Raw genomic sequence first — 64,520 nt, forward strand, 5'->3', positions numbered from 1 at the left:
GCCATTGTTCTTGAGTATTGAGGTTTGGGGTTTCGACTTCGATATGGCGCGGTGTGGTGGTTTGGGGTTTCCACTTCGATTAGATAATAATTATTAATATAATAATTAATTAAAACGAGGCTAGACTATTTATAAGGACTGAGATCGGGTCAGTTTCACTGCCACCCGTAACCCGACCCGATAATATCGGGTTTGTCAAGGATAACCCGACCCAATCCGAAAAGTACGGGTCTATATCGGGTTGGGTGATCAGTATTGATTTGGGTCGCTTTTTTTTTTTTTTTTTCAAATTGTGTGACCGTGAAAGGCCTAAAGAAAAATTGAAATAGTCGCCACTTTAATAAATACTAATGGGGAAAAAATTACTTATTCGATTTCTTAAACTTGCCATTTAAAAGTTGTCTTGGTTTTATTTTTATTTTTAAACTTCCATATTGGAGGGATCTCCATTTTTTTTATAATAAATATTTTTTTTTTTCTTTATCAAGTTAATGCATGGCTGTCTAGGCAATATATATTTTTTTTTTTTGAAATTATTTTACTAATTTAGTGATTGACATTAATGTGAAAAACTAAATTCAATAATTTATTTATTGTCTTTGTTTCTCAAAAAAAAAAAAAAAAAGGGTAATTATCCCACATTGTTTAATTATCTCACATTGCTTAAGTTACTCCACCCTTCCTTAAAAGTTATCATGGCTTTTGAGTGGAGTTATGATCTGTCTTTGTGTTAGAACATATTTCCCTCTCCTTTGTGTGTGTGTTTGTTTCTCAAAAAAATAAAAAATAATTTATTTATTGTCAAAAAGGTTTAATGGTCGTGATTTCTTGATTAGGCAACAAACTTTTACAACATCTTGACCCGCTCCTCGTCGAATGAGAAAGTAAAATTTACCATTTTTGTTTACATCAGCGCTAGAGCTTAGTTTGGACATATGCTTTCCAATAATATATAAGATCATTGTTATAATTAGGACTGAAATAAATAAAAAAAAAAAATTTAAACAACAATTTGACTTTCACTATAGAAAATATTTATTGTTAGAGTTTTTTTTTTTTTTTTTTTTTTGTGTAAAGTCCAATTATTTGATCGTCATTTTTTATCATTTTTCTTGGATTGACAATGGAGGTTCAACACCAAACCATTTTCCAAATCATTAGAGATTTTCATATGTACCTTAGCTGGCAAAATTCCTCCTTCACACGTAGTTAGCAGCAAGAGAAGTAGCAATGATGCTAATCTAATGAAAGAACTCAAGATGTTTTGCTGATTGAGATTTGTGTTGGCGTAAATGTTTTAGATTGGTCTTTGTCTTTTCGAGGTCTTATTTATAGGGAAATTTCTTCATGGTAGCTAGCTAGTGACATTTCTATGCTATGATTTAGGAAAATATGGGATGCTATTTTGGTTGATTTCCCTATTTTATATATATATATATATATATATATATATATTACTACTAGCCTTCATTTAGTAATAACGTTTCAAATTCATTCAAGCAAATATGGGATGCCACTTTTATTGATTTCCCTATTATGGAGTTTTACCTTACTTTCAACATTTATCAAATTTGGATTGATTAGGGGGAAAAAAATCAGATATGAACAAAAAGGTAAAAAGTGCAGATTTTTTGGGATGTGTTTTGTTTCCTTCCATTGATTTTGTTTGAAACATATTTCGATTATAGAATTTTGGTTTTCAATCAGTAATTATACAATAATTTATGAATAATGCTAGAGATATAAACTATTTTACAAAAAAAAAAAAAAAATTATAAACTACTGATATGGTGAGTAATTATTGATAAATAAAAAAAATGATATTAATCGAGGCTTAGATAAAAATCAATAAAAGGTTAGCCACATCAACATTTTGTAAAAATGTTGTAAAATAGTTTGTGACTGTAGTATTACTCTAAATAATCATGTAGACAACCTCTTATAGGTTTTAATTTAAGTCCACCATTAATATCACATTTTCAATTATCAATAATCACTCACCACATTAGTAGTTTGTAAAATAGTTTGTATCTCTAGCATTATTTATTTATTTATTGTCATATAGGCTTAATGGTCGTGATTTCTTGATTAGGCAACAAACTTTTACAATTTTTTTCCCATGTGTACATCTTGACCTGATTCTCATTGAATGAGAAAATAAATTTTACTATTTTTGTCTACATCAGCACTAGGGCTTAGTTTGGAAATATACTTTCCAATAATAAATAAGATCCTTGGTAAAATTAGGATTGAAATAAAAACTTCTTTAAACAATAATTTGACTTTTACTATGGAAAATTTTATTGTTAGAGTTATTCCTTTTTTGTAAAGTCCAATAATTTTATCATCATTCTAACCTTCATTTGGATGGAAAGTATTTTTACTATTAGTATCATTTAGGAAATTATTCTACAATAAACCAAATTATGCTAAAATATTTGGAAATATTGCAAGAAAAGACCATTACTATTTAAATAAAAGCAATATAAAAAAAATGGCATTAAAAGTTATGGAAAAGTTTTTTATTTTTTAAATTTAAGATTGATCAAGTCAGGTTGTACCCAAGACCGACCTGAACCCGAGGCAAACCCAAATATTGGACTTGAACCCGACCCCAGTATTCATCCAACCCGCCCAAGACCGTTAGGGTAGGGACAGGTCAAGTTGCTAGGTCTATGCTCAACCCTATTTATAAGGCCAGGTCGTGAATTGGGTTTGGCCGGTTTGGTTTGGTCTCTTTTTCTTCAATTTTTTTATTCTTCCTTTCCGGTCTATTTAGAGTGCATTTGGCATGAGCTTATAAGCTTATCTTTTAACTTTTAACTTTTTTTTTTTAGCTTTTATGTACAGTTATTTAAAACCTCACTTTTTCTCTCATTTTCTCATATTTTCAAAAAAAAATTAAGTTACAAGCATACTTTAACACAATTTCAGCTAAATAAGTTGTTCCCAAATGAACCCTTAGATCTACTTCATCAATTTGGTCCAGTTCGATCTATTTCAGTCCACTTTGGTTAATTTTGGTCCAATTTGGTCCACTTCAATTCAATTAGGTCCGTTTGGTCTACTTCAGTAAATTTAGTCCAATTCGGTCAATTTCAGTCCATTTGTTCTAATTCTGTCCAATTTGGCACATTTTGTCAATTCAATCCACTTAGGTCTATTCGGTCCATTCAATCCAGTTTGGTCTATTCTATATATTTGGTCCATTTCAGATCACTTCGGTCCAATTTGGTGTACCTACTTAAGAATTGAAAAATACAAGTTTGGGTTGAGAATAATATTAATTGTAATTATATGATATGTTTTGGTTATCATAATAATCTCCTTAAGAGAATGAGAATTTGAATAATAACTTTGAAACTTAAAAATTTTAATTGTACCAAAAAAAAAATTAGGAAAGTTTAATGCATAATAAAAATAGTTAGAAGAATATAACAATTTCTTAAAAGAATAATATCAATCAAAAACATCAAAAATGTTTAAATTATATATTTGTAAAAGTAGAGTGATGGACATTATTTTTTGAAATTGTTTAATTTTTAGGGAGAATAAATTATACATATTTAGTATAAGCTTATTATGAGTTTTGATTATCATAATAATCTCTTTTAAGAGAATGAAGAATTTGAATAATTTATTTTAAAAAAAATTATACATACACATATATATTATTTATTTTGCTTGAAAATATAATCAACCTCATGCAATTCATTTAAAAGTGCCCAAAAAAATAGAAGAGTCTTTAAGCACATACATGAGCGTGTGCTTAGTGCCTAGTGTGTGTGTCTATATATATATATATATATATATTACTTGAAGGTATAATCAACCTCATGCAATTCATTTTAAAGTAATGACGTTAGAAGAAATAGGTAACTACCCTAAGAATTAGATTTGTATATTCATAGCCTTAAAGTTTAGAAAGACTTTCACTTAAATTTAACCAAACCGAAGGGGACTAGAATGCAACAAAAGTGTGGCAACAATAAATTTTATGTTTAAGATTTTAGATATTACGAGTTTGAGATCTATATATATATATATATATATATATATATATATATAATAAATTGGATTTAGAATAGGTACTCTCAACCCAAACATATCTTTAATTTGACCGAAGTGAATAGAATGGACCAAATATGATCAATTTTGACCGAATAGAATAAAAGTGGACTAAATGGACTGAATATGATCAATATGGACCAAATAGGACTAAAGTGAATAAAATATGAAGGTACCCAATAGGACCAACATAGACCAAATAGAACCAAAGTAGACCGAAGAGGAAAAAATGGATAGAATGGGATCAAATAGGACTTTTGAATATTTATCATTTTTATTGCATTTTTACGGCTCATATTTCTAATTTATAATTTCTATTTTGTTTGTATTTTTCATCTCAAAACTAAAGAGTTTAGCCCAAATACAATAAAATTTCATACTTTTCAACCCAAAAATTAAGAAAAAAAAAATTGTGTGCTAAACTTGAAAAGGCAACTTATAAAAAGAATCAATTTAGAGCTCAATTCCTCCTAATTGGATTAAAGGGGACCAAAATTGACCGAGTAGACCAAATTGGACTGAATGGGACCGAAGTGGACTGAAGCAGACCTAATTGGACTATATAAAACTGAAGTAGACCTAATTTGACCAAATAGCAATTGTTAAATTTTTAGGGAGAACAAATTATGTTCAACAAATTTTTGCATTTTAACCTTTAGTTTATTACATTCTTTTTTCTTATATAATAATGGTAAGATCACTTTTTATATAATAAGTTCATAATAATAAAATTGTGGGTTTGAATTAACTCAACTGCTAAAGTTGTCTCTTGTTTTATTTAAACTCCAAATGACCATAAAATTGTTTTATTATAAATTAAGACCATTAGCTAATAAACAAAAATCTCATGTCCCATATTTAGTATTCCATTTTATACTCTATAATCACAGTTACCTGAGTTTTTTCTATTTTAAACTTTAGTAATTTTATAAATAAATAAATAATAATATGTAGCAAGAAATAATTGGTGGAGCATAATGTAAAATATATATTAAAAAAAGGGGAAAATATTTTTACTTCTTAATTATGGTAATTTTAGAAAAAGCCCGATTTGAAAGGAATATGATTAACCGTGAACAACGTATCTTCATTTGTTGTTATGACCACAAGAGACAGAGACAGCCTTAGTCTTAACAAAAAACCATTTTTCAAACAGTTTTTGACTCCAACGGTATTCAACTGACTATTGGATCAACAATCATCCTCGGCATGAAAACATAAACAACCATTTTTCATTGATGAAAAAGCTAACCCATTCCTTTTTCTACTATTTTGTCAGTTAAGATAGTAAAAGAGAATCACAGAACTTAACAATTATTAGCCCAAAACAATGAACTCTGGTTTTGACATAGTTTTTGCATACGAAAATGTGATATTAGAAGACAGTCAACACATAAAAAATGAAGGCACAAACTGAACTTTTGCTAAATAAAGATATTGTAAATACACTGAGGTGGAAACATTGTCAGAAAAAAAAAAGTTTCCAAGAAAAATTACACATATTTTGTTGAATTCTATACAAGCTTCACAATTGCATCAATGGAGAAATGAAAACTCAGAGAGAGAAAGACAAATGTAAAACTTGTAGAAATGAATTCATTGATAAGTTTACAATGCTCTGTTCTTTATATAGGTAGAATAGAGGCAGGAAAGATGGGAAGAATTGAAACAGAAATAACTAACTTCCTAACTAATCTAAGCCATACACGTGGAATATAAACTAACAACACATTTAGCCTAAATGTACAAACGGCCGTCGTTTTGTATCTGTCTAAATTATTCTGAAACTAAGCTACTCTAAGCTACTTGCAGTTTAGTTCTATATTTACAAATCACAATGCAAACAATTGTAGTTTAGTTCTATAATACAAAACGACTGATATCTTCTTAACAAACTCAATACTCCCCCTCAAGATGAACCATAGATGTTGATCAGGTTCATCTTGGATAGAAGAAAGTAGAATTGCTTATGTCCAAGGGCCTTTGTGAAGGAATCAGCAATCTGGTGTTTGGTAGGCACATGGAAAGTCTTAATCACCCCATTTTGAATTTTACTTCGGATATAGTGACAATCAACCTCTATGTGCTTTGTACGTTCGTGAAATACTGGATTTGCAGCAATATAGAGGGCAGCCTTGCTATCACAGTACAAAGAAGCTGGATAATTGTGATCTAAACCAAAAGTTCCAAGTAATGCCACCAACCAAACAAGTTCACTGGTGACAGTAGCCATTGCACGATATTCAAACTCTGCTGATGATCTAGATATCACTTGTTGCTTCTTACATTTCCAAGATATGAGAGAATTGCCAAGAAAAACACAGAAGCCTGAAACTAATTTTCTAGTGTCTAGACAAGCAGCCCAATCAGCATCACAATAGGCTTTGAGTTTCAAATCAGAACTTGCAGATAGGAATAAATCTTGTCCTAGTGCCTTCTTAAGATACCTAAGTATTTTATAAGCTGCTTGTAAATAAGGAATCTGAGGGGAGCTCATAAACTGACTCAGTTTGTGCACTGAGTAACAAATGTCAGGTCTGGTTAGAGTTAGGTAAAGAAGTTTGCCTATAATTCTTCTATACAAAGATGGATCTGGTGCAGCCTCTCCCATTGAACTCCTAAATTTGGCTGATTGATCCATAGGCACATTGGCAGGCTTGCTTGCTAGCATACCTGTATCAGATAGTAGCTCTAAAACAAACTTCCTTTGACACAAACTAATGCCTTTTTCAGTCCTTGCAACCTCAAGGCCTAAGAAATACTTCAAGGTACCAAGATCCTTGAGTTTGAACTTGGCATCTAGGAAAACCTTGAAAGTATTGACTGCCTCCACATTGTTGCTAGCTATCAAGATGTCATCCACATAGACTAGCAAAATGAGAATTGAACCCTTGCTAATCTTAGTGAAGACAGAGTAGTCTGATTTAGATTGAATGAAACCATGATCAAGGAGGGTGGATGAGAGCTTAGCAAACCACTGTCTACTGGCCTGCTTCAACCCATAAAGAGATTTAGTGAGTTTACACACCTCCCCCTTGCTGCCAAATCCAGGAGGGGGAACCATATACACTTCCTCATTCAATTCATCTTGCAGTAGAAGAGAGAACACTTTGCTCAATGAAGGCACAGGCTCCATAAGCAGAATTTGGCTCCTGACAACTACATACGTCTCACTCAGCCCCATTAGGAAAGACATGGTGCACTCCTCAACTTGGTGACCACATGTACATATTCTGTAATTAGAAAATTCATCCCAAAGACCTTTAAATTTGGCATAGTACGCATTGATAGTTAAGTCCTCTTGAACCAAAGAACTAATCTCCTTTCTCAGATCAAAGATTGTAGGACCATTTCTTTGCCCAAACCTGTTTTGCAGATCAACCCATACATCTCTGGCAGTCTTGAAATAAACTATACTTGACTGCAACTCTTTGGAAACAGAATTAAACAGCCAAGCCAGGACAATGCTATTGCATTTATTCCAAGCTGTGTAGTGTGGATGATCAACAGATTGAGGCTTAGGGATAGAGCCATCAATGAAGCCTAATTTAGTTTTGGCATCCAAAGAAATAAGTATGGCCCTACTCCATGTTTTATAGTTATCTTCAGTAAGATGTTGAACCACCAAAGAAACTCCTGGATTGTCACCACTGGACAGAAAAAAGGGACTAGATGTGTTTTCCCAAGGATGCATAGCAGGAGTAGGGTTAACACTAGAGGTACTCTCAGTCATGTTTATCACAGAAAAGGAATGAAAGAATGAAGATTCAAGGTCTCAAGCAATTAAAACCAAGAATTGAAGATAAGAAAAAACACGAATTGGTTTTCTCAAGAAATCTCTAAGAAACAAGAGTTGGATTCTGTGTGACAATGAAGCTGTAATTCACAATCTTGATGAGATTGTAAATAGAAACAGTAAATTCGAAAAACAGAATATCCCTAGAATTGGGAAAAATGAATTGAAACCCTAAAATTGAAGATTTCAATTCAATTATGAACAGAAGAACAGAAAATCAAGATTTCAACACACTAAGGAAATTAAAACCTCGAAGATGATGAACTTAATGCAAGAATCAACAGAAATGCAACAAGTAAATTTCTAGTTGATCTGAAAGAAGCATTAAGAAGACAAGAAAGAACGTAATTGAACTAGGAAATTTCAGAATACCATACTTGGATGATCTCTGAACTAGTTTGCTCTGATACCATGTTGAATTCTATACAAGCTTCACAATTGCATCAATGGAGAAATGAAAACTCAGAGAGAGAAAGACAAATGTAAAACTTGTAGAAATGAATTCATTGATAAGTTTACAATGCTCTGTTCTTTATATAGGTAGAACAGAGGTGGGAAAGATGGGAAGAATTGAAACAGAAATAACTAACTTCCTAACTAATCTAAGCCATACACGTGGAATAGAAACTAACAACACATTTAGCCTGAATATACAAACGGCAGTCATTTTGTATCTGTCTAAATTATTCTGAAACAAAGCTACTCTAAGCTACTTGCAGTTTAGTTCTATATTTACAAATCACAATGCAAACGATTGTAGTTTAGTTCTATAATACAAAACAACTGATATCTTCCTAACAAACTCAATATATTTATCCCATATTCTTGAGTTATTTGTTCTTCTTTTTATAAGGAGAGCAAAGATTAAAACCCCATCTCCCATTATTTTGACTATAAAAGAAAAATTGATTTGCAATGTTCACACCACCCTCAAAATCAATAATAAGTTCATATTAAAAGGCAACTATCTAGCCAAAACTATTGGAGCTTTTGTAGTGTACACCATAAACTACGAAAATTCTACAATCAACTTCATGATTTGAGTTTAATTATCAATACAACAACAACAACAACAACAACCAAACTTTATCATAAATTTAGTCCTTAATTTTGATAATTTAAGCACTAATTTGGATGGCAAATAAACATTATAAATTAGTCTTGAATTGATTTTTTTTTTTTTTTTTGGCAAAATTTTGTGATTTAGGATGTACATTACAAATTCTCTATAATGTGGGGAGAATAATTGCCTGTAACTCTAAAAAAAAAAAAAAAAAAAAAAAAACTTATATGATCTTTCTTTCCTTCAATGGAAAAAGATCAAGACACCCTCTACATGACTAAACCCTCTCATCATACTTCATCCCAAAAAGAAACCTCTCATTATTTGTACACATCCCTGATTATATGTGCAATAAACTTCCCTCATGTCATAATTTCCATTGGCTTGGAAATCCACCTCCGTCTTCGTCATAAATACAAACTTCAAGGAGAGATTCCCCACACATACAGTTGCATTGGAACCTTTCTTTTGGGCCAAGATAGTCAATCTCTTTTGCCTACATTTCTTGAACTTACATCTGACATTAACCCCTTGAATCTTTAAAGAATTTAAGGTCAATATATTTACCTTATCTCAGATGCTTCACATTTTGATGGACTGGATTCAGCACTGTCCACAGTCGTGGACTCAGCAGCAGTATGAAAAGAAGACACTTCAGTTCTCAGCTGCTCATTAAAGGAATGATCACTGGAATAATAGGACCGCTCAGTTGTTGTTTGAAAGTTTGAGCTTGAAGTACTTGCAGCTGAATATTGGTTAGTTTCATCGGAACTTAGGATACTAGCATTTAAGAATGGAGCTTGTGTTGGTGAGGGAATGATATATTCTCCATCCTTTAACATCCGAACCACTTCAGACATGGATGGTCTTAGTGTAAGAGAAGTTTGCGTGCAAAGAAGCCCGATTTGAAGCACATTCGATGCCTCTCTTACAGAATATCCACCATCAAAGGAAGGATCAACACATTCAAGAATTTTGTTTGCCTTGTAATTTTTCCAAACCTGATGGCAGCACAATGAAAACCATGTCATGTGCTAAGACCTATACATACGGTAAAATAATTCTAAAGAAAATAAAAAGGGTTGCATAGGTAGGTTTTAAGAATTCAAATGAAGTGAATTTTTTCATTCCACAAATATTAGAAAAGAACATATAAATGTGCCCTATTTAGAATGTTGCTATAGAATATAGATTAGCAATGCAAAAGGAATATGAATCTTACAGATCGCAAAACCGAACTTGATCCTTGTGTGAAAATACTGTTCTTCCTACCGCATACAACCTCAAGAACCAGCACTCCAAAAGCATAAACATCTGCCTTCTCGGTTAGCTGTCCTCGAACAAGATATTCAGGAGCCATATATCCCCTACAACAAATGGTCATTGTTAACTGTTTAAAGAAAAGGAAAGAATCATTCACAATTTCAGTGACTTTTGAAAACTATATGGTGGCTAACTATTTGTCAAGTTGGAACAAATTCTATACTCTAACTTGTATGTAAACAATGATGTAGACCAAATATTAGATGAGACTAATGGAGATAGTTTGTGCTTACAGTGTTCCTGCTATTCCTGTACTAATATGAGACTGATCTGGACCAACACATTTAGCAAGTCCAAAATCAGCAATCTTTGGAGTAAGGTTCTCATCAAGGAGAATGTTACTGCTTTTTATGTCTCTGTGGATTATTTTCTCTCCACAACCTCCATGAAGATATGCAAGGCCTTCTGCTGTTCCAATTATGATATCAAACCGCTGCTGCCAATTTAGAATGAGGAAAGTGTCCTTAACTGCATAAATAAGAGTTTGATTAATAATTAGAAAAATAAAATTGGAGTGGATAAACATCCAACACTATTCGACATGCTCTCCAGCTAAATTGTATCTTAAGTTAAATGAAACACAACCAAATTGAGACAGTTTGTTAAGATGCCAAAATCTGAGTCATGGTCATCCACCATTTCAAATTCGAAAGGATGTGTGGCTTTGTTGGCAGGTTGTACATATTGAAGTTTTCAAGATGGTATCATGCTATTGAAGTTATAAGTAAAGTTAATTAAGATGCATTACTCACCGAAAAGGATTTGATCAAGGCTTCTGTTAGGTACATATTCATAAACTAGAAGGCTTTCGGGGCCCTCAATGCTGCAGCCCAAAAGCTTAACAACGTTCTTATGCTGAATACCACTGATCAAGTTCACCTCATTGAAGAACTCATCCACCCATTGCCGCGTATTGAACATCAATCTTTTAACTGCTACAATTCTCCCGTCAGGGAGAGTCCCCTTAAACACAGAACCAGCTCCACCTTGGCCTAATTTTCCTGAGGAGTCAAAACCATTTGTGGCCTTCTCAAGTATTTCATACTTGAAATTCAAACTAGACTCTCTCACAGGAACTGAAACCCCATTGAGATTGTTTTGTGCTGCAGAGAAGCAAAAGAAGGTCAAATTAAAACATGGAAAAAAAATGAACATTGAGAGGCTATTAAAGATTTAAGACATGCCAGTTTGGTACAACTTATTTTCAGCTTTTCAAAAATAGGGTGTTCGAAAAAATTGTACCTAAAAAAAAGTGAAGCTTAAGAAAGTGCGGCTTGATAAATGTATGATCTTTGACAGAAATGTACCTTTTTTCTTCTGCGATATTCTCTTATAGCCTAAAAGAGCGCCAAAAAGAGCAAACATAGATAAGGCAATAGCTGATAAAATGCTTGCTATGATGATCCCGATTTTAGATGACTCTGAAAATACATGAAATGAGGAAAATAAATTAATAAGGTTACTAGCAACCCCAACCCGTAGCAGAGATGAAATGCCATAACATAAATTAAGAAAGGAATGTATTAAACTAAAGACCCATCACATAATTACGTTTGCAGGACCTCGAGCAAACAAAATAGGAAAGAAAGGGCGTAATATAGTTTCATCAGAACTAGAAAATAAAACTCAGAGAGTTCTATTGAGCACATAATGTGAATTTACAGAACAAAGTAAACTCAAAAAGACAAAGAATATAATTCACTACAAGCCATTGATGAGCTCTATTTTCTGAGTGTCCAACATCAAATATATACCATCATACCTAACACTCAAATTCAAAAACTTAAGGAAACAATGCTGAACTAAATAACAAGTACTTAAACTAATACACAACCCCCAGACCACCCCCCCATTTTCTTCTGCGATATTCTCTTATAGCCTAAAAGAGCGCCAAAAAGAGCAAACATAGATAAGGCAATAGCTGATAAAATGCTTGCTATGATGATCCCGATTTTAGATGACTCTGAAAATACATGAAATGAGGAAAATAAATTAATAAGGTTACTAGCAACCCCAACCCGTAGCAGAGATGAAATGCCATAACATAAATTAAGAAAGGAATGTATTAAACTAAAGACCCATCACATAATTACGTTTGCAGGACCTCGAGCAAACAAAATAGGAAAGAAAGGGCGTAATATAGTTTCATCAGAATTAGAAAATAAAACTCAGAGAGTTCTATTGAGCACATAATGTGAATTTACAGAACAAAGTCCCCTCAAAAAGAACAAAGAATATAGTTCACTATAAGCCATTGAAGCAGCTCTATTTTCTCAAAGAACATTCATACAAAATAGTATCCGATTAAAATAAAATTAAAAAACATGTTTGCTTTGTGAGAGTAACTTGTTCTTACCAGCTTCGTCCTCTTCCCCGGATCTATCAGCAAAGAATTTTTCTGTAGAATACCTCAAATAACAACCACTATTCATAACCCTGCCATCTGTGGCCGGAGCACATTTTCTCAATTTATTCCGTGCATCTGACAAGCATTCTTTGCAACTTTTAGTATCCACTGTCATCCAACACTGCGCCATTGCATAAACAGCCTCCAGACCTCCTCTTTCCCCTGACAATGCAAAACCTTTGTTCAACACTGCCAATTCAGTCACATTTTCAATAACTTTAAATACTTCTTCTTGAAACTCCTTTCCAATGTACCCATCTTTGCTAACATTTGTGGGCAGGCTACACTTCACGTAGTCATGCTTTTCATTGAGGGACTCTTTGAAGAAGTTATAGGTATCGTAACGAAAGAAACAACCATCAAGATAAATGCGAGCTGAGTTTGAAGGAAGGCATTTAGGAAGCCTTGTCCTGGTCTGAGAGTAGCAGGATAAGCAATCCTTGTGTGAGAGGAAACCATAGCATTGAGCATATGTGAAGATCTCAGGCTTTGTCGAAAGCACAGCATTGGTTCCCCAGTGCTCATCATTAATTTTTCTAGATACTTCTTCCATTGAAGATATGAAATTAGGAATGAAGTTTGGGCTGGAATCCAGCTTTATGGAACCACAAAATTCGCCGACTAAAGAGGCCTGAGGGTCAGAGAGGGAGACATCGAAGAAGAAGAGGAAGATGAAGAAAATAAGGAACACCATTTGGTGCTCTGTTTGATGCTCTGTTTCCTCTGTTTCATATGTTTTAGAATTGGTAAGAAACAGAGCAAATGGATGTTTATCTCCTTCTTTTTCCCTCTCTCCTTTCATGTGAGAATTGGGAGAGGGAGAGAAGTTGAACCCAACAAGGGAATGGTGTGGTTTTGTGTATATTGCTTTCTGTTTCTACTTCTTACATTTTTAGCAAGCATGATTTTTGTTTCAATGTTTTGGGGTTCCACAAAGAGAGAGAGAGAGAGAGAGAGAGAGAGAGAAGAATGAATGAACTGGATTTTGTTTGTGTTTTTACTTTATTTAGGCTACCGTTACATTTTAAAAAAAATAAATAAATAAATAAATAAAAATGGCTACCGTTATATGAAGGAAGATTACAGGGTTCATGTTGGACACTCATAAAATCTTCAGTGAGATTAGATAAAGGTGCAGAATGTTTGACACCTGACAACCTTGGATTATATATATAAATTAGGGCCACCAAAATGGTTAAGGTTGTAAATAGCCCACCTATTTATGAATAATTTAGTTTCGGTTCAAAATAAGTTTGATTATGTTTAGTAATTTAGTCAAACTTAAGCATAATAATATATTTGTGGACAATTATATTATCGTGATTTTGGAGCTCGATTTATGTGTGCATGTATATATATACACACACATGTGTGCGTGTACATGTGTAAAATACACTTAATAAATTGACTAACTTTGTAAATAAGCTTAAAATATCAAATTATTATTATTTATTGTTGATAATATACATAGTTAATTTCATAGTAAAAATCATTTCTATTCATACAAAATAAGTGAATATAATTTTTATAATTGACTCAAATAATATAATTTCAACTACAATTTTATTATCAATCATTAGCATAGATTTGTGAATGGATAATAAATTACTTGTATTTATTTTGAATAAATAATGAGTTAATCAAGTAACTTGTAAATAAAATCAAGCTTGTTCAAAAAAATAAAAAAAAAAACCCAAACCAAACCAAGGCTGAACATATAATCTTCCTTTGTGATGCGTTCGAGCTTTGCTGCTATTAAAAAATTAGAAGAATCAATCCTTAAAATTTTAATATTAATTTAGTTTGGCTCTAAAAATAAGACTTGTTTAACAAGTTAAAGATCTATAAAACTTTCCATGTAGACATTTTTCTTTCATTTAATTGATTTCTAGTTAGGAGTCTCCTTAAATTCCAAAGTCTTGTATGTGACTGGCACATGAGATACCTTCTCTCCTTAAACACATCAGTACTTGTAGTGGTAACTATGTTGAGAAGGCAAAACCTCCTAATAATTGTAGTAAGCTGGTGGATTAAGAGGATTGTAACTGCAATAAGGAATTTAACTATAACTTAGATTGTGATCTCGATCAAATAAATGTACCAAAATAATGACTTGCCTAAAAATGAATCTATGCGTTCAACCAAGATCAACCAGTGAGACTGGATGAATAGGTCCTAATGACTAAGTAAATAAAACTTTGGAAAGAAAAGAAAAATGCACGGTAATAGCATGTCTCTTATACAAACTTTTGTGTGTGGGGTGATGGGGTATTTATAGGACAAAATAGATGGTAGGCCTATCAGAAAATCATCTTTTTAAGTCGGTTGAGGGATGCAAGGAAGGTGTCCATCTATGGGGCAATCAATCCTAACAAACCTGACACCAACTTTATATATATTACCAGAAAAGAAAGAGTGCTTAGAGCTTGGTCCTAAATAGCAGCTCCCGATGAACTGCCCGGCTAGGCACAATCGCAAACAGACACAAATGGGGCAGGAAGCCGCTTGCCTTAGTGAGCGAGAAAAAGAGGAAGGGGGAGGATGCTTTTGCACAAGAACAAGGGTTGAGTCGTAGGGGATTGCTTGAGGAAGGCCCACATACCATTCCGAAAGAATGGAGTAGAGGCACCCCAACTTAGTGAAACGAGAATTGATAATGCCTTAGGCACCTAGGACAAGGGTGCAGCCCCTAAAATTGCAAATAAATAAAACAAATTCAATTAATCGCATGTCATTTGAATGACAGTTGGTGAGGTACAATAAATGCTGATATGAGCAACAATGTTACGTCTGAGGGCGCTTCTTTCTTAAAGGGTTCACTAAACTTTAGGACTTTCCCATCCATTTGACCAATAAAAATTAGAGATTTAGAGTTTACAAGTTGTTTAGGATGGGTTAAGGAGAATAATCAATAATGTCTTTGAGAAACACCTAGGAGATGGAATGCCTCAAAATAATGTCTTTGAGTAACACCTAGGAGATGGAATGCCTCAAAATTGTTGTTGCATAAGTCATAACAAGGAATGTCCAAACATGTTATTTTGTGTGCAAAATTCTAGCAAAATGAGTTTTTTTTTTTTTTTTTAGAATCCAAAAAATAAGATTTAAGAGAAAAAAAAAAAAAAACACAAAATATAGTCATAAATTCATGTATCTTATCAAGAGACTTATAGTTCAACTAGTATTTAGTGTTTTCAATTGAGAATTAGGGGTGTGCATAGGTTGGGTTGGGTGGGGTTGAGGAGTTTTTTCAATTCAACCCACCATGGTCAAGTTGAAAAAAGCTCAATCCAACCCAACCCATCACAAGGGTTAGAATAACAAACTTATAAGATTACCAACACAGATAACAATAAATTTACTAATTAAACCTGAGCATAGCACCAAACAAACACAAACTATTTGATTTATAAATCTGTTGGTAGTTCATCAAACCAAAAGAGTAAATAATAAAACTATATTAAATATAAGTGAGTCGGGTTGGGGCAGATATGTAAATCTATTAACCCGCACCCAACTCAACCCACTATAAAATAAAAAATAAAAATGGCAACACAACCTAACAACCCTTAAAAACCGACCCAATCTAGCGGGTTCGGTTGGATTTGGTCGGTTTTGACAAAGCGGTGGATTAGTTGCATACCCCAAATTGAGATGTTCAGAATTTTAAATCTTTTATTTCATAATTTCAGGGAATTTTATGAATTGGAATCCATTATGATATTTAGCATGCTACCTACCAATTATATTATAAAAATAGTTTTACATGATGTATCATTAATGTGAATTATCTTTAGCTTGAATACAAGAGTTAGCATGTAACTTAGGTAGATCAATAAATAAATAAAATGCCTTACTATAAATGCGCATGTTTGTATGGAAGCTACCCAAGTCGCCTCATAGTAAGTCATAAAAGGAGTAAAGAGAATGTCGTTCGCTATAAGAAATACCAACTATGATGAGAAACAGCACTGGTGTTACACAACTTAAGCATTATGAGTTAATATGTGGAACTTCAAAACTTTTTTTTCTTTTTTCTTTTCTTTCTTTCTTTCTTTCTTTCTTTTTCTTTTTTAATAATTCAATAATTATAGTGAAAAATAAAGGATTTGAAGCCTAGAAATGAATTTTAAGAAGAGAAAAGTATATAAATCTAAGCAAACAAGCATAAATTCCTAGTCTACTTACTTATTTCTCATGTTCTTTTTTTGTTTCTTTTTTGTTTCGCTTTTTTTTGTGTTGGAGAAAGATTTTCATTTTTAGCACAATGGCCTAATAATCCTATTATATATATTAGAAGTTATAGATGAACTCCACATGAACTTAGCTTTATCAAAATTAAAATTAAAGCTAACTTGGAAGCTTCTTTAGGTGTGTTTTAAAACCAAAATTGGATTCATCTTGTTGTAAGTATTGATAGCTACTTTTGTAAATTTGTTTATATATATGTTTTTTTTTTTTTTTTATAAACTGTGAGTTGATTGAGACATGTTTAGGGGAAAAAAAAAAAGAGGAAAAAGGGGGTGGGTCGACCAAAATTCATCCTCCCAAATGGAGGGCAAAAGGAAGAAAAGGTTTACTATATAAAATTTACTATTTTACCCCTATTATCCACAATATTTTTTATCCTTATTTGATGTGATAAGAGCATGGCAATAAATTCATTCAAATCATTTTTTTTTTTTTCACTTTTCCATCCCCTCTATCACATGCGAGGAAAACTAAAACATTTATTATCATTTCATGAATATTGCCTGCCAAGATTACATTAAGGTGGAGTTTCATCGTTACTAATACACTTGGCTTGAGTCAGATAAACTAGCTTATCCCTATAACCAAAGCCTTAGCCTAATCAACCAAGGCTCCATTTTTATCTCTCTTCTTGTATAATGTTCTCTTTTAAGTGCAATGACCAAGCAGAGTGTTGGTCTATCTCTACTGCATGGTGATTGTTATAGTGGCTAGTGCACACAACCTTACTTGGCAGGGAGAAAAAGGGCCATTAATTTTTGAACCCTTAGCACGATACATTTGGACTGAACTCTCAAGCCGAATACATATAAGAAACCGTTATATCTTCTATTTGAGAAAATCACATGAAAGACACAAACAGCAAAGCCAAAAAATGGAGCTCAGGTCAGGCAGCTCAATGTTACACATTTTCTGGACGAGAGAGAGAGAGAGAGAGAGTAGGCTAGGGTTTTTCCTATGTGGGTGGCTGGCTAGTGGTGCTAGGCCACTCTTTTTCTCAACAACCTTTTCTATCTAGAATGAGATGCTAGCTTCAATAGCCTCTTGCAGTAAGCCTAGTGATAGGTTTTTCTAATGGGCTGCCATCATGGATGTATATTGGGTCCAATGCTAACACCCTAGGCAGGCTATCCAAAGCATATCTTTCATTTGCTTCCACATTCTTGTTCAACACAAAGGGTAAATGCTTTATATGACCAACATGTTTAACTTGCAAGGCGCAGGCACTACAACCAAACTCCAATGAAACCAACATAGTGTAACCCCTAACAAAACAACAAAGACCCATATGATCGCATCATATTTAGTTTTCTTTGATCCCTCATGAGCTTAACCAACTTAGAGCTAAGCTCAATAACCCAACTTCACAGTAATGTCCTCATAGTCATGTCCAAACTCCCTACGTTGACATGAATGCCAAGGAATAATCACAAAACCATGATGTGTTACTAATATCGTCTTCCCTTCACCTTAGTGCCATTCAAATTTGACCCGACAGTTAACCAAACTATGTCCTTTCGGGTCTAATCACTCATGGGCTCATGGCCATAGACAACAAGCTAAATCAATAACCATTGTTCGTCTATCTAGTGTCATGAAAACTACGTGGTATGATCACATGCTATAATGGGCTTTTGAGCAAAAACTCATTCAACCTCGTAAATAATTGTTCAAAACGGTATGGACCATTTACGAGGACTAAAATAAGAAAAGTGGACAAAGATATAGCTCCTACTTTGTAACCCCACCCAAAAAGGACTCAACGGGGTAAAGCAATCTTTTAGTCTGGATGATAATCTTAGGCAACAACAATGAGTTATGAAAAAGTAACCATTATGCCCTACTCTTTTGCGCCACAACAACATTCAATAACATAATTCTCCATAGAATCAACTCCCATTATTTTTTACAATTATTAAAAAAATAGTGCATGAAAAGTAGTTGATTATGATGGGGTTTTTACGTTTGTCAGAAATTATAACTATTTATTACTTATAAATAGCAATATTGAGCAACCAACGTAATTAGCGGAGCTACAGGTAAGCCCCATGCACCATTAGGCAATAGCGGGCTTCATCCATGCATGCACTCTTCATTCTCTTTTTCATTAGCTGGGGTTTCCAATGGAAACCCTAGCCGAGATCTCCTACTTCCAATCTTCATATCTCGCTGCTTCCACTTCCATTTTGCTTGTTTTTTGTGCTAACATACATCATATTAAACATTCTATATATGATGATCTAGAATCACTCAAAACATAATGATTTGAAAGATATATTCAGAGTGCAAAATCGATCTTCAAATATGTAAACCAAGCATAAAAAGTTTGATCTCTTTTTACACTCATCCAAATTAACCACATGTTGATTGCTCCTATGGCACCCTATGGTAGAGGAGAGTCAATTATCAGTTTCACTGAAAACCAATGGAGGAAAAAGATACTTGCATGGCAATTTTTTTTTACTTTTGCTGAGTAGATATTTGCGTAGTATTGCATCAAACTAAATTGGATTTTAAATATTTCCTTGCTATTTATCCAACACGCAATGAGGAACCGTGCACATCCTTTTGCTTACCAATATGAGTGCATACTATATATCATTCGTAGACCAAATGGTTCAAATCCCAAGACTATTGTTTGATGGAACCTTAGAACACGGAGAGCACTTAAACCTGAACTTTAAGGCCCAACACCAACACTGCCCAACGCACAACACTGGCTAAACAACTCAACCACCCAGCCCAATCCATAACCTTTCCTAGCTAAACAAGATCTTATTATTAAGGTGTCTCATCATTTGACCCAAAGTACACAAGATTGTGCTTATCATGGTAATGTAAAGTCAAAATTCAATGTGAGTGGGTAACGGTCACTACGTACGTTGGACATTAGATACAAGCCACTTGGGATGGCGTGAAATGCAAGTCCCATTTGAATAGTAAGAAACAATCAAGATCTCTTTTGTCTGGCTAACTAGTTAGAGTAACACAAGCCTAGCAACCAAAAATAAGATTAGTGACAAAAATATACAAGAGAACTAAGTGGTTAAGCAATTCATTATGCATTAGAAAAGGGTCGTGTCCGAGTTCCTCATACAAAATGATAGGATCCCACCTTAGTCATTCATGAAAATTGGTCCATAGAGACTATCCATAACAGCAAATTGCATGTTCTCTGATGGTTTCCAGTGACGCTTCCTTTGATTTATAAACCAGTTATTTATTTGTTTCTGATCTAGCCCCGTTAAATCAGCAAGGGAAACCTTGTCTGCTTCCTGAATGATGAAAAACAGCGTAGTTAAAGTATTGTCGAGGACATTGGAATCATTGTGCTACTATAACCCCAAGCACCTCCTTTTTTTTTTGGCTCAAACTAACCCTAGCACTTTAAGTCCATTTGAAGTTCGAAGCATAAAACACATGCAACTGTTTCATCAGGATAAAGAAAATATGACTATTGCTTCCAAGAAATGCTTACCGTTGGGTATGGCCATTTGTAATGAACATTCCACCACTCGAGCAGGATCTGCCTTGCTTCTTTGGGTAGCTTGCCCTTCTTCTTCTTTTTCGAAAATTCATGCTTCAGGCTACTGATATAACCGCTATATTTCCGCAAGAGTTTGTCCTTCAGTTCACGATCCTCATTTGAACGCTGGCACTCCAGCGCCTCAATCTCTCCACCACTGACATCTTCATCAGATGATCCATCTACTTCATCTGGTAAGATACAAAAACCCACAAGTGAAATTTTGTTTGCAACTTGTCCATGCTCTACAGAAATGTGTTTAACATAAAAATAAAAAATAAATCATGGAGAAACCATCAAAACCGTGGAAAGAATCTTGAAATAAAAATGCCATGCATATATGTTGCAGATAACTTTATAAAAAAGAATCACACAAGTACAAATCGATAGGCATGTTAAATAAACATATGTCAACATTTAGTGTTACTGCTATTACTCAACACACTCATGACTCACTTTTTCTACAAGTACAGCAATATTAAGAGCTCGTTTGATACATATGTTTAAAAACTGAAAATTATTGTTTAAAAACTTTTGTGAAAATACGTGTGAGTAAAAAAAGTGTGAAAATACGTGTAAGTAAAAAAGTGTGAAAATACATGAAATATTATTTAAAAACTGAAAATTATTGTTTAGAAACACTCACCAAACACCCCCTAACACTCATGAAGACAAAATCACGTTTATCAAATGAAGGAGGAATCCCTTCATCAAAATTCTAAAGAACATAACCATTAAATTTTGAAGTTGAAAGAGGTGAATCTCTAAATCTAAATATACCTTAAAAATTCTCTATTGGACGGTGTATATCTAGATGAATGGATTTTGCCAAAAACTCACAACCATACTTCTACAGGCAAAGGAAATTGAATACAGAAAATGTTACTGTCAAATATAAAGTAACAAACATTATGAATTAAAACTGGTTAATCAAACCAAAGAAAACATTGTTGGATAGATAAGTTATTCATATCATAATGGCTTTTAAGACATTAATCATCATTGAATTTAATAATAGTTTAACAAATAAGAACATAAACAAATTAGAGGATGCCAGTATCTCCTATTTAGGTCATCATGAACTTAGAACTTTGGCATGTGAATAAAAATCAGACTAAGGCAAAGCGTGATTCACGAGTACACGTGTTTATTTCATCTAAAAACAACAAACCATCTAGAAAACAATCTAGACCTAAATATCCAATGGGCATAGCAAAAGATAATACACATGTTAACAAAATCCACATAATAGTGAAAAACATGCACTCATTAGGTTAGATCATCACCATGCATGGGCAAAAGGTGATAGACCCATGTACTTGTAGTGTAAACAAACTCGTCAAGAAAGGAAAAATAATTTGAAACCTAATTATAATCCAAGTACTACAACCCTAGAGTTAGTCTTGGGTTAACTCCTCTATATAACCAACTTAAGATTAATTGTAACATACTGTTCATATAACAAAGATGTAACCACTTAAGGGGTTTTTGTTGTAGACATAAGACTGTCAGGCAAACTATAAAGTATAAACTACATCAAGCCCTACGTTTACATTAATTTTATTTTCCTTCTTTCTTATTTAACATTTAGATGAAATAATATAAAGCAAAGTTTCAACTTTCAACCACAACTTTTTCCCAAAAAGAAAACTTTCAACCACAACAGAAATTAACAAAATAATGTTTCTAGTTCTCAAAAATCAGAAAAGGGTGTGGGGGGGCCTGATGGAGAGAGAAGGGGGTCACTAACAGTCTAACACCACAGCAAAAGGTCACACAAGCTAATAATGGAGTCAACCTTACCACCATTGTAATGGAGCATGACTCCATGTTTTCGCGGATGTGATGGAACACTAGAGCCAATGCTACAAGTAGATGGGACCAGACGGGACCCAATTAGTACTTTTTATTTTTTGGGTACACAGATCATGAGAGAAAAGAAGTGCACAAGAGAGAGAGAGAGAGATGACTGAACAGTGAACAGAGACAATGAAAGATTCGCAGGTTCGTTGTGTCGTATCGCAGTCGGTGTGTGAACTGGGAAGTGGTGCCTTTGCCAAGGTACGGCCGTCATATCCAAAATTATTTAAGAAAAATATATAATATATATATATATATATATAAATTCCCATATTATAAGCTTGCTTAGGGGGGGGGGGGGGGGGGGGGGGGGGGGCCTGATGGAGAGAGAAGGGGGTCACTAACAGTCTAACACCACAGCAAAAGGTCACACAAGCTAATAATGGAGTCAACCTTACCACCATTGTAATGGAGCATGACTCCATATTTTCGCGGATGTGATGTAACACTAGAGCCAATGCTACAAGTAGATGGGACCAGACGGGACCCAATTAGTACTTTTTATTTTTTGGGTACACAGATCATGAGAGAAAAGAAGTGCACAGGAGAGAGAGAGAGATGACTGAACAGTGAACAGAGACAATGAAAGATTCGCAGGTTCGTTGTGTCGTATCGCAGTCGGTGTGTGAACTGGGAAGTGGTGCCTTTGCCAAGGTACGGCCGTCATATCCAAAATTATATAAGAAAAATATAATATATATATATATATATAAATTCCCATATTATAAGCTTGCTTTTCAATTTCTGATGGGACTTTACCCTTCAAAAACAAAAATCTTATGTAGGCTTTTGTTTTCTACTTTTGTCCATTAACATTGGAAAAAGGAAAAGGGTTTTGGCCTATTTTAGTGAATAAATAAATGGGTTTGAACCTTTTTCTTACTAGCTGAAGTTATCCCCAGAAAAAGAAGATTGAAAACCCAGATATCACAAAAATGACACACAAAGACAGACATTTATCAAGGTTTATATATATATGTGTGTGTGTGTGTGTGTGTTTGTGTGAATGGTCAATTTCAGAGTCATAATAAATGTCATAATTATTTTTTTTTATGTTAGCAAACACATCTTTCTCATTTTATCATTAAAAAATTTTAAAATGATTTGATAATGTATGTCTTATGTTAATAAAACCCTAGTCTAATTTCTTTCTAACTAAATCAGAAGCTCAGAAAAATGAAGAAACAGAGATTCATATATAAGTTATAAATAACCGAAACTGCACTATGAAAGAGTGTGACTTTTAAGGCTTATTTACTGATACAGAGTAGGACTAGTCACTGGCCAACAATGTAAAAATTCCTAGGGAACAGTAGTAATACAGCGATGGAGTGAGACTAAGATTTTGAAAGCGCAGGTTGGGGCAGTGTGATTTCATTATATCAAAAGCTGACACCACCGGGAACCACGGGGGAGTCCATGTTTGGTCTTGGACAACTTTTTTGTACAACACATGTTGTCCACTTTACCCTTCCATTATCCACCATATACCCAATAAGTACACACTCAGAAAAATAAAAGAATATAAGCTCAGCCAATTCAATGTGATTTTGGTTCTAAAAGCATCTGAGGGAGTGTTTGGTACAACAATTTTCAGTTTTTAAACAACATTAAACGTATATTTACATATATTTTCAGTATTTCCAAAAAATACAAACAAGTTACTATAACATTACCAAACGGGCCATTTTTTCTATTTTATATTGTACTTTCAATGAATAAACAACTAAACAAAAAAACTAATCCAAGCACACTTGATTAGGACATGATGAGGCAGCAAATGCTTATATTTTTTTTAATTAAGCTTATATATTTTCTTCATTTGTTTATGTACAGTTTTTTAAAGCTTCATTTTCCCCATGAACTACTCAACTTATTACTAAAATAAAACAAGTCAATAAAAATATTAAAGTAAGCAATAGTCTATAGAAGAGGAAAGGGAAATGCAAGGAGAGTAATAATACAAAAATATATAACTTGTTGATAAAAAGAATACTTCTAGCCAGCCAACTGATTTTCAGGTTTTTTTTTTTACTAAATTGCTTTGATTAACAGGGACAAAATCTACAAGTGCAAACAGTACTGTCAAAGAACAATTGCACCTAAACAATTTATCTAGTAATTTAGTTGTGCATGCAGCAGGAGGAATGAATAAGAAAGGAAAACAAAGGCGGCTCATTTCCTTATGTATTTGAAATCATAGTCTAAGATTTCATTCATGTTTCACTGCTTGTTTGAATGTTTGTGTTCTACTTCAATTGAGAACACATCATTTATGTCATCAAACAACAACCCAGTTATTAGTTAGACTTTAAACATATGAAGCCCCTAAGTTCTTCCATTTCTGCACCAAACTAAAATTTTGAGATTCCAAAATTTTATGTTCAGTATATATGTTTGTGTGTGCTTGTATGTTTTCTTAGAATATACATACTTCAGTGTATATATTTCAACGTACAAGCACACTTATTGAAGAAAACATACAATATGCTAGTATGCGTGTGCTTGCGCTTGTATGTTTTCTTTTGGCATTTGATAGACGAGATATACTGAACAGAACACATGAAATTATCAATATCTGGGGTTTCTATAATAAATTGTCCACAATTGTCAAAAAACTTGCAAGTAATTTTATATGCCACAAACTAAAGCAACGATATACCTTCCCAAAAACTAGTCTATAGTAAGATAACACATGAAACTTTCCGATGTACAACCACGTGCGTGCAGTCTACTGCTTTATTCTCAAAGTTAAAATATGAACAAACTACAGATTGTCAAGCTCAAATTTAAATAGTTCAGTAACTTTTAGGACCACAAATATTAAAACACATTCTAAGGCCTGTAAGCTCTTTTAAAAGTTTGAATCTTCTAAAAAAAAAATGAGAGAGAGAGAGAGAGTTTGCAACTTGCTTTGTTTTATAACAAATTCACTTAGTGCAAAGCCAGTAGTCATTAACCTCATAGAAATATGAATAACCCTCATTAGCATCATTATTATTTATTTTCCATAAGAACAAACCAAAATTATTTTGTTAGATGATACACAAGTAACAATAACCCTAATTAGCATAATCTTCTGCATGCAAATCCATATTCATCTATATTCAATTAACAGAACAGTTTTTAGGCGATACATAAGTGGTAAGAAGACTCATTAAATTGCGTTTAGTACCAAGCAAGACAACAGGAGGAACTTAACCTTGATTCTACTTTGGGATTATGACGTATCGAGTGCTAAGCTAAAAATTTCTCTTAGCAAGCCAAATCAAACCATGATTTTGTTCTCACTTTTTGCATACTACTTACTTTGCAATAGATAATAGTACAAAATAACATCCTAAGAATGCAAAATGAAGTATTTTATAACCCAATAGGCATATAACAAAAAATGACCACCAAACTTGACAGATATGTGCCAAACTTGACAAACATTTGGCATCTTTCACATATCTCTAATCAATTTTATATATTTACTACGGTACTAGGTAAGCTATAAAAAAAATAAAAAGTACAAAAACTAATATCCATAATTTAAAAAGTGGCCTCCACTCTCTAGGACTAAGAGCATTACGTCTCAAATTTCAAGTTTTCAACTGAAGTTTTCAACAATCTCCCTTTCAAAATAGAAAATCAAACTATCTGCAAGAAATGCACCCTAATTTTGATGTGAAGTCTTGTTTAAATAATTTTTATAACTATGAGTCCATGATTATATATTGTTGCAACAACAAAAATAGTTTTTTTTCCTCCCCACTACGTAAAGAGCCAAAAGCAATGTGCTTCCAATTATAAGGAGTGGGTGATTATTGCAATTATATGAATAAGGTTTCAATTCAAGTGATTGGTACATACAATTTAATAATCAAAGGTTTATGATTTCATTTAAACAAAACATGAGTAAATTTAGGCCTTTCTCCCACGCATTCATATAACCTAAAGGATCAAAATTTTAGGCTGGCCCTAGGCCCTCCACTGGCCCCTCATTGGCATTGCCATTGAACACTTCAGTTAGTACAAAATCATTTTTTCACAATACAAGAAAATAATTACTAGTTAGTTGCATTTAGTCACATACAAGCGTAAACAAACATGAAGAGAAAAAGAATAAATAAATAAATTAGAGGGGTAACGAGTATAGATAAGTAGCAGAAAAATACAGATTATTAGATAGAAGAACACAATTAACAACTATAGCTAATATAAGTCTAAGAACTTTAAAAATAAAAAAATAAAAAAAATTTCTTGCAAGTTTGGAGAAATCTGACTATGATATCTAACATAAAGGTCTGAAATTATCTATGGCTTAATAACTCAAGAACTAAACAAACTGCCCAAAGGAGATTGCTTTCAGATAAATAAATGACATATTCTGCATGAAATATAGGCGTGGATCTACAAACAAATCATGTAGTATAAAAATCTAGTTATAACCAAACAATCAGAGCATTACAAATCTAATAAGTCAACACCTTCTACCATGTGAAATACTTTTAAATAGTTTAGGAATTGGATGTGCCCTCTGAAATGATGACACATATTGACTAAGATATTATGGTACCTTGCATTAGATAATAATTACTGCAAGCTCAAAATTAGAAGAGTTATAAATAAGCGGATGACAATACTACAAATACAGGAAGCACGGGTCTTTAATCAAATCAGTGTAATACAGCCAATGATTTCTAACCCAAATGTAATTCATTCATGGGAGATTGAATCGTGTGGCATATGTCACAAAGGATTATATATATATATATATATACATGTGGGTAAATTACACCACAATCACTTGAGGTGTATCAAAATGACATTTCCCCCAAACGTTTGTATAAATGACACTCTTTTCCCTAGAGGTTTTTCTAAATGTAACATTAAAGTCCATGCTTGCTCAAATTGTGATTTCCCTAACATAATATTTATTTTTAAATAGATTCTTACCCGAACTATGGACAAAATGACACTCCCTTGAGGGTTGTGGATGAATGACCATTGAATACATACAAACCTCAAGGAAGAGTGACATTTAGTAAAACCTTAAGAGAGGTTGGTATACTTTACCCAAAAATATATTATTTCAAGAGGGGCATTGGCAATCACAAGTCATTCCACTCATAGACACTAGGGGCATGAAATGAAAGAAACCTTATTTATCCTCTAAGAACCGGTATGGTCAACATGACTCAGGTTGGAAACAACAACACCAATGCGGAGATGCAACATCAATATGGCTTCAAGAAAATGTGCACTTCCTAAATAACCAATAGCATGTAATTGATGTGACATGTCAATCCCATCTCTGCGTATAAGTACACATTGGGGTTCTATAACACACAATTACACAAAGCTACTAAAATGCAATCTAAAGCAATCTGCCTAATCCAAAACATCTGCAATTAATTCCTTCAAAATTTAAACTTCATAAATTTTTACGCATGTCTGAACCAGCTTATTAATTAGTAACCGTTCACAAAGATGGCTCTTGCTCCCAAACAAAATCCATAACCTCCATGCCACCCAACTAGTAATAAAATAATGGATGAAAAAGAAGCTTTCCCTCATCTTGATGCTAAAAATAGCATGAGCTGAGTTGGGACCATACTATGCGTGCAATCTCATAGCCTTGACCGCATAAAACAATTACTAAAGTGATCATTTTGGTGACAAAGTCCATCTGTCCCAAGTACAAAAGCCTATGGTTTCAACCATTATACAATTATACACAGCCATAAAAGTAGGATATCAACAGTGATCAAGCAAATTAAAAAATAAACATTATAGGTCTTAAAGGAAGATGATATCAGTACTCCAACACTAGCAAATGTAATATTTTGGAAACCTAACTTGCTGCACTTCCCTCTGCCACAATATCTTGTTCCAAATGCAATATTCTACTAGGAATCTATTTGTGCTAATGATGCACATGATTAAGAAGAAAGGGGTTTCCTTTCAGTTCATGTTTTATTTTATACAATTGGAACTACCTGCAACCATTCAAAAATGAATTCTTTTAGCGGTCATGCAAAACATTTTTCTCTATCTCTACCCTTTTGGATGGCAGAATAGGCACAGTCCTTAGATCTTCGTCAATGTTTAGTTATTTATTCTGATCCATTGTATCCATTCAACTAATGCCTCATTGAAACTTAAACTCTGGTTCCAAAACCAGACATCATTATTATTAAGACCATTGTCTCTGTCTAGCTAGAAACATGAATAATAACAAATCAATTAAAAGAGAAGCAACACATTTGCACCCACCTTCAAAAAGGAGCAGCATCATTGCAATCACCGGAAGCATGTCTCCTAGATTTAGAGTAAGTAAAGCTACAGCTACTTTCTCAACCTTGTCCTAAAACTCTTATAAGAATTGATAGAAATCTTTACAAGAGCCAGTTCAAGAATAAAGCTACAAATTCTAATGTTATTTTGTGAACTAAGAATGTGAAAGGTTAGATGCCACGAGGCCCACGACACATGATGTAACAAGTCTCCAGTATTGTCAATATTCTATTTTCATTAATTAAGATTTAGAAATCTAACACCCACCTAAGCATACTTCATTTCCAGCTTTACTAAAATACAGCTAACCAACCATGCCTAGTATACTGATGAGACATTACAAATATCTATCACAACCAATAGGATGCCCCCAATAAAGTTTAGCAATAATATATATGGCATACTGAGATTTTCAAATGGTTGTATAAATTAATATCTAGTTGCAAATAAGCTTAACATATGTGCAAGATACAAAGATTTATGGTCTCCACAAACTTGTGACACATGAATTGTTATCCCCAATGCAAAAAACTTAAGGCTACATGCTAATTAGGAGGTGGTTGCAGTCTATTGTTACAGTATTAAATAAGTGATCAAATTCACCAATTCCAAACAACATATACTTTTGTTACAATTGGTAATTTATCATGAACTTCGAACCCTATCTATCAACTAATGCCTCATTGAAACTTAAACTCTGGTTCCAAAACCAGACATCATTATTATTAAGACCATTGTCTCTGTCTAGCTAGAAACATGAATAATAACAAATCAATTAAAAGAGAAGCAACACATTTGCACCCACCTTCAAAAAGGAGCAGCATCATTGCAATCACCGGAAGCATGTCTCCTAGATTTAGAGTAAGTAAAGCTACAGCTACTTTCTCAACCTTGTCCTAAAACTCTTATAAGAATTGATAGAAATCTTTACAAGAGCCAGTTCAAGAATAAAGCTACAAATTCTAATGTTATTTTGTGAACTAAGAATGTGAAAGGTTAGATGCCACGAGGCCCACGACACATGATGTAACAAGTCTCCAGTATTGTCAATATTCTATTTTCATTAATTAAGATTTAGAAATCTAACACCCACCTAAGCATACTTCATTTCCAGCTTTACTAAAATACAGCTAACCAACCATGCCTAGTATACTGATGAGACATTACAAATATCTATCACAACCAATAGGATGCCCCCAATAAAGTTTAGCAATAATATATATGGCATACTGAGATTTTCAAATGGTTGTATAAATTAATATCTAGTTGCAAATAAGCTTAACATATGTGCAAGATACAAAGATTTATGGTCTCCACAAACTTGTGACACATGAATTGTTATCCCCAATGCAAAAAACTTAAGGCTACATGCTAATTAGGAGGTGGTTGCAGTCTATTGTTACAGTATTAAATAAGTGATCAAATTCACCAATTCCAAACAACATATACTTTTGTTACAATTGGTAATTTATCATGAACTTCGAACCCTATCTGGACTCCACCTCCCATTTAAAAAGTAAACAATTAAATTCATAATATTTTAACAGCTTAAACCTTTGGGACTATAGTTAATTTATCACCTATGACATAAAAAATTTAACTGAGAATTCAATTTTCAAAACAAAGAAATTAACAACTACAATGTTCCCAAAAGCTCTACTAGTCCTTACTCATTCCAGCCAAGTTACACCTCTCCCCCTTTTAATGTGAAGTAAGGTCTCTAGCCAACTTTCATGGTTCGGATATTTAAAAAACAATCTAAACGTTACTGAACTCAAAAAAAAGTCAAAGTCTAGCTGCGTAGCTAGTCATCCTATGTAGGAGATTTTTGTTGGAGTCATTTACTTAATAAAGAAAAAAAGAATCATAACTTTCATCAGGGGCAATTCTACACCTAAAATTAATGAGAGAGAGAAAGAGATACAACAAAAATCTTTAAAAGAAAAGGTACAAAACTTAATACTGAAAACTATTATTAGCAGCTTTTAGTCCAAAAGAAACAACCAAAATAAGGAAACAAGAAAGAAGCAACAAAGAACTGGAAGAAAAGAGATAAGAAAGAAAAAATAGTGTACAAAAGAAGAAAAGTTTCTATAGTACTATTACAAAGCCCTACACTGCACAAGCTATTTTCAAGATAATTATTGGTTATTAATTAGTAGAAGAAGTGGAAACATCTAAAATGGAGAAAACAAAAGAGAAAAAGTTTTCAATCATCCTAACCCTTAATATATAAAACATTCCTCCATGTTCAATTCTTACATACAGAAGTAAATACAGGTAACTTTATGAGAAAAAGGATCTCAATCTCATCCATTTCTAGGGTTTTGGTTGTTGGTTTGTGCTATAGGTGTGTACCACTGCTATACATACATCTGAAATCTGAAAGCTTTTTTGGATCAGCACCTGCATGTTTAGGACCAATTGGGGAATTTGGCCTATGAAAGCTACCTAACTAGTGTCTGTATTTGTACTGTTCGTCATGTGAGTTTTTCCTATGCTAATGTGCGCTAGGTTTGTGCTAACGTGCGCCTTATCTACCTTCTTTCTTGACCTGCATATCCCTAATGTGTGCATAAAATTTAATAAATCTCTCTGGGTACTTTATAACACAGACAAAGAAAGGTTAAAAATAAAATACCCACATAGCACAAAATTCGACAAAGTAGATAAAATAATATTTTCATATATAAAACAAGCAGAGAGAGAAAGAGAGAGACCAGAAACACAGGTTCTGGAAGCACCATTATTGCAGAGAGTGTTGAGTTGGGTTTCAATGTTGTTCAGGAACGAAGTGGCTTCATCGAAAGGCCTTTTGAGATCCGATTTGTACTTGGACAATATATCACAGTAAGTTTCCTTCAAAAAGAAAAGAGAATAAAATCAAATTTAACCAACAAAAAATAAAAAGAAAACCCATCTCACACACACAGATATCAAGCTAAAATGGGAGAGCTTTATCTAGTTTTCTTTAGGGTTAGGCTCTCTAAATTGCAAAAGAAAACCGTATATGTGAGAGAGAGAAAGAACCATGAATTGATCAAGCTCTGGATCAGAACCAAAGCGAGTAGAAACAGCAACTGTTCTTTTACAAAGGTCACTTTCTCTTTGAATTTCATCCAAAACGTCAGCTATCTCCGGTGGTGCTCCGACCTGTACAAAAAGAAAGCCCCCCAATACAATCAAATTTCAAAGAATATTGCACAGTACTATATCTCTCTCCGTACAGTTTCTTTTTTTACACAGTTCCCATATTTAGACTAAATAAAGATTAGCAAAGCCATTAAAAGCGCTTCTTCTACTTCTCTTTCCTTATTTTTTTTTTCCACATAATACGGCGGGAAATTCCGTAAGAACAAGCACAGAAGTTTCAGCATAAATATGTACACACTGTGCATATACATGTTACTACTTTTTAAGGCTTTTTTCTCAGATCTGAATGACGGGAATCCAAAGAGTCTGAGTTAAACTCTCCGTTTGGTTGATGAGAAAAGCCAAATATCAAGAAAAATCATTGGCCACACACAAAAAGCTTCATTACTACTACTACTACAGACTACAGTAGTACCACTACTAATACTATTATAGTTAAACTCTTTCTCTTCCATCATGGGGTTCTAATCAAAACAACTTTTTCGTACTTTTCTTTTCTTTTTTTCTCAGCAACCAAACGGAGTCTTTCTTTAAAGAAAAGCATTGAATTTTGATGACCTTTTGGCAATCGATGTAAGCTTGGAGGAGTTTAGGGTAGAGAGGATGGGAAGAAATTTTGGCTCTGATTGCACCAGAAGCCTCCTCATCCGAGCTAGTTCTTCCTCCTCCTCCTCCTCCTCCTCTTTGAATCTCAGCCACCATTGAAGCAGCATCAGATACGGCAGAAGATGATGAGCCGGACAACAAACGGTCCGGCCCAAAAACTTGCACCCGGTCAGCTAAACCGACAACCGGAGTCTGAAAGGACTGGTAATTGTTAGCATAATTGTTGTTCACTAAATAATTATCCATTGAACCTTGCACCGTGTAGTCGGTGGTGTTGGAATGGAGGCCGTACAGTTCATCCATAATAGAGAGAGAGTCTGAGAAAGAGAAAGAGAAAGAGAGAGCAAAATATCAGTAAGTAAAAAAGGAGTTGCAGAGAGAAGAGACTGAGAGTGAGTGTGAGTGTGAGAGAGTTGGGGAAGTGCAAAAATTTTAGCGTCCAAACAAGGAGAAGCTGGAGCAGCTAGCCTCAGACCTCAGTTGCTTGCTTCTTTCTTTACAGTTCTCTGTCTATGTGGACCGATTGGGTCCCCCTCCACGCTCTTTTTGGGGGCGTGGTTAGAGTCAAAGTGGGTTCATATAGATTGTCAACAAAAAAAATATTTTTTTAATAAAAAAATTTCTTGATGAGAAAGGAGGTGAGAAGGAAAGTAATACTTCACCAAACACAATGTATATATTATAAGGTGTAATAGTTTAATACAAACAATTGAAAATGCATTTTTATTATATGTTATACCACCCAAAACTATGGCACTGGGCATTGGCTAGGGACATTAGTTTGAAGATCTTATGGTTGATGGGGGACTTTAGAGAGCTCATCAAGAATGTTAATGTTTGTTCCCTTACTTTGTCTACCATTGGTGCATTAGATGCAGTGTTATTAAACCCGACTTGGCCTGGCCAGTTAGACCTATAACCCGATAACCCAGCGCTTAAAACGATCCAAGTCATCAATTAAATTGGATGTGCATAAAACCTGGTCAAAACCAATAAAACCCGATAGTTTCTAAGCAAACCGTATGACCCATCTAGGTTTTATTAACCCAATTGGGTTTGTGAATTATGAAAAATTATATTAATATGTCAATCTTGTTAATTTCTTTATTGTTTAATATGTGATAATATTGTAGTTTAAATAAGAGAAAACCTAAATTAATAAATACACTTTTCAATTTCACAAAGTTAGTTAGCACTTAGGTATGAATATATCAGTATGTGCTATATAACTTATTGCTTAAACCTTTTTTTTCTCTTCTTTTGTTAATATTTTTTGGGCTTTATTTGTTTATTGCTTTAAGTTTGAGTCTTTAAAAAAATTTATCTTCTATTGTTTATATATATATATATATTTGATTCTTAAAATCTTTTTATTTGACCCTGCATTTCGACCTTTGATCCACGGGTTGAACTAGTGACCTAGCTCATAAATCGAGTCAACGTCTGGTCCGGGTTTAATTACTATAATTGGATGTTATCTTTCACAACATAGGTAGTCATTGTAACAAGGCCTCTCACTTGTTGTCAAGCATGTTAGGTAGATTGCCCATAGTGCATAGGTTGGCAAATCATGAACAAACTTGAGCTAACAAGACTATTTCATGTCCAAAACTTATGCCAAGAACAATTCGAAAAGAGTTTCTAACTTCTTGACACTTAGCTTAACACATCAATTGAGCAAGAATTATCGGTTTATAATTCAATCAAAGATTGATTGAAGGTCATTGAGTCATCCAATCTCTAGTATTTTGTGCCCTACTTGCTAGAATATATAAAAACTTGTAAGGGATGACCAAATAGAGTTTTTGGAGAGTTGCTAATTATGCACCTAGGGTTTCTATAGCCGAGTTCTCTCACACTATCAACTCAAAAAAAAAAAAAAAAAAAAAAAAAAAAAAAAAAANTTAGTGGTAAACCCCCCCCCCCCCCCCAACGCCACCCCAAGAGTTTTGCTTGTTTAGAGTTTTTTCTTTGTAACCACATCATTGTGTTCCTTACTTTATGCTATATATTTATATTTGCAATATTGGTCTGTATTGAAATTAACTATAAATTGTTCATGCAAGCATAATTGGTTAAATTAATTAAACTAACTTAAAATAAGTTAATTTGATGCAACAAAGGTCTAATCCTTCAACAAAGGCCTAAACCTTCAACAAAAAACCTTGTAATTTAATAGCATAATCCAATCTCTTTTATTAGGAGAATGTTTTCATATCCCACAATTGTTTTAAGTTTTTAACTATCAAGTCATGAATTTCTTTTTTAAAAAGTTCTCTCACTTGTCTATATCTCGAGAGGCTTTATTTGTGTGATTAGATGAGTGTCCTAATTTCCTCCTAACTATTTTTTTTTCTTTTTTTTTTTTGAAGTGGTTGGAAAGTACTACTATTTACTATGTAGCCCATGCTGGTCGGGAGGTACTACTTGGACTAACTATTAGTCTATTATAAATGGTGAAACATGCTGTTCTTTTCTTTTTGTAGAAAAATATTGTACATAACTTAACAATAATGCTATCCCTCTTTTACTTTTTTTAATAAAAAGTTTATTATGTTGTTTCGTTTTTTTTTTCTTTTTCTTTTTCTAAAAAGAAGAGGGAAAGAAAGATAAGATATTTCTCATGTTCAAGGCCTTGACGTCTGGTACTCAACTTCCTTTTCCTCTTTTCTTATCATTTCGCCGGACACAAGGATGTGGTTGAGATGCTAACCACGTTTTGGTGCAAAACCTACATGGATGGAGAGAAAAGACTAGAGAGAGAGAGAGAGAGAGAGATGAAGCAACCAAGAGCAAGTCGAGTCATATCTCTTTCGTGTATTATTTTATTTCTGTCCAAACTTTTTAAAGGAATTCAAAGCTGTTCATTCACATGAAAAACGATAAAAATTTTACCACAAATTAAAGCGTGTGATCCCCACTCGCACTCAGGGGAAGATTGAGTGTTTATGTCTGTCCCTGTTTGTTTATTTCGAGAATACTCAGAAAGCAGCAATGAATGAATAAAATTTTTTAAGAAAGAAAGAAAGAAAGAAAGAAAGTCGCCCACTACATACGCTATGTGACTAGAGAGAAGTGAGTGACTCGTGAGCCGTGAATGAAGTGAAAATACTGATACGGATCATCACTTCCTTCATGGTGACGATAATGCTTGGATTCTGGTAGTATGGACTGCCATGCAGTCATTCTCTCCAACCCTAGCTAGGGCCCTATGCCTTTCAGTACTATTAATTACTCACTTCTAAACCCCATTTTCTTCTCATTACACATTGGCTCCCATTTTCCTTCATCATTATTATAGCTGCATATTAAATGGAAAAGATACCTCCTTTTCCTAAGTGTCAAGTACCTGTGATTGAGATTGATACGATTTTTATTTATTTGGACGGGTGGTTGTACACCTAAACTATTCCACTTTCTTTTTTTCTTTTTCTTTTTTTTTTCAACAATTCCGAGTCTCCGACCTTGCATAATGCAAGTGATCGGCTAAAGCTTACGCATATTAACATCATTTTTTTTTCTTTATCACTTGTATTCAATTATATTATGGTTTGTAACCAACTAGAGGTTTGGTTTAATGGTCTTGGATAATATACAAAATGCGCTAAGTATGAGGTATAAGGTTTAAGTTTGTATATGAATTTACTTGGATTACCTCCCTTAGTAGCTCAAGGCTTATTAGTGTCCCTTGTAGAGCTGAAAAGCTATAGCTTACTGCGGTTCTTCTACACTTCAGCATGGTCCCAGGTCCAGCAGATAGAGTAGTACTATGGTTACGTCCAAATAGGATCGTTACATTAGTCGTCCCCTACCCATTTTTCTTTTATAAAAAAAAAAATCATATTATAGTTTGTAGTAAAGAGGCTGTGTAATAGATTTATGGTACTATATATATATATATATATATATATTTTTTTTTTTTTTGTATTTTGGCTGAAAATCAAAGACTATATATTACAATATAAAAATATATTAAGTATTCATATGTATCCGGTTTATGTAGCTTAGTTTTTACCTTTTATGTATCATTTTTAAAATCTTACGTTTTTTTTTTAAATACGTGTATATTTTAGAATATTTTCAGCAAAAGGTTAATGCCAAACATACACTAAAAATAAATAAATAAAGACCTTTTATATATTAAAAAAATCAAAAGGAATATTGATGTGTTTATAGTAAATCATCGTTTACACGGGAAGAGAAAGAGAAGGAAAATTCTGTAGCCAAACTCTAGGTTCCTTCTTCTCCTTAGTTTGGGAAGCAAGGGTTTTTGCCACTTTGTTACACGGTTTAAAAAATGAATAAAAGAAAATAGCTTGATATGAAGAGGTTGAAGCGCAGCAAATGGTTTCTAATAAAGATCATTGTTTTCTAATGGCCTTCTCTTTGTGGATTGGTATTTTTTTGGGGTAAAATATTATTTTGATTCTTAAACTTTAACAATAGTTTATTTTTGTCTCTAAACTTTAAAAAGTTATTTTTTTATCCCTAAACTTTGTAAAGAGTTTTTTTCAAAAGTTTAGAGACAACTGTAGGGATGAAAAAAGAATTTTTTTTTTTTTTATAGTTTAGAAATAAAAAACGAACTTTTAGTAAAATTTAAGAACATAAATAAAATATTGTTAATAGTTTAGGGATGAAATATGAAATTTTCAATAGTTTAAGAACGAAAAATGAACTTCTTAAATTTAGAATGAAAAACAAACTTTTAGTAAAGTTTAGGAACCAAAATAATATTTTACCCAATTTATTTTTGCTGAATCTGTGGATTGGTATTGAGTACTAATGCAATTAGCCGAGTGATTGTGCATTTTCTATCAAGTCTTGTTGAGTACTCTGCATGGGCCATCATCTTTGTCGTATCATCCCTTGGTTAGACTTGCTCATTGCTAGCTACCATAACTATGCACTAGCTATCTCAAATCACAGTACCCAATCCTATGGTCCCAGTAACCTTGAAGTCAGCTAGAGCCAAGTTCAATTAAAAAGAGAAGGGGGGGGGGGGGGGGGGGCGGCGGGACGGGTTGGGGGTAGGTAGCCATCAATACTCAATTAGGTCTGTTGTGCCGATTCACATCTACTCATTGGAAATGCTATATCCTCATAGTTAAGCTAACTAGATTCTACAAAAATGCTATATGTTTTATAATACGTTTAAAACAACCCTAATGAAAAAAATAATTTTTAAATAGTTATTTAGTAAAAATGGTCAAGCCTTGTTTCTAAAAAAAAAAATTATGGGTATCTTTTGCAAATACATTTTCCATCGAAATATTTTCCTTTATTTCTTAACTTGTACTAGCATAGTGTTACTCATTTTACATATAAAAATGTTACGCTCTGTTTGTTTTAATGTAAAATGTTTTATAAAAAACTTTTTTAGTATTTTCTCGTGTTTATTATATTGTAAAATCTAGTCAAATTTGAAAATGTTTTCCATTAACTATAAACTCTTTTGTAAAATGTTATAAAACCTTTTACCTTAAAAAACATGGTTAAAGGTTTTTTTACAAAAAACACACAATAATGACTCTCTCCCCTCCCCTCCCATATGGTGGTAGGCCTATTAGAGCTGTTGGAATGACAATCGATACTGGCAATTTGATAGTGACTAAGGCTGTGTTTGTTTTGGCTTCAAATGGTTTCCGGAAATCATTTTCCGTAAAATAGGCTGTTTGGGTGCGTAAGGAAAATTGGGTCAAACGGAAAATCATTTCCGTTGACCGTAAATAAGCCTTCTGATTATGGAAAACCAATTCCGTTTCTATTTTACCTTCAATTCACTTCCGGAAAAGAGAGAAAGAGAGAGAGAAAGAAAGACCAGACGCGCAACAGGGAGAAAGAGAGAGAGAAAGGACTCAGACGCGCACCCAGACCGCCGTCGTCGTCCCTTCCACGCGACGGTGAGAGAGACCGATCGCACCCAGACCGATCGCACCCCACCGAAGACCGATCCACCCAGACCGATCGCTCTTTGACGTCGCCTGCGAACCCCGAGCTCCAGTCCGACGATCGCACGCACCAGATCGCACCCGTCTCGTCGATCGCAGCACCGCGCCGATCACACCACGTCGCTCGATCTCGCCTCCGCTCGATCTCGTCGTTTCCCATGACCGATCTCTCCCTTTCCATCCATTTTTGATCACTCTCTCGTCCTCGCTCTCTCAGTTTGACCGAATGTGGATTTGATCGAATGGAGTTGTTGTGATTTTTGTTTTTTGAAGTTTATACGTTGAAATTTCTATTATAAAATTTGTTTGGGAACTGAGAAAATGGGTAAGAAAATGTGAGAAAGTGTAGGACAATAGCATTTTCAGTATGCAACCAAACACATGAAAATATTTTCTAGAAAATTTTTCATAATGCAGCCAAACACTCAGAAAATATTTTCCTTTCCCGAAAATACCATTTCTGGAAAATATCTATTTTCCGGAAAATATTTTACGGCAACCAAACACAGCCTAGATTGCTAATTTTGGTGATTTTTACTTGAAATTTTTTACATATCATACCAAATATCTAAAAATATCTTACTAAAAATATTTTCAAATGTGCATTTTATAGCTAAACAAGCTGCGCCTAAGAAACAAAGTGTGCATGTCATGTACTAAAGAATGAATTTTATTTTTCATACACCGACAGTTAAAGTGTGTTATCCGCTGATCTTTGCATCTTTTACAAGTCTTAGTCTTTAAAGAACGACTTAAAAAGTTTGCAAATTTAACTTTTTACATAACAAAAGTATAATAGTATACCTATTTAATCATTCATCAAGTATGGCGGGACGGGTTGGGGGTAGGTAGCCATCAATACTCAACTAGGTCTGTTATGCCGATTCGCATCTACTCATTGGAAATGCTATATCCTCATAGTTAAGCTAACTAGATTCTACAAAAATGCTATATGTTTTATAATACGTTTAAAACAACCCTAATGAAAAAAATAATTTTTAAATAGTTATTTAGTAAAAATGGTCAAGCCTTGTTTCTAAAAAAAAAAATTATGGGTATCTTTTGCAAATACATTTTCCATCGAAATATTTTCCTTTATTTCTTAACTTGTACTAGCATAGTGTTACTCATTTTACATATAAAAATGTTACGCTCTGTTTGTTTTAATGTAAAATGTTTTATAAAAAACTTTTTTAGTATTTTCTCGTGTTTATTATATTGTAAAATCTAGTCAAATTTGAAAATGTTTTCCATTGACTATAAACTCTTTTGTAAAATGTTATAAAACCTTTTACCTTAAAAAACGTGGTTAAAGGTTTTTTAACAAAAATCACACGATAATGACTCTCTCCCCTCCCCTCCCCTCCCCTCCCATATGATGGTAGGCCTATTAGAGCTGTTGGAATGACAATCGATGCTGGCAGTTTGATAGTGACTAGATTGCTAATTTTGGTGATTTTTACTTGAAATTTTTTACATATCATACCAAATATCTAAAAATATCTTACTAAAAATATTTTCAAATGTGCATTTTATAGCTAAACAAGCTGCGCCTAAGAAACAAAGTGTGCATGTCATGTACTAAAGAATGAATTTTATTTTTCATACACCGACAGTTAAAGTGTGTTATCCGCTGATCTTTGCATCTTTTACAAGTCTTAGTCTTTAAAGAACGACTTAAAAAGTTTGCAAATTTAACTTTTTACATAACAAAAGTATAATAGTATACCTATTTAATCATTCATCAAGTTTAAAGATTATAAAATAACCCACTATGATGATTATTTTATTTGTTTGCTTTCACTTTATTTAAATAGTTTTCAATTGAATATATTTGCGTCAAAACTTGTTATTGGAAAAAGAAACACTACTTATAATATGAAATTCAACTTTATTTTACTCTTATGCCATATTTACAACATGTAACACACTAAATTACAAGACTCCTGATAAATTAATTTGAATTACGATCTTTTACACGACTCTTGATAAATTAATTTGAATTGTGATCTTATATATAAAAAGATTAATGGACCCACTAAGTGGTGCAATATTTTTGCCACATTAATTGTTTATTGCTAAGAAGTAAAGCATAACTTTTGGACTGAATGGCAGTCAATCGATATCATATGTGATACAAAGATATTATACCATGACGCACTTTCGTCAAAGAAAAAACTATATAATAAACTTAAAATGATGGTAAAGAAAAAGGTTAAACTAATTAGACGGCCGAATTTTCCTCAAAAAAAAAAAAAAAAAAAAAAAAAAAAAAAGTTAGACGGCCGAATGAGAGTTGAGAAACGTGACTAAAATCTAAATTAATACCCTCTTCCTAAGACTAAAATTAGATTCCCCACAAATTAACAAAGAGGCTAGAGGAAATGGGGCATGAATTGTGATCATATTATTATAATAAAATTTTAAGTATGCCAAATCTTTTTCATTAGCAATTACAAAGAACATCACTACATCTTGTCTCTTGATTCGCACCAAATGTTTTTTCAAAAAGTTAATAGGTATTCAATTCAATTCAATCCCTAGGGGCTCTTCTTAACAACTTTAATCATCTTAATTATATGCCACAAGCAACAAATTAATGGCAATTAATGTTCTTTGAAATAAAGTATCTGGAATTTCTTTTTCAATAGCCTATATCCTCTGATATTGCCCACCCATTGCCATGAGTGACCTTACGTTTTCCACACAAACTGAGATAACCAAGGACCAATGCTTGACCCACTATGGGATGTACCATTGTAGTAAAGTTTATGGAAGTACCTAAATTAGGTACAAATCAAGAGTCAAATAGAAATTAGAATTCTTCTTACTTTTAGAAAAAACAAATATATATATATATATATATATACTCTCAGCATATATATATAAAGCTGGAAAATGTTAATTCTAAGTATAAACATAACAGTTTTTATGAATATTTCATCGAAATGATATTTTGTAAATAATATCTAATAAAGTGATATCATTGATTTTTTTTTTTTTTTTTGGTAGACAATGTTTGGTTATAAACTTAGTTGTAGTCTAAGACTAAAACTCCACTTTATTTTTTATTTTTTTTATTGAATATGAATTTTAACAAATCTACCATTAGATTACATTTTCTTCTTATATTTTCTATTTTGCAAAATTTTTAAAAGATCAAAGATCAATAGCTATGTTACAGTCAAATATTTAAATTTCAAGTTTATATAGTATAAATTATGTATAAAAAAAAAAGTTTATAAATCGAATAGTAAATAACATCCGATTTACATAAAATTTGATATGTTATTAATAATATAAAGAAAATATAATCTAATAGTTAGATTTTCAAAATATGTAGCTATGTTAATTTTTTTAGTGAGACTTGTAGCCTTAAACTATAACTAAATTTATAGCCAAACTTAGTTTTTTTTTTTTTTTGAAAAATAATTGATATAGTGATAAATTCAAATGAGAACCAACAAAAATATTTCGACTTAATTGTTGTGAAAATTATTGTGTATCATTTTTTTTCCCTCATTTCCTTATTGGGAGATAAGCGTACCAAACTTAGCAACTAGAATTTGTCCTTCCAGCCCTTTTCTAAGGTTAATTCAATGTCAATGGCCACTGACTATGCTTATATTTGTATAATATACAAAGTCATTAAAAGATTAAATTTGAATGGTCAAAATTCTGGAAAAATACTCTAAAATAATTTTGAAAGAGTCAACTTCCAGATAGATGCGTTTTTGTACTTATATTTTTTTGCTAAGATGTGTTATTATTACTTTTAGAAACATAATAGAAACCATCACAACATCTGAAAGAATTTATTTGGACTATTACTTAACTAAGTTGCTAAATTAATCCATATATTACAAGTTTTTTTTAGTTATTATAAATAATTTGATAATTGGGGGAGAAAGAATTTAAACCTTAAAAGTCTCCGTTGAAAACATTAAGAGTGCTTTTTTTTTGGGGTTAAATATTAAGAGGTGTAATTGAGTAGCAAATATTAACTACAAATATTAAATACCAAATTCTAGAAATAATAATTAAGCATGAAACATACAATACGAAGATTTATAACAAATTAGAAAACCAATAAAAAAAAAATCTATTAATAGAATAAACACTTTCGGATCCGATCACATTAAAAATTCAATGTACAGGAAAAGTTATAATTAGTTAGAGCTTACAAAACCTTTGTAACCTAAACTTTTTATATAAATTTTTTACACATCCAACTTGCCTTTCTATCGCACTTGTCTCAAAATCCTTGGAATCATTCTATATAGATTTCCTCCACAAACAAACCTCCTCCGCATGAAGAATAATCTTTGGCACTGAACTCGTTGGAAGAATTTCTGTGGTTTCAAACTAATCTTGCAAATGCTTTCTAAGGGATCATAAAATGAGTGGGTAAAATCTAATCATTTTTTAGTTTAGCTTAAGGAAAGAAAGAACTAAGATTTTATTTGTATTTCTATAGTTTGAATCATGAAAGTCTTTCTCACTTCAAAAAGTCATGCATTAAGTGGTATATTCGTGACCAAAGTTGGTAAACTACTCATGAAGCTTGGATTTTAAATCCTGACGATTTCACTTGACCAATTACTTCTAGCGAACTAATCATGAAGCTTTTGTTTGGATTATTTGAAGTGAGTTTGAATTTCATTTGAGCAAATGTTTCCTGATCTTGATTTTTTTTTTCAATAGCTTTGTATAGAGTTTTTTTTTTTTTTTTTTTTTTTAATTTAATTTTTTTTATACAAGATAAAAATTTTATTTGATATAATCTAAATTATAGCTAATTTTGTGTTAGTGTTCTATCTAAAATTTTAAAATTTTTGTGACAAAAATGAATGACACATTAACACCTGACGCAAAAGCCAAGAAGACCATAATAGTAATACTCGAACCTCTTAGAGTAGTTTGGTACACTGATGGAGATTAAACGGGAATTGTAATTTTATTAATAGGAATAAAATGTGTTGTAATGTAATAACTAAACCTATTCATTAATTTGTTGTGAATTATAACATTAGAATGAAACTTAACATTTATTTTAGAAACATTTTACTCATACAATTATGTCTCTTAAAAATTGTTATTTTAAATTTAAGAGAGGTATGTGTAGTTTTTTTTTTATTTTTATTTTATGATTTTTTAATTTTATAATTGTTAGATGTATATGAAAAGTTTGTTTATTTGGAAATATGTTAAATTTTGAAATTATTGCATTACTAAAGAATAGCTAATACAACCTTTTAAGACCTTGTTTGAGAGAAGGGAATAGAATGAAATGGAAATGAATGAAAAGAATAATTTTAGAATATTATTCCCTTCCCTTGTTTAGGAGTTTTAATAGAGAGAATGGAAAGTTCATTCCATTATTTGAGAGTTTAATTGAAAGGGAATGGAATGGATATGAGGGAACATTCATTCCTCTCTATTCCCTTAAAATCTTAAATTTTCATTCTCCTTGAAATTGGGAGGAATAGGAGGGAATGAAATTAAATTTAATGATTTTTTTACTAAAATTTCCAAAATACCCCTATATATTCAACCATTTATTTTAAAATATGGGTTTAATAATAATATTGTCATAAAATGATTTTATTACATTCCCTCCATGTTGCTTCCAAACAAGATTACTTACATTTCATTCATTTTCATTCATTTATTTTAAAACATCCAATCAAGGTTACTTAATTCCATTCCTTTATAATCATTTCATTTCATTCCATTCTCTTATGAACTTCCAAACGGAGCTTAAAGATGAATAGTTATATCTTATTTTGAAGAATAGCTATTAATAAGGAATGATTATTTCTTATAATAAAAATATAACTAAATTAAAGGAATAACTATTACATTACAACGTTTATTACAGTCTACCAAACATACCCTTAAAGTCAAAACTAAGAAAAAAATTGATTCCAAATTAGACTTCAATTAGACTCTAATTTGATGCCAAGTGTCCAATTTAATTTTTTAATTTTGGTGAAGCTATTTACTACATTACAAGAATTGAGGAGTGCAATTAAAAAGGCATTAAATAATGTAAATAGTGTGCAATTGTAATTGTTCTTAATTTTTTCCATGCACAAGCTAGTTTATTACTGTTTTTGACTCTTAGTTTGTGGTTGGAATTAGCTAACATTAATCTAACAAACTCCTCCTAATGCAGTCACAAAACATCACATTACAGACTCTAAGAAATACATATAAGCCTGAGAAACCGCAGACAAAAGCTATTCTAACTTGTAAGTTCCCAGTTGGGGCCTAGTCTAGGCTTTAATTGAGAAAGTTTAATAAACCATTCCATAACACACTATGAAACTAGTACAATTAAATCAAATGGGTTGGGCTAAGATTATTTACATTAACAATCTCTCCAGGCCCAATAAATCAGATATGCCTAATAACGACAATCAATAATAGAACAAATTAATGGGCCCAATAATATAATGCATATCCCCAAGCCTTAAAGGCTTTAGGGTTTTGTCCCGGGGTGGGGAGGTGGAGTTATTTAATTAAGTAAATATTTCTGACCAATCTCCAGAAAGAAAAAAGACAATTTTAAACAAATAATACAATTACAAAATAAGCTAAACATAAAGTCCTAGAGATAATTTTAAACTCCCACAATAGAAAATAAATAACAAAACCCAGGCATATAAAATAAATTTCAAATCCCTACAAAATAGTTCTTGTATGCCTATGTGTATAAATACCATGTTAGCGCAGTTCTCAGCAAATGAAAGATCATTAAAACATTTGGACTTTGGAAATACTTTAAAAAATCTTATACCCTACCAAAAAATTCTTAATGATTCCAAACTGGCTAATCCTTTTGATATGAGTATAATTCTAATTTAAAAGGATGATTAAAAAAAAAACTTTGACCTGCTATAAAAGAGTCTATCAAAAGAAAACATACTTAATATTATCCAATTACAAAAGAGATATGACTACATATTTTCATGAACAAAATATTGTTAATGGCTTAATGCTAAAACAAATTATTTAGTTGATTATATTACTTTTGTAAAAAAAAAAAGGGTAGAAACAGTAAAATTTGGTTGAAAAGATTCCACGTGCCCAATACATGTTCTATTAAAAAAAAAAAAAACGAGTTATTCTAAAAAAAAAAAAAAAAAATCCTTATCATTTATCCAAGGAAAAGTTAATGGATGCTCAAAAGGTATTGTATAAAATATTTAAAAAAATTTTAGGGAAAATTTTTTTTTGGACATATTTTATATTTCTCATGAAAGAAGTATAAAATTTTCTAAAATTGTCAATTAACAAATGTTCTAATAGCACCAGTTTACATGATCTTTTATCCTATGCCAAACATGTGATTGGGCCAAAAGTTTTTTAAAAGGTCAGAACATAAAACAGTGATTGGATTGGGCTATCAAAAAAGGGGCCCAAAGTAGAGGTAAGGAAAAAAGCCCATAAACTGCTATTTCGGGGAAAAAAAAAAAAAAAAAAAAAACACAAACTTTTCATTTTGACGCTCACACAACCTGGGACTAACTTCCAATTTCCAACTAACATAACGGTAACATCTCCAACTTTCGGTTCCTTCTTAGTTTGAGACTTTGAGTTTCCTTAGCATAAGCTCTCTGCAAACTTTGATTATGTATTGTACTCGTTTAAATTTAGGTTTTTTCCTCCTAAAATTAAAGCAACCAGGTTGTAGACTCTATGAATTTTGCCCATAAGGTGTTCGACAAAATGCCCATATATGCTAAATTTACTTTTTTTTTGGGTTATAATTGTTAAGTTACTTTACAAGGAAATTTGGGTTTCTTTTATTATTGTTATTATTATTATTTTGTGTCAATGATTTAGGCATGGATGTGGCACATTGCTATCTAGATGGCAATGCTGATGCTGTGGAGTTTTGTCCGCACGATTCTTACCAACATGTTCTGGCGGCTTCAACGTACACGTTACAAGAGGGGGATTGTCCCAGTCGATCTGGGAGCATATCACTGTTCAACGTCGATGCTAACATGGGTCGCTTTGATTTGTTTCATCGTGTGGACACAGTGGGCATATTTGATATAAAGTGGAGTCCAGTTGGGGGTAGTAATGTGGGTTCTTTGCTTGCTCAAGCGGATGCTGATGGTTTTCTGAGAACTTACAGTCTTGAGGATAATTCAGATGGAGCAGAAGGTATGGTTTCTATTTCTGTAGCATATAAATAATTTAGCAGTCAGTTTGTTACTTTGTTTGTCAGAAAGTGTGGAGAAAAGGAGTACATAATTTTAAAGAAGTATGGAGAAAAGAGAAAGGAGAATGTTAAAAATTAGTAAATAAATGTGTAAAGATGTATTAGAATAGAAGCTATTAAGATTTACTCTTTCTTTTCGCTTGTATATTCCAAGAACAAAGTGGAGGTTATTAAATGCTGTAGCTTTTGTTTCAACTGAAAATATTGTATTGGCAATGCTACAGCTTTTGGCTATTATATCTGTTTCCGTTATATATGGTTTCGTTTTTAACTGCTGATGCAGGGAGTTTCTTGAAAGAGATAAATGGAGTAAAAATCAGTTCGTCCATGTGCCTTTGCCTTGACTGGAACCCCTCAGCCACATCAATCACAGTGGGTCTTTCTGATGGTTCTGTCTCAATTGTTTCTGTGTTGGAGTCACAAATTGAAATACAACAACAATGGAAAGGGCATGATTTTGAGCTTTGGGCAACTTCTTTTGATATTCACCAACCCCAACTGGTATACAGTGGTTCGGATGACTGCAAATTCAGTTGTTGGGATCTACGGGATAGCCCTTCTAAGTTAGCATTTCAGAATATCAAGGCTCATAAGATGGGTGTTTGCTGCATAGTGAAGAGCCCTAATGATCCTAATACTGTACTTACTGGTTGTTATGACGAACACTTGAGGGTATGGGATGTAAGATCAATCTCAAAACCTGTAAATGAAACTTCAATTTGTTTAGGGGGAGGTGTTTGGAGAATCAAGCCCCATCCTATTTTACCGGGTATTGTCTTGGCAGCTTGCATGCACAACGGGTTTGCAGTTGTTAAGATTGAAGGGGATAACACTGAAGTGATTGAAACATATAGTAAGCATGACTCACTCGCATATGGAGCAGATTGGCAGAAATGTGAATCAAACCAGGAAGGCAAAAATAAGAGTTCTGTGGTGGCTACTTGCTCGTTTTATGATCGGCTTCTTCGAATATGGATGCCACAAAGTGATATCACAACATGATTTAGTGCATCTACGGGCATCTCTCTAATTGCAGTCAGAAGGATCCAAGTTCGATGTTTTCACCCTTGAGAAATCTTTTTTGATACTTCATTTGGTATGTGTGAACGTGATACGTAACCTCTCTTCCTCCATGGTGACATGATTCAAGAAGATTTTTGGGTTCCAGCTATGTTTATTTTATAAAATATAACTTTTATCTATATAGGTCCTTTTACTCCCATCCCTATAAGAAAGGATCCTTTTCATTCTTCTATTGGAGGACATAAGATCTACATTTGTTTTTTCCCCAACAATGGACCTTAAGGAGGGGGGGAGAGAGAGAGAGAGAGAGAGAGAGAGATGGGACATAATTTTAACGAAGACATGAATTTTTTAATGTGTTCTTATTTGATAACTGAAATCCTTTATCACCTCTAAGGTTATTGTAAGTTGGCTTGCCCATTAATTTTGGTGAACAAAGGGTGATCTTCAAAATGAATTCAAGAAAACTTACATCTCATTGCAGAGGGAGCTAGAAAAGAATATAGACGAATGTGCTTAAATTTTATACTTGCAGTTGTGTCTACTTGGTGTTAGGGAACACACATATGCTATCGGCTCAAGAAAATGTATGCCAATGTGCTTAGGCAACAAACGCATGCCTCTCCCTCCAAAACCCCACACATAAAACCAAAGGTCATTTACTGCCTGGTCTTGGCCCTTGCGTGGCCTTTGCCTCACATGGCCTAGGAAGCGTGTCAGATTCTGACCCAGTTGGTCTTAGGTTTGACCTTAGCTTGAGCCTAGTGGAATCTCGTAAATAGGTTGTTCGTAGCTTACTTGTAAAATGGGTATCTTCTGACATGAAACTGAGGTCATTAAGAACTCAAACCTGCTGAATATTCAATGAGCTTGTGGACCATCTTTCAGTCTGCTTGCTCAAGTCTGATAAAACCAAAGGTCATTTACTGCCTGGTCTTGTCCCTTGCGTGGCCTTTGCCTCACATGGCCTAGGAAGCGTCAGATTCTGACCCAGTTGGTCTTAGGTTTGACCTTAGCCTAGTGGAATCTCGTAAATAGGTTGTTCGTAGCTTACTTGTAAAATGGGTATCTTCTGACATGAAACTGAGGTCATTAAGAACTCAAACCTGCTGAATATTCAATGAGCTTGTGGACCATCTTTCAGTCTGCTTGCTCAAGTCTGGCAATTTATACTTGAGCTTCAGACCCAATTAAGAAGAAAAAGAAAAAGAAAAGATCTTTGGTTTTGTTCAAACCAATGAGCAATGCTTTACAATCTTTTCCACAACTGTTGACGTGGCAATGTGTGATTGCAGCAATCACCTTTTCACAATGACACACCTTATATTAAAAGTGAAAACCACTGTAGTCATAAATTTTGCTTCCACAAATTTTCACAATAATTTACTTTATTTATCACATCTTCTCACTTTACAAAATAAATATACAAAACAAACATTCAACGTATTGGTTTTATTTTAGTTTTTAACATAATAAAATAATATAAATAACATAATAAAATAATATATCAACTACAATAAAATAATATATTTACTATAAAGCAGTGTGAACACATGAATAAAATAATATATTTAATATAATGCAGTGTGAAGACACAATTTAATAATACTTTTTTTTTTTTAAAACTTTTTTTACTTTATTAAATTGTGAACACACGATTTAATATAAAATTTACTTTATTTATCTTACCTTCTCACTTTATAAAACAAACATCTAATATCAGTGGTTTTATTTTGGTTTTTAACATAATAAAATAATATAAATAATACAATAAAAAAATATATCTAATACAATAAAATAATATATTCACTATAAAGCAGTGTGAACACATAAATAAAATAATACATTTAATATAAAGCAATGTGAATACACAATGTAATAATACTTTTTTTTTTTACCAAAAGTGGCAGTGCACTAGATATGTGGAGCCAAATTATTTGGCTTTGGCTCTACCAATGTAGCCATAAATTTGTATTTGGTTGTACTAAAAATAGCAATATAGTTTTTTAGCACCACCAATACTAATGCTTTTACACAGGCCACTTTAACAATTGTGGATTTTTTTTGATACTATATACTTATGTATATACATATATTTTTTTAATATCATACCTACAGTGTCCAAACAATTCCGACTCAATAGTGTTATTCTGCAATTACTGAGGCTAGCTTACTACATTTGTTGTAAGTTTGTAATTGTTTTTAGTAAGCTTTATGCTTTTATATTCTGTCTTGTCTTCTTATCCATGGGTTCTTTTATTCGTTTAACTGTTTCCAGAAAGTAAATTGTGACAAATGTGAGAGTGTGAGTGAGCAGGGAAAGGATAGTGTATTTGAGGTTGAGCTTCAAAGACCCTTTTATCTTACAAGTTACAACTACAACCGCATTTGTCACTATATGAATGAGATAGATCTTCATTTTCAATCGTTTTCTGTCTTTGCTCTTTTTTCCTGCTTATGTGGGGTCTCAATTGCTAGAGACACTACACTGTCTAATGTCTATGTTCTTTTGAATTCTTTCTGGCTTTACATTTACTGTTGAAATTGATGGTCCCCCCAATTTGTACCCAGCACATCATTCACTGTTGGCAGGATGCAATATAATTTACATAGGAAAGAAGAATGGGAACGAATTTGCTGAATCAGTTTCTTATCTTTTGGAACCAAAACAACAGAATAATTAGAATTAACTAGTTATTTTGTTCTCAATTTTTTTTGTTGAGATTGGAAAGGACATTGTTTTACTCTCTTTTCATTGAATGAGACGATGCCTCGTGTTTCTAAGTACAATGCCCTGTGTTTCTAAGTACAAGAGCCTCCTTATAGGCCAACTCCTAGATGAGAAAGTCTTCCGATAGCTCTCTTAAGATTTTCGAAGTATAATGAGCTTGAGACGCCTAACTATATATTTGGAACAAAGTGGGATCCTTAATTCAATCATTGTACTAATTACAATATAAAAGATTAGCGTCTATTTCATTAGAGAAAATTGCTTACAAAAGCAAATTACTTTATAAAATAAAATGTTATGAGAACAAAAAATATCATACAAAATTAGTCAACTTGCCAAAATTTCAAACGCAATTAACAAATTAACAATGTCCGCAAATTAGAGACTGAAGATATGGCTAGTGATCAATAATCAGTGGTTAGGGAAACACATTTTAATGTGTGGACAAGGAGGGATACCTTATCTGATGGCAACATTTTCTATTAGCTGGACAACCGGAATCATTGGATCGAATCTACAAACACAAACCTCTACACAATTGAAAAAACATTTACAGAACATATATGAAGGGAAAACATGTTTCTACTTTACCAATGAGATTATAGGTCGGTTAATCGGTGAGTGTCCAAACTTGGGACTTTATTATTAATTTTCTGGGCCAGAAAGTGCAAAATAAAGAAAACAAAAACAAAAGCAAAGAAGTTTCATGTATGCTCTTTATGTTATAACTTTCACAATTCTTATTCAGTGGTCTCGTTTAATTCGTTTAACTAGAGAATGATATGATGCTAAAAACACAACGGTGGAAGAAGTAATGGAACTATGGACCATTAACTTGTCTTTGTCTTCATAATTCTTTGCATTAAAAACAGAATGGAAGATGCCAAAATTTTCTTTTACTCCCAAATACCAGTAATCTAATGCAGTTATCACAAACCCATGACCCAATAAACATTCTGAGTGCTTTTAAATGTTTAACACAAGCAATATAAAATTATTACTTCTTCCTGGGGCTCAGTAAATTTGCAGTCTTGCCCACCATTTAACAGGCCAAATTCTGTGGAAATTATATAAACTTGGATCAAATTTTACAATCCCAAGAAATGTAATTGAACCAAGTGATTTGTTTTTATATTTTAGTTTTATTTTTAAACATGCTATGTGAGTTAATCCACTAAATGACATAAAGGTTGGTTTTAAACTGTGTGTTGGTGGGAATATTAATTAAGCTTGATGCTGCTTTGAGCCCCCTCTAGTAATTTTTTATAGCCAAAAAGATAACCAGTAATGCTTCTTTCCAATCTTTACATGTCTGTCTTAATTTTATAGTACTAAACAAATCCTTGTCCTTGGTCTCTCCCTCTCTCTCTCTCTCTCTCACTGTTTTTTTTTAGCTTAAGTCTCTCTCTCACTCACTTACACTGAAAGCTTTTAACTTGCACTGTTGGTCTCACGTTCACTATCCTTAACTGAACCTTCATCGACCACTAAACAGTCCAAACCAATCTTCTTAAGTTACTCTCTTACTTGTGCTATTCACTCTATAATCTCTTTTCTCTTCCACTAATCTCATTTTCAACACTGTTTCCATACAATGTCCTTCTCTCACTGTTCAAAGCTGCTTTCACAAACCCCAAAAATGTGCTTCTTTTGGTTATAAATTTTTGGCATTTACATGCATCAGACTCTTAATTGGGGTTTACTCTGAAATGGGCTTGCTCAAGCTTCCATTGTTGGTTTTACTTTGCTGGGTGTTTTCTCTTTTGAGTTTGATAGCACTCTGTGATGACTCAGAGCTCACCGTGAAGTTCTTGAAGGCTCCCCATATATTCTCTCATCTCAGCTCAGCCACATTCGTCTTTGAAGTTCTTGAGGGTGGGAATGGCTCTTGCACCAATTGTAATATCACTTGCAAGGTACGTTAAGCTCTAGTATTACTTTGTTTTACTTAGCTTTTGTTTTGGGTGCTCTGCTCTGCTCTGCTCTCTCTCTCTCTCTCTCTCTCTCTCTCTCTCTCTCTCTCTCTCTCGTTTATAAGTTTCATGGTTCTTAATTTAACTTCACGGAGGTGGTTGATTTCAGAGAGTAATTAGCACGTCTTTCCACTCTGTAAGGATGTAACGAGCTTGAATTTTCTTTTAGAGTTTAGGCTAATCAAGAAAACTATTTGGAATTCAGTTTATTCATATATATTTTTTGTAATTTTCTATAGGTGATATGGTTATTATAATGAACAGTTACATGCCATATACTTGCTATTTGGTCATATTCTTCCTGCTGCCAAGCTAAATGAATAGGATTGTTTTTGCTTTGTGTGTGTGTGTTTTGCTTTCCAACTCAATGGTAAGTGGGAAGTGAAGAAGCTGCATAATGGTTTGATTTATTGGGATAACTTTAGATTTTCTCTTGATGTCTATTTGGCTTGTTCCACAAAATAAAAGGTTAATAAACTTCTTGGTGCAGCTGGATGATGGCTTTGCTTCAGACTGTGAAGGCAGGATGGTTTTGCATGCAGGCTTGCAGGATGGAAATCATACATTTGAGGTTTGCACCAACGGGTCTGGAGGAGTTGGCTGTGCTAACTATAACTGGACTGTTGGTTAGGAACCTTCCTTTTATCCCTTTTTTTTTTTTTTTTGTTATTATATTTTCTTCAACTTAAATAAGACCTTGCTTGAAAGTCCTCGACAGTTATGTCTATGAGGATATGTTTTGCCTCCCTATGTACCGACTAATTGAATGTGACAAAATCAATTCCCATGAGCTTATATTGTATTTTTTGGTACCCAATTTCTAATTTATACATTTTTCTGAAACTGGCTCTACAAAACCCATCTACTCAATTTTCAATTTTATATGAAATGCATAACTTTTTCCTTACTATTCTTATTTTTAAAGACTTAAACAGACCCTGTTTCCACTGAAGGTTAGTTTGACACTTTATCAAGCCTATTGAAACAAACTGAGTCTATGATGTTAACATTGCAGATTAGATTTTCTGGCAATCATGCTGACTTATATCTTTCCTGTACATTTAGCTGATTCATATTATACCTTAATTTTGCAGATACAGTCCCGCCTACAGCATATATCACAGCCTCAACACCTTTCACAAATGCTCTAAATGTTTCTATAAATATATCTTTCAGTGAACCCTGTACTGGTGGAGGAGGTTTTGTATGTTCATCTGTGAATGCCTGCAACGTGAGTAGGTGGCTAACAAACATATGAAAAGGCCTCTAAATTGATTTTATGTTCTCTCTTTGGTTCTTGCATTATTATAGTGTTTCAGCATTTCGGTTTTTGGTTGACTTGTTCTCAACCTTTCTCTTATTGAAGTATGGCTTTAGTTGATTAGAGAAAGATAAAATGGAGTTCCCTCTAGTGTAATGGAGTCCACACAGCACAAGCAATAATGGTGGATTATATCCCTGACCAAGGATTTATTATCAGATCTTTTCCATAAGGATCTTTTATAATAACATTGCTTGAAATGTGTTGTGCACACTTATCAATACATGATATAATCTTCTTTATCTTGTATATTTTTGAATCGCTGTAAAATGTCTTGAAATTCCTCTCATGGAACAGTCCACCTTGTTAATTGAGTAGATGCATAAAAATTGAGTTCCATAATCTAGGTTCTCTTGCAAGTAATTTTGTCTAGACTGAACAATAAACCAAATTCTAACATGTTCATCATTTGTGGAAAACTCTTTAAAGCTTTTGGTCTATGGTGCTGGCCAAGTTATACCATCCTCACTCAACATTCTACAGCCAAACCTCCAATATTCCATCCTTGTGGGTTTATCATCTACTTCTCATTATGGGCGAGCGATTTTGGTAATGGATAAGAATTTTTGTACTGACAGTGCTGGGAACAAATTTACAAGAAATGCGAATTCTACTTTCTTTGTGCATTTCGGTGAGTCTCGTTTCTATTTCCATAGGATCAATAGACAATATGTGTCATTATTTTCAAGAAGTTATAAGTGATATGTCCTTTCATTGCTATTCTTGTTTTTATCTAATTGATGCCTTGTGCTTTACTTACTAGAAATTTGTATCATATTAAAATGAATAATCAAGACCATTGATACAACTTAGTTTATCTAATTTAATTGTTGTTGTCAACATGTTCTTTACCTGCTGTGTTCATTAATTCCACAGATAGACGAAGTGTGTTTGTCAACTTGAGGATTCATGTTCCTGAAAGGCCACTTCAACTTAATGGTGAAACTAGACTGGTGCAAGCAACTAATAACTACAAGAAACTAAAGGTGTATTTGTACTTTTCAGAGCCTATTCTCAACTCATCTGCAGAAATTCTAAATTCTCTCCAAATAAGTCAGGGCACACTTCTTCCTGTCAGTGGAAATGATCTTGGGAATCGCAGATTTGGCTTTATGGTCAGATGATTCTCACAATCTTTTTTGATTTTGGTTATTTTTTCATCCATGAGACTAGAAGTTGGTTCATAAGTTAGAAGCCTGTTTAGTTGTCCTACAAATTTGGAATGGCTCATTTATATTTTGTATAATATGTAATGCACAACTTCATCTTGAATGGGGAGGTCACTTAGAAACATTGGAGCCATTTATTGAAATGGGCAAGTTAATCATTTTTAAAAATTAGTAAAATGCCCTAATTTCAAACTTTTTATTTTGATGATTGCATATTTTGAACTCTCCCCTAATATAAAATACAAAATGAAGCCATCAAATTCCACGGGCTGATCGAACAGGCCCTTAATGTTCTTGAATTTCATGTTTTGATATTTATTTATATCTCTAGGATATATTTTTCTCATACCTATTCTTGCTTACTCATTTTTCACTCTCTCCTTTCAGGTTGCAAATTTATCTGGCATGGCTATAGTCACACTAAGCATTAATTCAAACTCTATAATAAGTAGACAAGGGACTCCAGTTTCCCAAGTTGCACCAGTTACTTTCTTGTATGGTACGATCTACACTAGTTTACAAGTNAAATTTAAAACCAATGAAAAATAGCATGTAAATGTGCAAAAAATGTGAATCTTAGTTCTCGATACACATTGGTGTAACTCTGATATGATGCAGTTAGATAACTATGCTATGATGGTTGTCTTGCACAGAAGTGATTTGAGTTAATGTACAACCAGTGTGAAACATCAACTGAATAACAATTCTAAAATATGTGAGGACACGGGACAGTAGACCAGTTTTGGTGCCAACCAATATGATAATGATTAATTCCATGAGACTGATATGAACAAGAAAGGAACTTGGTCACAATTACATCACATATTTGGAAAGTAGAATAGAAAAGATGACTTGATAAATATATATATATATATATATGTATATATAAATAATTAAATAAAAACCCAGCTCATTCTATGCGTCTCATAATGAGAATTAGACAATTGTTTGATTAAAGAATTCAATATAAGTAGAAATTTGAAAGATATTAATATTGGGTTTGCAATGAAAATACAATACAAGCAGCATTATTACCTTTCAAAACTCAGATTTTGCACCATAAACAAATAGATAAAGATTCATTTGTGGGGGAAGGAAACAAACTGTCAAGTTACCTCTAATTAAAGCAGCAGAGGCCTCGCAAATACAAGGTAGTGCAAGAATTATAAGGAATATTTCAAATCTTGGAATGTGAGTACTCCATAACCCCTCTGCTTTTCTGGATTTTTCTTCCTGAATTTTAGGATGACAAGGAGTAAAGCATGCAGCAGTATGAAACTGCCACCAATTATGACTAAGCAGAACATGCTTCTACTAAAATCCCTCCACCTACATGAGACAAAATCTAGTAAGAAATTACACTAATAAATAAATGAGCCTGTCTATGGCACCTCAAATCCAAATGATGAATTCACCAATTTAAATGGAAATGAATAATAGGGTATGAAGTATCAAGAATGTCCTTTTGGTTTGAAATATAATTTGCAACAATTCAAAGCATCAACCTCTTTAATTTTTCACAGCACCTACAGAAAATTCTACATCTAAATAACAAGTATACCAAATCGTACATTCCCAGAATTCTTTATCTTCCATTCAACATTTATAAAAAAAATAATATATATTCGAAATATTCCTTTGTTTCTTTCATAGTTTTTCTGCTTTATATTGTATATTTTTTGCCAAAAAAAAAACTCCATATGGAATCATTTCTCCACTTGTTTTGTGTCTATAAAATCCATATGCAAGTGCATGTAATAATAGAAAATAAGAGTCCTCATAACTTACCCATTTAAAATATGTGGATCCAAAATATATTCAGCTTCTGGTCTAATATTTTGGTTCTGCAGGTGTACAAAGCATTCTATCACAAAATTTATTCATTAGATAATTGAAGAAGTCAGGAAAAGCAGAGGTTTCAGACCTGAAAGTATGATCTATATTCCATTGGAGTCAGTGGCAACCCATATACAGAAGCAGCCCTACTCAAATTCTCTTGTTTCAGCTGCACACCTGGAAAATTTTCTGAATCATGAATTTTAGATATGTAGGGATGTGAGTTGGAAGAGGGACTTGAGCCCATCAAGACCGGCTGGGTGTTCTGAGTTTCCCATGGAAGACTGAAGGAGGGAATGCTCCACTGCAAACCCCTTGCAAATTCATGATACTCCACTGGCAGTGTCACTGCCAACCATCTAGATAATGCAAAAACCTGAATATGGCATGCAATTCTCTGTATGAAAGAGAAGCAAAAATGCAAGTTAGTTCTACAAGAATGATGCAGTTCATAAGGTTTGATAAGCTATATATCAGATACTTAAAATGGCAGTAGGTTACAATCATCTACATGCCAAAAACCATATATTTCTACAAGAATATGGTTTTGATAAGTTCTACAAGAATGATGCAGTTCTTGAGGGTCTATTGCGCACCCCCCCCCCCCAAACCCTCCTCCTCCTCCTCCTCCTCCTCTCTCTTTTTATGCCAATAATAGAATAACACCCCTGCCCACAAAATCCCACTCTGGAAAGGTCGGTCCAAGTTTTCCATCTTTGGAACCAACAGGCTCCACAGGCTTCAGTTGGTCCTATGATTCAAGAAGTTGGACAACATGGTCAAAACCAACCAAAATATTTAGAGAGTTCAGTTATAGATTAAATCTGTTGTATAAAAATCAAGGAAAGTTTTTCTTGGACTGTATTATTTTTCTACAGGAGGAAAAGGGTTAATTTGTTCCACAGTATTTCTAATTACTTTACCTGATTTACAAGAGGCTACATATAATATAATCATAGTGAGATAACCTGCTTGGTACATTGTGATTAACTTCTGGTTCAACCTTACAAAATAGTGGATCAACCACCAAGAAAAAATAAGCATATATGATATGTACATCAGAAAGATCTTGTTTTACCATAAATGAAATGCTTTGCAAAGAATAAGACCATAAACAAACTTTAGAATGAAGAGATCACCAATAATGTGCTTAGTGTTCTTATTCAAGGTGTCCCAAGAAAGTTAAAGGTGCACATCGACATGCTATCATAACTTTTTTTGGGGTCATGATTGTTTGTCAATAATGTCATTTAAAGAAATTTGTTTCAACGCTAAAGAGTTTGTTAGATTTATCTCTGCCCTTTTTATAAAATTTATATATACATATATATATATATATATATTTATCAAGTCATCTTTTCTATTCTACTTTCCAAATATGTGATGTAATTGTGACCAAGTTCCTTTCTTGTTCATATCAGTCTCATGGAATTAATCATTATCATATTGGTTGGCACCAAAACTGGTCTACTGTCCCATGTCCTCACATATTTTAGAATTGTTATTCAGTTGATGTTTCACACTGGTTGTACATTAACTCAAATCACTTCTGTGCAAGACAACCATCATAGCATAGTTATCTAACTGCATCATATCAGAGTTACACCAATGTGTATCGAGAACTAAGATTCACATTTTTTGCACATTTACATGCTATTTTTCATTGGTTTTAAATTTAACGCTAAGAACTTCAAGTACAGATCTACATGGTTTAATCTTATCTTACTTTGTGGATTAAGGAGGATCGGCATCAGAGATTATAGTTGGCATTCTGCTTCTGGGTGCTGTGTCATTTCTACTGCTGGTTTTGCTCTTGTTCCTCTCTATAGGTATTACATTTGCAAAGCTACTTCAATACAAGGAAGTTCATCAAGTAGGTCGGAGATTTCACTGGTATCAAGAAATAGTCCGAGTAACTCTGGGTCCTGGTAAGAGAGGCCAGTGGACGTGGAAAAATCAACAGAACTCTAATTGCCTAACCATGTTAGGGCCTCTATTTGAAGATTTAAGAGGCCCCCCAAAATACATGCTCTCACAGATTTCCGGGGGCAGTTCCCTTACACATGGTGATCGGATCATTGCCTCTGATGACGAAACTGAAGATGCAGAAGCACCTTTTATCCAAAAGCTGTTTGGAATACTCAGAATATACTACACGCTGCTTGAGTCCGTGAGACGTGTTTCACTAGGGACTATGGCTGGTGCCTATAAGGAGAAGTGGTCTTCTAAGACTCCCACAATAATCTTGTTATGCATCACCTCTTTTCAGCTCTTCTTCCTTGTTCTCAAGAAGCCATTTATTAAGAAAAAAGTTCAGTTGGTTGAGATCATCTCAGTTACCAGTGAAGTAGCTTTATTTGCTATTTGTTTTGTTCTCTTGGAGAAGGAATTTTCAGCCAGGGTTGAGACTATAGTTGGAGTGTTCATGCTTATACTTTTCCTAGTGGGGTATTTACCACAGATGATGAATGAATGGTGTGCTTTGTATAGACAGACAAAGCAGCTGGACTCGGCTGAGAAGTCTTTCTTAACTGGTTTGAAGATAGCTTCAATTGGATTAGTTCTGCTTTTCATCCCACACAAGTTTTTGGAAAGCAGGTTCCCAGTTAATGGTCACCATGGGGATGGAGAGACTAATGTCACTAATTCTTCAGCTGAAAGGAACAGGAACTCTGGGAGTAGGAACTCGGGCACAACAGTGCCAGAAAAATCATGGTTGAAACAACTAAGAGAACTGGCAAAGGCTAGCTTTAGTAAGGATGAAAGTGGGGCTCCAAGTGATCCCTCAACCAGTCGTGCAAGATGGAGTGGGTTTTGGGGCACTAAAGGTAGTGGGAGCCCTACTTTAAATGCATCTTCTGATTTCAAGTCAAATCCAAGCGGGTTGTACAAAGATTTAGAAGCCATTTTTGCATCCAAGTAAAAGTTAATGATTCAAAGAACATTTCATTTAGAACTCTGGTTTCATTGCAGTTTCTTTATCCATCTTCCAACTGCAGATGCAGTGCTGACTCCACTATTTTTTGAGAAGTAATGAGAAATGGGTGATTGCTTAGAATTGTGGAGATGGGGTTGTAACCCTATCTATTTTTAAGTTGTGACCCATTTTGTGGGGCAATTTTGTCTTCTTTTGAATAGCCATGAAAGTTAGAACTATAAAAATTTAATTTAAGCAAAAGTTGGAACTTGTTTGTATCTAGTTGTATTGGTGCATATTGTTGGGTTACACGTGTGAGTGAAGTCCCATATTGAATAAAGATGAGAAGAATAAGTGGTTAATATAACATAATTGAGCACATACCTATTGGGTTTAGGTCTTTTAGGTTAAAGTGTACCTTTATATGTTATATTAATTACTCAAAGAAACTCCCTAAGGTGTTTATTTCCCCTACAAGTAGTGTCAGAGCCCATGGTTGTGTGACGAAGGTAGTGAGGCGTTCATGGTCCCAAGGTGTTTATCTCCCCTACAAGTGGTGTCAGAGCCTATGGTGGTATGCAGTGAAGGTGTTAAGGTGTTCATGGTCCCTACTCAGCAGTGACAGAGAAAGCCTTAAACGGACCACACACAAAGATCCTGGAAAAAAAAGAAAAAAGAAAAAAAAGCCCAACAAAGGATTGCTAATGGTGCTAAATAATGGTGTGATGCGAGGTTCCCATAGACATGGACGTGCGGAGTTCTCATGGATGTACGTGCGGAGTTGACATGTAGTTTCCATGGATGGCGTACGAGAGACTCAGGAATGACGCGTTGATGAAGTGGAAAGGCCATTAGGCAAGGGGGAGTGAGTAGGACTTGTTCATGGCCCACAGAGAGGTCTTAAAGCCCATAGAGAGGCAGACTCACACGTGAGAGGGAGATTGTTAGGTTACACGTGTGAGTGAAGTCCCACATTAAATAAAGATGAGAAGAATGAGTGCAAGCATATGTGCAAGGAAGCTCCCTAAGGTGTTTATCTCCCCTACACATATTTGCAAGCATGGAATTGCAATTAACATTTAGTATCTAGGGAAATCAAGTTTGCTTCAAATCAGATCTAAAAGCTTTATTTTTGACCTGAGAAGCAAGTAAACTGAGAGTAAAAAAAATTTTAATGATTGGCCAATGGCAGCTTGATTATCATTCTTGTTGCCACCGAGTGACAAAAGTTAATTCTGTAAATTCATGCTCCCTTCAGTCTTTTGCATTCCCTAGATTCCCTAAGTGCAGTCACTAGCTTCGCTTACTTTGCACTGTATTTAGTCTAAGATTTGCTAACATGTCATCACACTAAGTCACTAACCATACTCAGCAAGGGACATGGAGCCTGAGCCTTTATTGCAACTTAAGTTAGTTGAAAGCTTCAACAATCATATTATTGTGGTGGCAAAAATAAAAGTCTCTGGTGGCTTGCTCTTTTTATGATCAGCTTCTTCGAATATGGATGCCACAAAGTGACATCACAACATGATTTAGTGCATCTAAGAGCATCTGTCTAATTGAATTCAGAAGGATCCAAGTCCGGCGTTTTTACTCTTCCAAAATCTATTTTGATACTTCATTAGGTATGTGTGAACATGATACCTAAGCTCTCTTCCTCCCTGGTAAATTGAGGCAGAGAATGCATTAACCTGTTATTATCAAACTCATTTGAAACATTAATAATATACATGAGGCTATTTATCAGCTCAAGAAAATGTAGACAAATGTGCTTAAATTTTATACTTGCACTTTTGTCCACTTGGTGTTGAGGAATACACATATGCCCCTCCCTCCCAAACCCCACTCAAAGAACCAAAGGTTCTGGGCTCAGTTACTGTGTGGTCTTGGTCCTTGCGTGGGCTTTGCCTCACATAGCCTGGAAGCATCATATTTTGGTCCATTTGGTCTCAGGTTTGAGCTTAACTTGAGCCTAGTGGAACATCTTCTGACATAAAATGGAGGTCATTAAGAACTCAAACCTGCTGAACAAGTGAACATTCAATGAGTTTTTGGACCATCTTTCAGTTGCTTGCTCAAGTTTGGCAATTATACTTGATCTTCAGAGTTCAGACCCATATAAAAAGAAAAAAGAAAAAAAGGAAAGAAAAAAAAAAAAAAAAAAACAAAGAAGATCTTTGTTTTTGTTTAAACCAGAAGTGCTTTACAATCTTAACCTTAGCTAGTATATTTGTTGTAAGTTAGCAACTTCTATTAGTACATTTGTCATAAATGTACTAATATAAGAGCATAAATCAATTTATGCTCTTATATTCTCTCTCGTCTTCTTGTTTATGTATTTTATTCTTTTCAGTGTTTTCAGAAAGTGAATTATAAGTACATAACACATGTAAGAGAGAGTGAGTGAGCAGGGAAATCAATGTATTTAAGGTTGAGCTTCAATGACCTTGTCATCTTACAAGTTACCACCACTACCGCTACATTTGTCACCTTATGAAGGAGATAAGATTATCATTTTCAATAATTTTCTGTCTTTGCTCTTTCTTCCAGCTCATGTAGGGGCTCTATGCCTCCATCACCAGAGGCACCAACACTTCGTATGTTTTTTGTTTTTTCAAATTCTTTCTAGCCGTACATAACTACATTTATCATTGAAATTGATGGTCCCCAACAATTCGAACCCAGCACATTATTCATTCTTGGCACATAATCGCGAGGCCAAACGGACTTCTATAATTTGCATAGTAAAGAAGAATGGGGATGAATTTGCTGAAGCAGTTTCTTATCCTTCGGAACTAAAACAGTCGAATAATCAATATTATAACTAAAACCTTTGGACCTTTCTGAAATATTTCCGAGTTCTTCCATAACCCTTGGACCTCTCTGAAAGGTGTCCAAAGTTATTTTTAGACCTTTAAGCCTTTGCAAGACCTACGTTTGGACTAGATCCTGTATTGCTTTTAGCTTTTCAAAAGATCATAATGAGAAGGTGATAAGAACATTTGTATTATTATATAGAATAAGTATAACATTATTTACCATTATTGAGTTGCTAATTTTTTATTGATTGTCATTTGAGTCTACCTACACCAATTTATTTTTAGAAAGCAGAAGTTCATTTGTATCCACTATAAAAGGTAGAAGCAAATCTAGGAGCAAATAAGATCATCAAAGTGGTACTGATTATTGTCTTCTATAATAAAATAAAATAAAAGTAATATCTCTGCCAAAGGAGAAATTATTAAGTCTGTGCCCTGTGAGAGGGAGGACTCCCTGTACAGACCTAATAATATCTCCTGCCAAAGGCCCACCTCCTCTCACAGTCTTAGCCGACCCATCAACCTCAGTACTCTCCCAAAGATGCATGCATCTTCCTTAGATTAGCATTTGGATAAACACTACCACAAATACTCATACTCTGTTATACACTTTTTTTTTTTTTACTGAAATTGTGTTTTTAACTCACAGTTCAAAAAATGTGTATATCCGTGCGTGTAACGAGTAATACTTAGATATTTTCAAAACACGAAGAATGATGCTCTCTTTTCTTATATTTATGGTAATCTATTTATTAAAGAAGAGAAATGTTAACAAATGCTCCTAAAGGTATTGGTTTAGAGCATCCACATCAGTCCGTGTATTTTACATATCTATTTTTACATTAAAAACCTACTTTTTTTATTTTACACATTCACTTTTACAAAACACTCACATCAGTTTATCTATTTTGTCACCTCTTTTATTTAAACTAGTCGCGGACCCGCGCATTGCGCGTGATTATTTTTTTAAGGGAGGTCTCATTGTTATCATTATTTTGTAATTTGAACTAACTTAATGAAGAGAAATGCATTTCATAATCATGTTCATCGCAAAATAATTTTTTATTATTGTAGAATTGTTTTATTTAAATTTTGAAACCTTAATTCTACTATAGTTGGTTGACTAATTTGTACATCTCTAAGTCAATTGTACACATTTTGCATGCTACATGTAAACCCTATTTTCCATAAGGTTGAAATGATGTGGGAAACATTTGATTCTATGAAAGTTAAAAACTAAAATTCTTATATCTTGTCTTAATGTTGCCTCAATAATGTTAAATGAAATGTCAAAAATGGGATTTTGAAAATTTCCATCTTTATTTTTTATATATTTCTATTATAATTGAAGAATATCTTCTTTTTAGTTTTGATAAGAAATATGGTTTTCCATATTAGATTTTGATTAGTTTTAAATATAAATTTTGTATGATTGTATTTAATTATATGATTTAATTAAGTGAATGTAACAATTGACTTTATTGACATTCGTAAGATCATCTTTAATTACTTCTATCAAGCTCTTTGTTTTCCAAGTAATGGTTACTAGTTGCCATTTGATTTCTTGATGATAATTTTAATGTACTAAATATGCATTGTAACGTTTATTTTTATTTTTATTTTTTTCATTCCAATTTACTGCCATTAACTTAGTGTATCCATAACTATTAGTTTGTTTATGATATGTTTGATATGATATTCTATTGTTGTTGTTGTTGCTGTTGTTGTTATTATTATTATTATTATAAATTTATTGTTTCTAAGATAGCATGTGTTTTGTATTTTATTCTTCTTTTGATGCATTGTAGCATTTCATGGGAAGACTTTATGAGAACAATTTTTATTTATTTGAATTTAAGTAAAATATTTTATGTTTAATTTAAAAAAAAAAGATAGAAAATATAAATAATTTAATAATATGAAGGACATGGCTAAATTTAAATTTTGAATAAAATAAGATGAAAAGAAAAATAGTAAAAATGAAATGTATATCAATAAACACCAAATTATTCTAAAGAATACAAAAAAAGATAACAACTTGAAACACAAAAATAAATTCACTTTAAACATTAAAAAAATTATAGGAAAATTTGGAAAGAAAAAGGATAATAACATGGTCGCGTGACTACAATGGAGCATAGTAAAAATAAATGCTACAATTGATTTTATTACACTATAAAGTTTTTAATGTCCTCCGTAAGGTCATCTC

General features: G+C 33.2%; 4 protein-coding genes and 1 long non-coding RNA gene across 7 annotated transcripts in view; 2 read left to right on the plus strand and 3 right to left on the minus strand.

The window, feature by feature from the left end:
* Positions 1–94, minus strand: part of LOC112019826 (uncharacterized) — a 6,062-nt gene extending 5,968 nt beyond the window's left edge. For both annotated transcript variants that reach the window (XR_010630511.1, XR_002883710.2), the window contains exon 1: positions 1–94. This exon is cut by the window's left edge. This is a non-coding gene — a long non-coding RNA (uncharacterized LOC112019826).
* A 9,062-nt stretch (positions 95–9,156) lies between these two features.
* On the minus strand, positions 9,157–13,543 carry LOC112019828 (cysteine-rich receptor-like protein kinase 42). Its single transcript, XM_024052372.2, has 6 exons — positions 12,607–13,543; positions 11,558–11,671; positions 11,003–11,353; positions 10,484–10,718; positions 10,150–10,294; positions 9,157–9,928 (listed from the first exon to the last, which is right to left on the minus strand). The coding sequence occupies exons 1-6, from the start codon at positions 13,457–13,459 to the stop codon at positions 9,491–9,493; spliced, it is 2,136 nt and encodes a 711-aa protein (XP_023908140.2). The 5' UTR covers positions 13,460–13,543; the 3' UTR covers positions 9,157–9,490.
* A 6,408-nt stretch (positions 13,544–19,951) lies between these two features.
* On the minus strand, positions 19,952–32,897 carry LOC112019832 (homeobox protein knotted-1-like 6). The gene is made up of 6 exons (XM_024052376.2): positions 32,811–32,897; positions 32,288–32,652; positions 31,607–31,729; positions 31,297–31,435; positions 20,387–20,625; positions 19,952–20,183 (listed from the first exon to the last, which is right to left on the minus strand). Exons 2-6 carry the CDS (start codon positions 32,636–32,638, stop codon positions 20,025–20,027), a joined length of 1,011 nt encoding a protein of 336 aa, XP_023908144.2. The 5' UTR covers positions 32,639–32,652; positions 32,811–32,897; the 3' UTR covers positions 19,952–20,024.
* A 12,843-nt stretch (positions 32,898–45,740) lies between these two features.
* LOC111986440 (uncharacterized) lies at positions 45,741–47,777 on the plus strand. 2 transcript variants are annotated; one of them, XM_024018067.2, is made up of 3 exons: positions 45,741–45,844; positions 46,138–46,464; positions 46,806–47,777. In XM_024018067.2, the coding sequence occupies exons 2-3, from the start codon at positions 46,140–46,142 to the stop codon at positions 47,522–47,524; spliced, it is 1,044 nt and encodes a 347-aa protein (XP_023873835.1). In that variant the 5' UTR covers positions 45,741–45,844; positions 46,138–46,139; the 3' UTR covers positions 47,525–47,777. The 2 variants fall into 2 exon arrangements, with proteins under 2 accessions (XP_023873835.1, XP_065633697.1); XM_065777625.1 differs by lacking the exon at positions 45,741–45,844 and adding an exon at positions 45,852–46,008.
* A 3,899-nt stretch (positions 47,778–51,676) lies between these two features.
* Positions 51,677–59,770, plus strand: LOC112027250 (uncharacterized). The gene is made up of 8 exons (XM_065777590.1): positions 51,677–52,192; positions 52,740–52,875; positions 53,344–53,480; positions 54,000–54,201; positions 54,447–54,685; positions 55,127–55,261; positions 55,358–55,394; positions 58,315–59,770. Exons 1-8 carry the CDS (start codon positions 51,986–51,988, stop codon positions 59,496–59,498), a joined length of 2,277 nt encoding a protein of 758 aa, XP_065633662.1. The 5' UTR covers positions 51,677–51,985; the 3' UTR covers positions 59,499–59,770.
* The last annotated feature ends 4,750 nt before the right edge of the window (positions 59,771–64,520 follow it).

This window comes from Quercus suber, unplaced genomic scaffold, assembly GCF_002906115.3.
Source record: "Quercus suber isolate HL8 unplaced genomic scaffold, Cork oak 2.0 scaffold_160, whole genome shotgun sequence".
NCBI classification, from domain to species: Eukaryota; Viridiplantae; Streptophyta; class Magnoliopsida; order Fagales; family Fagaceae; genus Quercus; species Quercus suber.

What these genes read in the sequence shown, in the direction of transcription:
- LOC111986440 (XM_024018067.2), top strand. Translation starts at nt 46,140, where the DNA reads ATGGATGTGGCACATTGCTATCTAGATGGCAATGCTGATGCTGTGGAG. An exon ending in TAATTCAGATGGAGCAGAAG is followed by an intron (nt 46,465 to 46,805) that starts GTATGGTTTCTA and finishes CTGCTGATGCAG; the next exon opens with GGAGTTTCTTGAAAGAGATA.
- LOC112019832 (XM_024052376.2), bottom strand. Translation starts at nt 32,638, where the DNA reads ATGGATGAACTGTACGGCCTCCATTCCAACACCACCGACTACACGGTG. An exon ending in CTTACATCGATTGCCAAAAG is followed by an intron (nt 31,730 to 32,287) that starts GTCATCAAAATT and finishes CTTTTTGTACAG; the next exon opens with GTCGGAGCACCACCGGAGAT. An exon ending in CAGAGCTTGATCAATTCATG is followed by an intron (nt 31,436 to 31,606) that starts GTTCTTTCTCTC and finishes TTCTTTTTGAAG; the next exon opens with GAAACTTACTGTGATATATT.
- LOC112027250 (XM_065777590.1), top strand. Translation starts at nt 51,986, where the DNA reads ATGGGCTTGCTCAAGCTTCCATTGTTGGTTTTACTTTGCTGGGTGTTT. An exon ending in ATTGTAATATCACTTGCAAG is followed by an intron (nt 52,193 to 52,739) that starts GTACGTTAAGCT and finishes TTCTTGGTGCAG; the next exon opens with CTGGATGATGGCTTTGCTTC. An exon ending in ATCGCAGATTTGGCTTTATG is followed by an intron (nt 54,686 to 55,126) that starts GTCAGATGATTC and finishes CTCTCCTTTCAG; the next exon opens with GTTGCAAATTTATCTGGCAT.
- LOC112019828 (XM_024052372.2), bottom strand. Translation starts at nt 13,459, where the DNA reads ATGAAAGGAGAGAGGGAAAAAGAAGGAGATAAACATCCATTTGCTCTG. An exon ending in CCTTGATCAAATCCTTTTCG is followed by an intron (nt 10,719 to 11,002) that starts GTGAGTAATGCA and finishes TTATTTATGCAG; the next exon opens with TTAAGGACACTTTCCTCATT. An exon ending in ACAGGAATAGCAGGAACACT is followed by an intron (nt 10,295 to 10,483) that starts GTAAGCACAAAC and finishes CATTTGTTGTAG; the next exon opens with GGGATATATGGCTCCTGAAT.